Source organism: Zosterops lateralis, assembly GCF_965231275.1.
Source record: "Zosterops lateralis genome assembly, chromosome: 13".
Classification (NCBI taxonomy): Eukaryota; Metazoa; Chordata; class Aves; order Passeriformes; family Zosteropidae; genus Zosterops; species Zosterops lateralis.
In genome coordinates, this window is record NC_139773.1 from 2,219,889 (window position 1) to 2,285,544 (window position 65,656).

The following is a 65,656-nucleotide window of genomic DNA, read 5'->3' on the forward strand; positions in this document are numbered from 1 at the left end:
GGGACAGATCCCTCAGGGAGCCCTGCCCTGGTGTCTGTGAGGGGACGGACCCCTGAGGCAGCTCTGCCCTGGTGTCTGTGAGGGGACGGATCCCTGAGGCAGCTCTGCCCTGGTGTCTGTGAGGGGACGGATCCCTGAGGCAGCTCTGCCCTGGTGTCTGTGAGGGGACGGATCCCTGAGGCAGCTCTGCCCTGGTGTCTGTGAGGGGATGGATCCCTCAGGCCGCTCTGCCGTGGTGGCCCTGAGGGGACGGATCCCTGAGGCAGCTCTGCCATGGTGCCTGTGAAGGGACAGTTCCCTCAGGCCGCCTCCACCATAAGGCTCCTGAGGGCACAGCAGAAAGGGCCGGGGGGCAGGTCCCCGCCGCCTGGGCGTCCCTATCCCGCCGCCAGCTCAGGAGCTCGGCAAGGAGCCCGGAGAAGACCCCGGGCACGGAGGGCACGGAGGCCGCGGCGGACGGAGCCGAGCGCAGCGGGCCGAACGGGGCCAACATGGCGGAGCAGGGCGGGCGAGGCAGCGCTGACACCGCCCCCCCGCCCGTCCCGTCCCCTCCCCGGCGGCGTCGCCCCCCGCCCCCGGCGGATCTCGCGAGAGCGGGCGCTGCGCTGCGGTAGGAGGTCGGCGGAGAAGGACGGACGGAGCCGCCGCCGCTCCCGCCGCCGCCTCACCCTCCTCACCTTCTTCCTCCTCCTCTTCCTCCTGCCCCTGCCTCAGGAAGATGCCGCGCTCCGGGCCGCTCCCCGCCGCCTTCTCGCTATTGCTGGCGACGGCCGCGCTGCTGCCGGGACCCGCCGCGGCGCAGAACGGTGAGGGAGGGCGGCGGCGGGGGAGCGGGGAGGGGGGGCGTTGCTATGGCGGCGGGTGCGCTGTGGGCAACCCCGCGGGTGGGGGGCCGACCCCGGGCTTTGGGGGGAATCCCTCGCGATCTGGGGGCCCTCAGGGGAAGGGGGAAGGGGGGAAAGGAGGAGAGAGGGAGGGGGGACAGGCTCGGCCCCCCCGGCTCCTCCTGAGGCGCCTCGTGCCGGCGGTAAAATGGAACATCTCCTCATCTCCTCCCGCCTACTGAACCTGCATCTGCCGGGCCGCCTTAAATCATTTATAATGCAATAAAGCCCGTAGTTCCTTAGCAACTGGAGACGTCCTTCTGATAGGAGCGTAAAAGAAGGAATTAAGGGGAGAAAAAAAAAAAAAAAAAAAAAAAGGGAAGAAACAACCAACCCACCACACCCCAAGCCTTCTCCGTTCCTTGTAGGATAGCGTGAGCTAAATCCAGCGCGGCTGCCTCCTCCCCGGCGAGTTCGCAGCCAAGAGCATGACAATTAGTGGCAGAGCGGAGCGGGGCCAAGAGGCTGCTCCAGCCGAGCCTCCTGCTCCAAGGAAATCCTGCAGCGCCCAGGAGAATGAACGCCTGTGTGCTCCCGCAGCGGGAGATGCTCCTTGTGCAGCATCACGGGCACGGCTGCTGGGCCTGGAGTGCCGGGAAAAGGGCTCGGCTTTCCGGGGGCTCTGCTCTGGATCCCCGGGGAAAATCTTCCTAGGAGGAAGGGCTGCCTTCCTCCGATTCCACTCTGGTTTCATCGTTTCACCCTCCTTTCCCTCTTCTTCCTTTCTGCTCTGCAGATAATAGGCAGTCCTAGAGTTTTCTGGCTGTTGAGGTGAATTTCGCCTTGCAGCACGAGCTCCTTGGCTCTTTGCTCCAGGGGAATCCTGAAATCACAGGATTGTGGGATCCCAGCCTGGTTTGGGTCAGAAAGGAACCTTACAGCCCATCCCATTCCATCCCCTCCCATGGGCAGGGACACCTTCCACCAGGCCAGCACTGAGGCTCTCAGCGTGTTTGACATTGATAGGTGAGATCCAGATGGGGAAAAACGCTGTCCTAAAGACCCTGGGTGAGAATTATTCCCTGAGCACCTGCAGATTTTGCAGCGTGAAACCAGCAGTGAACCTTGTGTCTGTGTCAGACCAGAGTTTGGCATCCACGCTATGAATGAAAACTCGAGGCTCTCTGCAGAGTCAGGCGCTGCTTTGTGGAGTCTGGGAAAGCCCTGCTGGGAGCTGTGTGGGGATCGGGCATCCCGGGAAAAGGCGCTGGATGGGCTGAGCTGTGGGTTCAGTGTGGTTCTGTGCTCCCCGTGGCACTGCTGAGTTCCCAGAGAAATTCCAGCTGTGGGTGGGGGAAGGAGCCAAATGGAAACGGGGCGTGTGTCCCGTGCAGGAGGAGCAGGGAAGGTGTCAAATGCCAGCAGCTGGGATGACAATCCCGAACGGCTGCGGGACACTGCAAATATTTGGCGTTTGGCAGCACTTCCGAGCCTGGAGGTCTGCCATGAAGTGAATTTTGGGGAGAGCTGGAAAGGGGCTCTGTTGTGACTTCAGTGCTGGGCTTGAAGCCCACCAAAGTGATCTTGGCATGAGGGGAGATTGCAGCCCCCTGGTATGTCCTGAAAGCTCACTCATTTTTATTTTTAATTAAGGGGTGAGGGGAGACTCTGAGTTTCTGTAATGCTGTGGGAGCTAACACAGGGGAGTGAAAATCTGCTTGGGAAGGGGTGGAGCACCCCAAGCCGAGTAAAAGGTTGAGGTCTTTCTGACTAATATTTATTGCTGTCCCAATTTTAATGTGAAAGGCCCTGCTGCAGAGGAACTGGGCTTTTTTCAGCAAATAATGGTCCATGGGAGGCCTCCTGAAACAGAACAATGCCTCTTTGGCTTGGAGAACAGGTCCAGCCATTTCCTGAATTGTGGATATTCCTTCAGCTCTCCTTTGGAGATGCCTTCTCACCTATGGGTGTGTGCTTTGAAGGGGCAGGGGAGGATCCCAGAGGGCAGGAATTTGTTATCTTTACTGGTGTGGAACCATCAGAGTGATGAAAGGTGATAGTCCAAGCGCTGCTGAGCTCAGGGCGGTGAAGGAATGGTCACGTACCTGTTGGAACTCCAGGTCAGCGCTCACCTGGAGCAGAAAATTCCCACTGGAATGCTGACTGTTCGTGAGGAGCAGCTTTTTTTTCCCCTCACCTCTAACAGGAGATCACTGCTCAATTCCAAGACATTTTCCCAGACTTTTTGCAATCCAGAATATTTGGAGTCAGGGTCGCTCACCTATGGATTTCAGCTTGCTAAAACTGGAAGGAGGTTTTTGACACTCGGGTGCCTTATTTTGAAAGCTTGTGCATAAACACCTTAAGATCTCAGGGAAATGTGGCAGGAATTGAACTTTGCCTGAATATTCTGCTGGGAAAATGATCAGTTTCTGCTCATAGTTTATATACAGAGCAGAGTTCTGATGGAACTGGGGGAGAGATGGGGGAGAATGAGGAGGAAGAGAGGGGAAAAAGCCAGTCAGGAAAATCAGTGTTGAACGTGCACTTTCTAAGGGCAGCTCTTGGAAAATCACTTTAATACTTCAAAGCAGACAGCAGCTCCTCGTGGAGGGGAGGAAAACATGACTTTTCCACTTGCTGTTTCACCTCTGAAGTATCTTTATTTTGAAACAAGCAGCTGGAAAACCAAAGGCTTCAGTGCAGTGGTAATTCCACCCCAGAGTGGTTGGGATTTAAAGGTTATTTTATTGTCTCAAATTGCTGCTTGGGCTGCTCCCTGTGAAATCTGCAGTGTTTTTTTTAGCACACCAGCACGAGAGTTGGAGTGGGAGCAAGCTGGCAAGTTCTGCCCTAAAGAACAGAGAATTCTTCACCCTAAAATCGCTGGGGTTGTTCTAAGCGGGACATGAGGGAGAATAAAACCAAATTAATTCAGCTGGTGCTTGTTGAGTTCATCCTCTGCATGGATGAAGAAGGAGCTGGCTGGCTGAAACTAGAATATGGATTTTCTGTCGGCAGAAACCAGCATAAAAGTGACCATAAAATCAGGGAAATTAGCTGAGTTAATCCTGAATCCTGAAAATGAATTTCTTCTTGAAGGAGCCAGTGAAAAACTTGGCTTTTCTCCTCGTTGGTGGCTGCGGAGCCTCATCCATTCCGCGGCGCCTGAGCTCTGCTGCGCCTTTTAATGGTGCCCAGATCAACGTGAGCAATGGTTTCCCAGAGCATTTTTGGAGCCTGAGTGTGGGCTGAGCAGTGAGGAGAACGTTCAAAGTTCTCTTCTCCTCCCCACCAGAGCTTCTCTCCCTCTCTCCTCCTCCTCCTCCTCCAACTCCCTCATTGGGAGCTGCGATCCAGGCGGGATGCAGGCAGGATCTCCCCTCCTTCTGCTGCTGTCCCAAGTCCTGCTTTATCTTCCCAACCCAGCCCAAGGTGGCTTTTATGTATTTATATTTCTATTATTTATTTAATAGTTTAACAATAATTTAATAATTTCATAATAACTTAATACTTACTATTCATATCCCGATTTTATTTCATGTTTTCAGTCATTATTGCAGCTCCTGAAATCTACACACAGTGCTACACCCAGCTCCACTACTGAGATTTTAGTTTCTGGGGGTATTTTTCTCTAGGACAGTGGTAAAGCTTTACTAAAATCAGGACAATTCCTGTGGCCACGCTCCTCTTAAGTTTGGTTTTAATTAAAGCAGGAGAGGTAACAAAGCACAGGTGGCTCTCACAGCTTGGGTCTGCCTTACCCCAAGCCCTTTTCCATTTTTAAAAGCTTCCCAGCAGAATTTTTCTTTCTGGAGGCTGGAATCAGGCTGACTGCTGTGGGATTCCACAGTCTGGTCCTTTAAATGTTTGAGGATGGGCTTTGTGTGCTCAGCCAAACTCCTCAAAACAGTAGGATTTGGGAATAAATACAGCAAGTTTTTTCCCAGTTAATTCCAGAATACCAATCCTGACTTCTGTAAGGCTGGAAGAGGGAGCTTGGCTGTTAAAACAGAACTCAGAAGTTACCAAAGCTCTATCAAATCAAATATCCAGTCATTCAAATAATGATAATTATATGTGATTTTTGTTTTCATGGCAGTTTATTTTCACTCCAGGTTAAACATTTGTTTGATACCTGGTGCTGCTTGGTTTTTTTTTTTTGGTGTTGGAGGAGATTTGCAATGTGAGACATTTTCATAGAGGAAAAATAGATCCAAATGTCCTGTTGTGGTTTGAATAAACAACAACAACAACAAAAAAAGGTGATTTTTTTTCTCTAATTCCTATAGTTTTGTATTCCACGTTTTAAAATCCACAGCAGTGACTGGATGGAAGCAGCATGTAGCTCCTCACATTTTGGGAGTACTCACAGGAATCTTGGGGCTCTTCCACTGGTTTGGAAACCTAAAATAATAATGTGATGATAAATAATATAATAAAAATATAATAATAAAATGCTAAAATAAAGCATTTTGTTACTGGTGCATTGGTAGAATGGGAAACAAGAGGAAAGGGGAATATCACAAGCCAGAAAAAAATGCACCGAGCTCAAAACTTCATCTGGAAAAGTGGCTGGGAATGCATGGAATTGCATGAGCTTGGGAAAAGTGACCCAGGAGGCCTTGGAAATGCTGAGAAAATGGATGTGAGTGCCCAGGGAAGAGCCTGGGAAGGCTTTTGGCAGTGCAGAGAGCTCCCAGCAGACGAGAGGCAGCCTGGAATAATTCCGTGAGGGCGGACAGCAGGAGTTTGCAAAAAAACAGATGCTCGGAGCATTTTTAAACCTGAGCGTGCACCAGCTTGGCTGAGCACTCCGGGGGTTATTTTTTTCCCATGGTTTGTTGGGAAAGCTTTGTGGTGCTTTCAGCAGAGCCTGCCTCAGGTTTCAGGCTGCAAGTGGGGAAGCGTTTGAATTGCTGTCGTTTCAAGCTGCTTGCAGTGAATTAAATGGTGCTGGAGAGGTTTGAAAGCAGCTCTGGATCAGAGTTCAGCTGCTCTGTCTGTTAGCCTGGTGGAATCCATGCAGGTGATGGGATGCCAGGGAGATCCTGAGGGGTCAAAGGATGGGAAAATCCCTAAAATACGGGTTTGCAGCTCGTTTTTGGTCTGGTCCTCTCTGTGTTTTCAAGCAGCAGCAAATCCCTGTTTGTTATCCTCTGGTGGATCACTTCTGGCTGAGGTTTCCTGATGTACAGAGAGTTCACCCAAAGCAGACGTTCCCAGGGAATATAAAGGGTTGCAAGCAGCTGATTCACATTTTTATAGGATCCCAGGATGGTTTGGGTTGGGAGGGACTTTAAAACTCCTCTGTGGGCAGGGACACCTTCCACTATCCCAGGCTGCTCCAGGCCTTTCCAGCCTGGCTTTGGACACTGCCAAGGATCCAGGGGCAGCTCTGGGAATTCCATCCCACAGCCTCACCACCCTCACAGGGTGAGAATTTTTTCCCAATATTTATTCCCTAAACCTGCCCTTTTCCACTTTTTAGTCATTCCCTGTGTCTTGTCCTTCCATCCCTTGTCCCCAGTCCCTCTCCAGCTCTCCTGGAGCCCCTTCAGGCTCTGAGCTCTCCCTGGAGCCTTCTCCTCTCCAGGTGAATGTTCCCAGCTCTCCCAGCCTGGCCCCACCCTTGGAGCATCCAAGCCAGCCTGGAATAAATGGACCAGAGAAAATAAAATAAATGTAAATATTTATAGAGGCAGCCTGCGGGACTGAGCAAAGGAAGAAATATTTCTGTAGTTTTAGCTAAAGATGTGCAGTTTGCACTTGAGGATTCCAGGGAATAACTGGAAGTTCATTATGGGAGAGCTGATTTGGGTTTGATTTGGCCAGAGGAGCCCTGCAGTTCCCTCCTCTCGCACTGCAGGCCACAGACAAAGGACAAAATAAACTTTTGGGAAGTGTTTCCCAATCCCAGAGCACCCAAACATCTCGAGGTTGTGACTCAGAGCCCACCTGCACTTGGGAATCTCCTGACTTCCCAAGTCTGTCTTGTTTTATGGGAATTGGGAAGCTGGGCCTTGCCTGTTCTGCTGCGTTTTCCTGCTGGGAAGCGAAACCAATCCAAGTCTGTTCTTTTCTGATGGGTGATCTCCATCCTCTCAGAAATGTGTGAGGTTTATTTAAGGTCAAATAAAAGTAAAAAATACCTTTATAAAGGTAAACCTGAGTGTGTCCCAGGCAGGCTGGAGGGCTGGGTACAGAAATTCCAAACACAGGTGGAGGGGTTGGCTTGGAACTCTGGAGTTGTGCTTGGAGAGCTGTTGTGTGGTGCAATCACCCTGAGGCTGCACTGAGTGAAAAACACAGCCAGGATGGCACTCTTTGGGCTTCATTTTGCTGTGAGAAACAGGATATTTGGTGCATTTATTCCCTCTAGCCTAGAAAATTATTTTACATGGCACCAATCCTATAATGCTGTAGGATCACAGTCACCTCTGACTTAGGTCTCTTTGGAAATATTTCAGTTTTATCCCATTTTTTGCCCATTCTTTGTGCAGAAGGGTTGGGAGTGATGCCTGGGCACCTGTGTGTAACCCTTGGGTGCTGGGAGAGCTTTTCTGCTCACTGTCAGGCACGAGGGTTATTCAATATTTTCATTCCTATTAATAGGATATTCATGATTAGATCTTTTTTTCCCCACTGTAACTTTGGCTCTTTGCTTCCAAAACCAGAACAGAGCCAGGACAGTTCCCATTTCTCCCCAATTTCGAGGTGCTGAACCTGATAGAAGGCTGGGGTATTGTATTGACGGTTTCCTTGCAGCCTTACTTTGTTGCATTTTGATCTGACAGGGTTTTCAGCACTTTGCTGCAGGTTCTGAACTGCTCAGCAGCAGCTTCTGTTCTCACCCCGGGCTCTGAGCTGCCTGTTTGGGGTCTCAGGCTCCCAAAGCTCCTATTTTCAGCACTGATTTGGTGACCCCAGTCTGGAACCATATGGAGTAAAGGAAAAAAGAAAAAAAAAAAAGACTAAAAAAGAAAAAATGTGGGGTTTCGTTTGCAGGAAGGGGATTATTGGAGCCAGAAGCACAGGAGGGGCACTGCCCTGGTGCTCTCCTGCTTTGGGGACTGACAAAACTGGTTTGGAATTACCAAAGGATTTCCCAGACACGACCCCATTGTTGTCCTTTTGCCAAGTGAAACGGAGCCTCTCAGAGATGGGGAACTGCTAAATCAAGATTCTTGGGTGCTTTGTGCAAACCAGGGTTTGCTTGGATGGCAGTGTTAAAAGCACCTTTGGTTGAGGAAAAAGCCTCAGCAGCAAATTCCTGAGGGCTGGCAGAAAATCCCTCCACGTCTGCCCTGTTGTGACATTCCTGCCACAGTTGGATCAGTTTATCTGTGCGATAAATTCATTCCCCAGGGCTTTTCCTGGGCTCTTTTCAGGTATTTCAAGAAAAATCTTTCAAAACTGAACAAGGAGAGCACGAGGGACTCCCCTGTCCCCCTGTGAGGGAACAGCTTTTAACACTGGATATAAAACACAACATTGGGTTTAAAACAGGAGTAGAACCTTTTAACTCAGGTTAGGGGACATGGCTCAAATGAGATTTTGTTTAGGTCACTCTGTTCCTCACAAACACCACAAAATCCCTGCAGTGTTATTAAACATAATTATTGTTCGGACCATGGTGGAGATACTAATTTTCTTAATTTACACTGAGCAAAGGAAGCTTCTCTCAGTGTGGTTTTTTAAATTTTTTTTTTCCTGCTGCCTCTTTGAAGAGTCCAGATCTTCTTGTCCTTCAATTGGATTTTGTTTTGCTGGGAAAGCTCTGGGAGCTGCTCTGGTGAACACTGTGGGGCTCCCCCTCAGCTGGAACCCCCCCCAGGCTCATAAATAACCACAAACTGGCATTTTGAGGAGGTTTTTTTTGCCCCTCAGCACAGCAGTTGTGTGAGGTGTGAGGCAGGCTGAGTGGCCAGCACAAGGAGGTGATCCCTGCCGGGGATTAGGATGCACTAATCTGTGCTGGAGTGGAATTCCAGCTCAGAAATGGGGTGTTGGATGCTGAGGGGAGGAGCTGCCCTGCACAGGTTATTTCTGGCCCTGTAATCTCAGCAGTGTCAGTAGGCCATGGAGATCAAACCTCCTCAGGGAGGGAGGAGCTGGGCTCTGCTGGAACCACATCCCAGCTCCCAGGGATTTGGGGCAAACTGGGAAAAGCCAAACAGCTTGGGGAAAAATACCACTAAAAATACAGTTTATAACTGTGAGCTCAGTGTGCCCAGCAGAGGAAATCTGCTACACACAGTGTGGCATCTCTGCTGCTTTTCAGTCCATTTCCTTCCTGCTTTCCTCTTCCTTGTGGCTGGAATTCTGTTATTCCCCTCCTGCTTGGCTGCACTGAGCAGGGGCAGGGCCTGAGCTGCTGAAGATGTGTGTCCCTCTAGATGTGGCTCTGAGCAGGCAGGAATTGTCTTCTGCTCCTCTGGCTGTGGCTCTGAGCAGGAGGAATCCTCCCCTGCTCCTCTGGCTGTGGCTCTGAGCAGGAGGAATCCTCCCCTGCTCCTCTGGCTGTGGCTCTGATAAGGAGGAATCCTCCCCTGCTCTGGAGAGCCTCAACTCAGAATAATTAAAGCATCTCTAACCCCATCTCCTGCAGCAGGGCCAGGATTTTACACATCAGGCCATTTTAAAACTCTGATTCAGGCTCCAAAACATGCTTGAAACTGTGTTGCTGCCATTCCCTGAGCTGACAGAGGAATTATTTTTGTGGCTGAACGGCTTCTCCTCAGCCTCTGTTACATAATCCACAATTCAGCAAAGGGCATTTCTTTTGAAAGGTCGCTGGGTGGAAATGTCCTTTCCCTGCCTCACGAGGAGATGGAGCAGCTCCTGCTCCTGCACAATGAATGGAAGGAGGGGGGGAAAAAAAAGCAGCTTTTCTGCAGAGAAATGGAATCAGTCTCCTGTCAGATACATTTGTTGGATCAGGAAAGGTCAGGGGAGAGCTGGGGAGGCGCAGAAAACCTTTGGTTATTTAAAATCCTCACACTGCACCATTAGAGAGCCAGGCCCAGAGTTTTAAAGGGCTAATCTGGCACAAGATGGGTTTTATTGCCAACCTTTGAGGTTCTCTCAGTGTCTTCAACACAGAAATTTAATGCTCTTGAAGATTTTTTTGAGATCTTCAGCTTCAGTTGCTGTGAGGTGGGGACAGCAGACAAATTGGAATCGCTGCCTGCTCCTGCTCTGCTTCCTGTGCTGCAGCTGAATCCCTTCCCACTGCTTTCCAGGGAATGGCTTTGGAGTTGTTAACATGGATTTTTTTGGCAGTTTCCAGGAGCCTTTCTTGCCCTGGCTCTTTCTGCTTCGGAGGGATTCTTGTATATTCCTTAGCTGCAACACTAATATTTAAAAAAAAAAGGATTAAAGCAGTGACTGCTGGCTCGGTGGATTTTTCCCTGCCAGGAATGGAGAGAGCAGAGAACAATTCCTGCCTTTGCTGAGCATGAGGTGGGTTTAATCCTTGGAAAAAACTCTGGGAGAGGAGGGACAAATTCCCCATGCAAGGAAATCTCCTTGAGAGGGATTCAGCCCGGCTTCCTGACAGCACAAAGCTGCATTTTCCATGGGATTACAGGGGATGTAATTCCAGGAGGAACAAGCTGGCATTTCCTGGAATGCCTTTGCCATACATGGTTTCAGGGGGGTTTTGTAAATTGTGGAATTGCCTCTGGAAGTTCCCCAGACTTGGATTTTTTACAGCATATGAGGGAAGTGTCACCCAGGTGATACAATTGGTGTCTCCTGTGAGAGCTCCTCCAGCACTTCTGCACACTGATATTCCCTAATATTTCCATTGAAATAGGGGGGGAAATGTGCTTTTTGAGGCACTGGATGTGCTGTGGATCTGGCTCCATCTTTATCCATCTATTATTTATTCCAGAGTGCTGATCCAAATGTTTTTAGTAAATAAGAGCTTTTCTGTGCTTTCTATAGAAGTGAGTATTTTGATTTCAAGTCTGCAGTGAGACAAAAATGGTTCTGCACCCAGGATGTCCCCAGACTCCATCCATTTAAATTCCCAAGGTGCAGAGCCCTGGAATTTTGGAGCAGATGGGCTCCAGCAGCAGAGCTGGGGAGGGAAGGAGCTGGAAATTGGAGCAGGAGCTGTGACAGGGACACAGAGCTCCCCTGGGGACAGGCAGGTGCCCACAGTGACATTCCAGCTGTCCCAGGGCTCTGTCTGAGCTCCCTCCTTGGGCTCTGCTGCTTTATGGAACCAGGGAGCTGCCAGAGCTTTGTTCTTCCTGGCTAAAAATCTGGGAAAAAAAACTCCATTCCTGCTCCTCAGAAGGTGACTGCAGCCAGCAAGTGACACCAGTTATGGAGCAGTTTATAAACCTTGTCCTGGTTATCCTTCCCTGTGGGATATTCCAGCCTAGAATCTGTTTCCACCTGCACCTTTCAGGATTGTAACCCACAATCCCTGGAACTGTGTGTTCTGAGCCCAGCCAGGAGGGGATTTGGGGGGAATACCTGGACCTGGAGCATGGCTGTGCCTGCTCTGCCCCACCAGGGCCCTTCTCCTGCTGTGGGCTGTGCTTGGGTGTGTTTCCTCAGGGAATTGTGGCTGCTGGGATCAGGTTTTGCACCTTAAAAGTGGCCAGAAAATACCAGTAGGGTTTCAAAAGTGGGAAGGGAAGCATCCCCCTTTTTTTTTTTTTATTGCAGGGAAATTTGGATAAAAGCATCCAGGGCTGTGTGGGAGGGTCTCAGGCTGACCTGAGGGGCATTTGTGGGACCAGAGGATCTTCAGGAATCCTTTCCATTCTAAATTTCCTGATTTATGGAATTGATCCCTGTGTCCTTTTCCCTGTTCAGGAATCCATTCAGGAATCCTTTCCAGCCCAAACTCTCTGATTTATGGAACCGATCCCTGTGTCCCATCCCCGTTCAGGAATCCTTTCTAGCCCAAATTCTCTGATTTATCCCCAGGAATTGATTCCTGTGTCCATCTGTGCTGGGAATTGTCCCTTGGGGCACATTCCCAGATTCATTCACAGAATGAATTTGCCCCTAAATCTGCACTCCGAGGTTTTGGGATGCCCAGGGAAACGAGGGATGCTGGGCTGGATGCAGGGGATGTTTAATGCCGGTGCCTGTGGCCTCGGAGGCAGCGATCCTCAGGTTTCCCTGCCTGTGGAATGAGCTGCTGCCCTGGCACGGCTCATGCATTTTAGATGATGCTCTCGGGGTTGTGTTCTCTCTCCTCTAGCTCAGGGAAGCTGCAGAATGAGACGGCAGGAATTAAACCCAGGGATCGCTCTGGCCTCACCTGGGCGCCTCAGGTCTGGCTTAAAGCTGCTCTGGAGCTGGCAAAAATTAATGGGATTAAGGCAAATTTTCTCATTTCGTGCTTCCTGGTGATAAGAGAATGGGAAAGCATCGAGCCTATGGAAAATGGGTGGGAGCAGGCAGGATGCTTCAGTGCCTTCCTGGAATTGAGGTGTTTCACCTCTTCCAGCTGCCGTTTTTTGTGCATTTAACTCATTTCCAAGCTGTTCAGTGGATGTGAGCATTGGCAGGCAACAAAACATTAATCAGGGTGCTTTTCCCAGCCCAAATGGAATAAAAATGCCAAGCTCTGACAAAGTGAGACTTCCCCACCCTCAGAACTCTTGTCGCTTAATCAAGAGAAGTAGGAGGTGTTAATTAGCCAGGGCACCTCATTAACACAGCCCAGCTGAGGGGGGCAGCTCCTGCCTGGCGTGTTCTGGGATATTCTCATCAAATTGTCAATGTAATGAAGGAAAAAATCAGCTCGGGTGAGGGCACAGCAAAGCTGGGCACTTCTTGGTGGGCTTTGCCTTTTCCGTCTGCATTGTTGTTTATTTATTTGAAGAATTTAAATGATCAGGCTGCACAATTTAGGGATTATGCAGTGATATATCTATATATAAATATATAAAATATAAATATAAAATCTGCTCCAGATCTCTGCTAAGGGCTCGAGAGCAGTGAAATACAAATTTTTGATGTGCTGAGAGTTTTTCCAGGTGGGAAGAGACAGCCAAGCTTGGAATCATTGAGTCCCACAGCAGTTACACTTCATTTATTGTGGCCCCAGACTGAAATCAGGTTTATTTTTGTACTGTAGCTTGGTAAACTCTCAGTTCTGAGCTTTGAACTGTGCTTTGTGCTTTGAGTTAAGTGGGATTCACCTCGAGCAGCAGCCTCAGATGGAGTGGGAGCGTTATCCTGCTTTTTGGGGATTCCTTGGTTACATGTGTTTTGGTTGGGGTTGAAAACTTTCTTGGTAATCCTTTGTTTTCCCCTCATTTTGGTCCTAATTTGTCCATTCGTTGTGTGTGTTAAACCTGGGTTTTGGTGTCTTTGAGCCTGGCTTAACATCTTTCCTCAACTTGAGTTTTAAGGCAAAGCGTTTTATTTTTTAAACCCCTTTTTTACACCAGACTTAACTCGGGGAGATGAAAATTCTCCCTGCTCTGCTCCTCAAGGGCCATTCTCCTTAATTCTTTTGCACCTTGATGGAATTTGAGTTCCAAAAGGATATTTTAATTAATGGCACAATAATTTTTGCAGTTCAGGGATGATTGCCAGGCACTGCCTTGTGCATTCTTAACCTGGCAGATTTTACAAGAACTTCTGAGCTCTGAAAATCCTGTTTTTTCTCAGTGGGGATTTCATTTTCTTTCCCAAGCACAAATTTTAACTCAGAGTTTGGAAATGTGAGGAGCCCCTGGAATTCCAGTGGAATTCCGTGTGCATATTGAAACATTTCCCTGGTTTTAGGGCATTGATCTCTCCTTGTCTCCATCCACACAATTGGGGCATGAGATCAAATCTTGAATAAATAAGCCACTTCCAGAAAGGATTTCAGATTAGTCCCAAATCTTTGGGGTTAAACTGAGCAGAGTCACAAAGTTTGAGGTTTAAACAGAGCAGTCCGAAATCTTTGAGGTTAAATCAAGCAGAGTCCCAAATCTTTAAGTTTAAACAGGGTGCAGTCTCAAATCTTTGGATTTAAAGAGAGCACAGTCCCAAATATGTGCGTTAAGCAGAGCACAGTCCCAAATCTCTGGGGTTAAACTGCACTCAGTCCCAAATATTTAGGTTTAAACAGATCTCAGTCCCTAATCTCTGAGGTTAAGCAGGGCACAGTCCCCAGTCTTTGGAGTTAAACTGAGCACCATCCCAAATCTTTAGGTTTAAACAGGGCGCAGTCCCAAACCTTTCTGTTTAAAGAGAGCACAGTCCCAAATCTTTGGGGTTAAACCAAGCACAGTCCCAAATTTTGGGGGTTAAACAGGGTGCAGTCCGAAATCTTTGGGTTTAAAGAGAGCACAGTCCCCAGTCTCTGGGGTTAGGCTGAACACAGTCCCCAGTCTCTGGGTTAGGCTGAACACAGTCCCCAGTCTCTGGGTTAGGCTGAGCACAGTCCCCAGTCTCTGGGGTTAGGCTGAACACAGTCCCCAGTCTCTGGGTTAGGCTGAGCACACCCCTGAGGCAGGGCTGAGCCCGGGTTTGGGTGCTGTGGTGGTGCCGTGTCTCTGGAGCAGGAGGAGCCGGGCACGCTGTGCGGGACAAGCCCAAGAAAGGCAAGGCCGGGCTCCGGCAGCTCCTACGTCACCAGAACCTGCCCAGTGTCACCCTCTCCGTGCTGGGACAGCCACAGAATTCACTGACAGTGCCCAAAGGCAGCAGCAGTGCCCCTCCCAGCTCCCCTGGCCTGCAGCTTGGGGGATAATTCGCCTCTGTCCTCTTTCTTGTTTTTTTTTTGTTTTTTTTTTTTAAAGCATTCCTGCTCTGTGCTGCTAGGTTCCAGCTCTCTGTGTATCTCCTAGCTGGATGTGACCGTGGGCAGGGGCCCTCTGGCATCACCTCACTCACTGCTGCTCTTTGTGGATGGGCAAAATGCAAAACGTTAACCCAGCTGCTGCTGGTAATTTAAATAATGGTTAATTGGTATATCGGGGGCATTTATCATCCCAGGGAGTGCTGGACTTTGAGGTCAGGAGGTGCTGGTCATTGGGGTTTATGGCTATTGGTCACTGGGGGCTGTGGCCATTACAGGATTGTGTCCACTGGTCAGTGGGGGCTGTGGCCATTAGGGAGCTGTGGCCGTTGGTCATTAGGGGGCTGTGGTCACTGGGAGCTGTGGCCATTCCAGCCCCTGTAGCTGCTGTTTCCTGCCCCTGCAGGATTTGCTGTCTGTTTCTCCATGCAGGGCCCCTCCATGCAGGGCTGAAGGAATAAAATTGAGGAATTGCAGGTTAATTTTTTTAAGTTTTGAGTGTTCCTGTAGCCGTTCCTTGCAGCTCCAGCCCAGCTGCCCTTCCAGCAGGACTGTGCCAGCAAGGGATACTTGCTGTGTTTTTGGGGACACTTGAGGGAGTTTCCTGCCCAAATGATATTTTAGGATGCACCGCTAGTGCCACCTTCCCATGTCATTGTGCAGCCCTTTGTTTTCTGTGGCCAAATGAGGGACAGGGCATTTAATGCTGTTTAATGAGTGCTCCAAGTCCACATTTCCATTTCTAAACCTCATTGATTTGTCTTATTGTAAAATAAGCCATGAATTCGAGGACAGGGATGGCACAATCCAAGGAAAGGGAGGACAGACTTGGCGTTTTCCTGGTGTGACACTGTCCCTCCCCACACTCTCCCCCAGCACAGCACCAGGACAGGTTTTGCTGCATAATCTGTCTGGCCAGCTGTATCCTAATCCTGCAGTTTTAGGAGGGGCCTGGGGGAAGGGCCTGGTGTTGAGGCACTGCTATTCTCCTAAATATCTTTGGAAATAGGATTGAAGGACAATTTAGTGCGTGTGTTCTCCCAGCGGGGCTCTGAGGCGGGTAAGTATGGGAGGATTTAGGATATCCATAATAAGGATTTTGTGGCCTGAGCACGGATGTCAGCCCAGCTCTGTCCACAGTGGGGGAACTGCTGAGGTTCCTTTCTGGGTTCCTGACAAAACAACCTTTTGGCCTCTGAGTGTTCATTCCACTGCAATTCCCCCTTTCCCAGAGCTGGGGTGATCAGCTTCTCTAGGAAAATAGGTCACTGGTGTCTTGGGGAATTCTTGCCCTGGAAGTCCTGAATAGATGGGAGAGGAGGTCAGGGCAGAGCTGGCAGCTGGCACAGGTTTAGGATTTTACCCCTTGTGCCCCTGTGGATGGGTCAGGGAAAGAATCCTCCTCAGAGAGCAGATGGCTGAGCAGGAACATTAACCCTGGCACATCCCGAGCTTCCCACAGCTAGAAAAGGCCTGGGAATCCCTGGGTGAGGGTGTGCAGCTGCCAGGGGAGGGAGCACCAGGAACACTGGGAATTCCTGCCCTGCACCCCTCTTCTGTGTGCCATGGGTGTCCCCAAGCCGTGTCACTGCTGATAACATGGGTGTCCCCAGGCTGTGTCCCTGCCCATTCCATGGGTGTCCCCAGGCTGTGTCACTGTGTCACTGCCAGTGCCATGGGTGTCCCCAGGCCATGTCCCTGCCCATTCCGTGGGTGTCCCCAGGCTGTGTCCCTGCCCATTCCATGGGTGTCCCCAGGTTGTGTCACTGCCAGTGCCATGGGTGTCCCCAGGCCGTGTCACTGATGGTACTCTGGGTGTCCCCAGGCCGTGTCCCTGCCGATGCCATGTCTCTAACTGTGTTTTCTGCCCCCTGCTTTGTTGTGTGTGAGCTCTGTTGTTTTCTGCCGCTCTGTCACTGCGTTTCTGCTGCCCCTCCCTGCAGCCGGGTTTGTCAAGTCGCCCATGTCAGAGACTAAGCTCACGGGGGACGCCTTTGAACTGTACTGTGATGTGGTTGGGAACCCCACTCCAGAGATCCAGTGGTGGTATGCGGAAGTCAACCGGGCAGAGGCTTTCAAACAGCTGTGGGATGGCGCTCGGAAGCGCCGTGTCACCATTAACACTGCCTACGGGGCCAATGGGGTGAGTGTGCTGAGAGTAACCCGCCTTACCTTGGAAGACTCTGGGACTTACGAGTGCAGGGCCAGCAACGATCCCAGGAGGAATGACTTGAGGCAAAATCCCTCCATTACGTGGATTCGAGCCCAGGCTACTATAAGCGTCCTGCAGAGTGAGTCCGGCCCCACCCCGGTAGTGGCACTGTAGTGTCTAGAGGCAGTCTGGTGACCCCGCCCCCGTGTTGTCCCCACCCCGTGCCACCGCCCTGTGCTGTCCCCCCGCCCCGCGGGCTGCTCCTCCTCCTGTAGTGCCGACCCCGTGTGCCCCCCGTGTCTCTTCTCCTTAGGACCAAAGCACGTGGGAAAACCTCGGGATGTGTGTTAGAGCTTCCCGTGTCGGATTTGTGTGTGTTCCCTCCTCCCTTTAGTTTTGTAGGAGGTTTCCAGCCTCCCTGTCTTCTCCACGAGTGCCTTTCTCTTTGATTTCCACGTTCTTCCCAACTCTAACCATTTTGTTTTGAGTTCTTCTGTTCTCTTGGAATTTCTGGGAATGCCTCCTCACCTGGTTTTGGTTACATATCTGCTTCTGGATAAATCCTTCCCTTTCAGTTCCACGTGACCTTTGGTGTTTGGATTTTTCCATCAAGTCCTGGTGTTTCTTTTCCTTCCTGGCCAGCAGCATGTTCCTAAGGAGTTCTCTGATGCAGCAGCACTGAGGAGATGCAGCCATTCCTAATCCAGCCTGTGGGAGGAGGGGGGAACGTCCCCCCCAGTGCTGACCCCAAACCTGAGCTCAGTGACTCCCTGCAGGGTGCAGCTCCTGGCAGCAGCAAAGCCCTGGGAGCAGAGGCTCTGCTTGGCCCACAATGGCTTTTTGTTCTCAGTTCTGACAAGGCTTTCCTGCCTTCACTTTGCTTCTCACCCAGGGGGGTTTGGGAGTTCATACAGTCACAGTCAGTAGAGAAGAATTTTGGGCCAAATGTAAAACTTGCACTTGCCTAAGGAAATGGCTGCTGAGTGACAGGTAGAGGGAATTAAATCTGCAGTGTGCAGGTACAGGAGAACTTGTTCTGGGTGGTTTCTCAGTCTCCTCAGCTGACAGAAGAGCAGAGCCAAAGTGTGATCTTGCTCTTGTGCTCCCTGCACAAATTACCCCTTTAATGCCCTCCTGGGTACAAAATACCAACTCTGTATTTGTATCTTGATTATTTATTTGGGTTCCTTGAAAAAACGCCCCCCCCAAGCTGTCCCCAAAGCCTGGTGCTGCCGTGGGCATTGCTGGATCAGAGACCCTCCCTCTGGAAATGGAACAGAAATGGATGGTGACCCCGGGGCTGTGGAGTGACTGCAGTGGCCCCTGGAGCTGCTCAGCCTCAGCCCAGCCCTCGCCCCTCCCTTGTCCTTTGGGCTCCCGAAGGACTGGAATGCTTTGCATGGCCTCCAGCAGCAGCTCTGCCGTGTTGGGAATGCTCCTGCCCTGGGACAAACCTGGGAGTGTCTGTAGAGAGTGCTGTGTGCCAGCCCTGGGACAGACACTCTGGGGACAACACCCTGCCCGTGTGCACAGCCAGGCTTTGGGACCAGCTGCTGGGAAGATGGAAAGGGCCTTTCCCTCCCTCAGGCCCGTGCCCTGAGCTGCTGCAGGGACTGAATTCAGCCTCTCCTCCCCTCCATTAACGCCCTTTGTTTGTTACACTTAACACCTGCTGCTGCTGACCGGAGCTTCCTGCTGAGCTCCTGCCAAGTGCCTTGTGCTGTCCCGGGGGATGTGCATCTAAACCAAACCCAGAATGCTTTCCCTGTGTGCTGGGACAGCCCAGCTGCCCCTGCCTGACCCTGCTGGAGGCACAGGGAAAGGTTTTCCAAGCTTTCCAAGGTGTCCCTGCAAGTGGACACTCTTCCCTGAGCCCGCCTGGATGGCCTCAGCTGTTCCATGACGTGCCTGAGCACAGTTTGCCTTGGAAATGGGAATTGTGTGGCTCGGTGGAGTTGGAATTTCCAGCTGGTGGTGATGGCTGCTGCCCTGCTGTGACACCGAAGTCCCACAGAGCACAGGCTCCGTCCTGGCCTCCACAGAGATCAACTTTGGAAAATCTGGCACCAAGGAATCACCATCTGCCTTCCACCTCATTCCGGATTTGGAACCAGAATTTCACTTACTGGTTTTTTTTTTTTAGTTGCTTTGCTTGGGTTTTAACTGTAAAAGCTGAGCTTACATAAAATGGGCACTTCAAGTGATGTGTAAAAAGTGATTTTCTAGGTGAGCATCCTCCTTTGGCTGCTGCTGTCCCAGTATTCCAATTGCAGTTTGTCTCCTGGAATTTAATGAGGAGGCTGATCCATCGATTTGCTTTTTAAGTAACCAAATCAAAGTAACATAAATGCAGGTGAAGCTGGAAATGAGACTTGCAGCTGCCTTCAGTTGTGCTAAACTAAAACTGAAAAGGTTGCAGGTCAGCCAGTGAGTTACTATTTCAGACACACTCCAGAAATATTCCCAGAGCTCTGTCAGTGTTTTTGTGGGAATGCAGATGAGCTCTTTGGGGGTGGAAAAGCACATGGGGCAGGCCAGGAATGGTGCATGATATGGAAATAACAATTTTGGGCCCAAAACAATCCTCGAAAAGATAAAATGCTCAGTGTGGGAGAAATGAAGCAGAAAGAGAGTGAAAAATCTGGTAATACAAACAGCAACTGCAGTGTTTCTGCAGTTAAAGAATGATTTAAAGAGCTGCGGGAAGGAGGATTTTCAAAAAGGATATCCAGGACTGGAATGCTCCAGGTTATCATTGGATGGATATTATTTCTCCCTGGGCAGTAACCTAAGGGTGTGCCACAGGATACAGGGACATTTCTTCCCTGTGTGGAAAGCTGGGATGGTTCTGACACAATTCTCTGGTTGTGTTTCATAACCTGCATTCCAAAGGCTCCACGGATCACAGATTTATATCCCAGACTGTTAGCACAAGGCAGAGTTTCCAGAATTGAAGCTCCTTGGATGACTTGCAGAAATCAGGGAGATGTTTGCTGCTTCCTCTGCCTCCTGCACCCTGAGGGGAGGGAGGAAGGAGCAGCTGGAGCTGCACCTCTGGAATTCCTTGCCCTGCAGTCAGGACTTCATCCCAGGCAGGGCACACAGCAGCTCTGGGGTGGCCTGCAGCCCAAACTGACACAAAAAACCCAATTTTTTTGAAGACTAACAGCAAGAATTGTGACATTTTTGCACTCTGCCATCCTGTGTGAGATGGCTTTTCGCAGAATGCTCTAGACCCGATGTGAGGCTTGGGCCCTGTAGCAGAAAGGTCTTTTTGCCAAGTCTGGGGAGCAGCTTCAGTGGCTGTGTTGAAAACCAGCCAGCTGTGTGTGCTGAGAGCAGCAGCACCTGCAGGGGCTGGGGCCAGTGTGGCTCTCAAACAGCAGGACAGTGCCCTCATTGATTTTAGCACTTCTGAAAGGCTTTGCCCTAAAATATGTGAACTTGGTGTTACAGGTGAGGCTGTGGAGTGGAACAGCAGCAGAGTGCAGAACTCTTGGGCTCAGCTCATGCACTGAGGCTATTTTTGTTCTTTATAAACATTTATGCTCAAGGTAACTTCAGACACAAACCAGTTGCAGCTCTGATTTGACCCTGTTGTGTATCCTCACATTTCATTGTCAAGATCTAAGCTCTGCTCTCCCTCAGCCTCCTGCCCTCCCCAGCTCCACACACCAGGGAACTTGTGCCTTTGGAATCTGCTGGCTGCACTTAGGGACACAGCAGCCTTTGGGCAGGGCCAAATCCAGAACATTACTGGGAATAAGCCTAAATTCGTGTGCCGTTCAAGGAGAAGAATGAAGTGGCAGCCAGCGAGGAGCTTCTGGAGGAGGAACCGAGGCCTGGTGTGCAGCCCCAGGACTTTGTTACGGAGCGTGTCAGGAGTGTCTGGTGTTAGCTGGCTGTGTGTGGTGCTGAGGGCTGCCCAATAACCCACTGAACAATTAATTAAACCACTCAGCAGTTCTGTCTCTGCAGGCAGCAACGCCGACGCCGAGGAGCCGTTTGGTGGTCGTGCCCCCTCGCTGTGTCCCGCAGTGCCATCCCCCGTGTGGTGCCCTCCCCTCCCGCTCCCCTGGGCCCTTAGAGTAGTGTCCCTGTCCCCGGGGGCGTGGCCCTGAGTGCTGTCCTGTGTTGCAGAGCCGCGGATCAACGCCAGCGAGGACGTGGTGCTGCACGTGGCGGGCGTGGCGGTCACCCTGCAGTGTAACCTGACCAGCAGCCCCAGCCCGCTGGCCGCCAGCTACTGGGTGAAGAACGGGGAGGAGATCCCGGGCACCAGGAAAGTCTCCAACACCACCGAGTACAGGTCAGTCTCTGGGCAAAGCACGGCTCCCTGGCAGCGGGACACGGAGCAAAGGTGTTTGATTATAGTCGGAAGGCGGGAGAAATCAGAAGGCTTTATTTACAATTCATTCAGGCCTTTTATAATATGCTGCACTAAGGAGACACTGCCACAAGAGGACACGAAAAGAACCATACTCACCTGTCAACTTGAGAGCGAGAGAAAGAAGCCCTTTATTTTTAGATTCAGGGTTTAAATAGAGTTTGGACTTTGACCAGCAACTGGGGGGACAAGGTTGACACCTCTCCAACCCCACTGATCAAACCAGCAGTGCATTAATTTGATCTTCCCCCTGGAAGGAATGTATTTACCAGACATCACTCTTTGTTCATCTATTTGTGAGAAAACTCCAGTAGAAATGAAAAACAGTCAGAAGGCTGAAAAATCAGGGCGACAAGACCTGTTACTGGTCTGTAGCACCGACACCTCTCCCATTGGCTGAATAACAGAAGTAGCAAACGACACCTGTTGTTATGGGAAAGGAAAATTGTTTACACAGGGTTGTTTTGGGAAAAAGGAAAACTGTTGAAAAGGTTCTCTTGAGAAGAGCTAGCGCTTCTCAAGCTCAGAAAATGTCTACAGAGCTCACTTTCTTTTGGGGAAATTTGTAAATCAGTTAGGAGACAAAAGAAAGTAAAATGGATGGCTGGCATTCAGCCAAGGAGCACACCTTAGTAACAAAGGCTCCTTCCTAAAAAGCGCCAGCTTGTTGCAGGTTCATAAATCCCCATGTGTTAGGATTATACCCTTTTCTGACCCAGAGATGGGGCAACTGAGAGATGTTTTAAAAACTTCTATTCTCTTTTCAGTCTCCTGTGAAGGGTGAGACGATACAGGTGTCATAATTCACACCATCACAATCAGAAGCCAAACCATTTCCTAATTACAGTCCATTACAAGTGTTTCTTGGCCTGTCAGCTTTTGCCACACAGTGCTGTAAATGCCTTAAAGCAAATCATCTAAAATCACCCCTCATGGGTGCTGCTACAATGCATCTTTCATAGTTCTATTTCTCCAAAGTATCCAGTCTTATTTGCAAGGCCATCCTTTGAAACTTGTTTCTAGTTCCATTTCTCTCTCAGCAATGTCTGTCCTATTCTGTGGCCTTTCTAAGTCAACATTTTCTATCTCAGAGTTTGCACACAGATACACAAGACTGTGTGAGCCTTCTGTCAGGCTTTGAGAGTCCTCTAGAGATCCATTTCCCACATCCAAGCACGATTCAAACATTCCTCTTGAGTTTAGATGTTCCTCACATCAGTTTCAACTCCCCCCAGCCATTTTACCTTGCAGATCAATCTTCTTTGTGGCCCCATCCAATCTCACACTCCCTGGTAACAGAGGTTCAATAAATCCCTCCCCTGGAGTCTGTTACCTTCATCCAGATAGGATAATCCAGGAATGTGGACAAATTTAATGATTATCTTTATTATTCTTCTGAGTTAACTACAAAAAGCATCTTACATCACATAGTTTTTATTTTAATATTATGCCATAACCTAAGAAATAAATATATATCCATCACACCACCATTTCTAAGCCCTGTTAATAGTAGGAATGAAAGAAACTATACTAATCCAGCAAAGTCTTCCAATATTATACATACAGCATTCATTTCAATATTTGCAATAAGCCAACTTTATAATATGTATCTATACCAGTTATTGAAATCCTTGCCCAGCCAGATGTTTTTAGCTGGCTAAACAAGGCTTTGATGCACTCTGAGGGTGTCCAGCACTTCTCAGAATTCCTTAGAATAACTGTGAGATGGCTCCTTGGGTGTGTTTTGTGAAGCAAAAAGTTTTAGTAAAAGAGAAAATAACCATATAAAACAAAAGCTGTGCTCAGGTGCGGAGAAGCCCTTATCCCAAAAAGCCCCAAGCACCTCTGTGCTTTTTCTCATGTACTTAATGTTTTAGGAGGGCTTTTGGCTTGCTGCCTAATAGAAACAGCTCCATTACTGAGGAGCAGCCACAGAGACCAACAGGTGCCTTTGTCTTGGCACTGAGGCACTCACAGTGAAGGAAACACAGAAGTTTCTGGTGCTTCTCCCTTAAAAATCCTGAGGGGAAACTGAAACCCTTTTCCTTAAATGGGAACATCTTGCTGTGGTGTGGAGGGTGCAGTGCAACAGTGCCTGGCCTGGCATCACCCAAGGGACAGGGCACACCTGGTGTTCCCATAGTGAGGGGCAGTGGGATGATCCAGAGCTTGGCTGGAGTTGTGGGATCCTGTGGCAGCTCCCTCAGGGCTGCCCTCAGTCTGTGCCCTTTGTGATTTTCTTGGCTGTTTCTTCTTTCCATCCATTTTCCCTTTGATGGACAGCAAATCCAACTTGCAGTTCCAGATTAAGCCAGGCTGAAGAGCACTTTGGGGATGTTTTAACCTCTGCTGGCAGCCTAGTCCCATCTGTTTTCTGTCTCTAGAGTGGCCCTTTCCCCCTGCTTCACTGGCACGGGATTAGGGAATGTTCAGGTTTTTCTTGGCCTTAGCAAAGCAGCCTCTATGGAACTTCCAACTGTGGCAGTTGGGTTTGATCCTGCTAATGATTTGTCCAAGTTTTTCCTTTCGTTTTCCCCTTTAGCTCACTTGGAATTACCTGGTAAATTCTGCAATTAAAGTTGAATCTCACTCCCTTCCATAATTCCCTGCTGTCCCTTCCTTGGTGCAGTGTTCAGCCCTGAGCTTTAGGGCTCAGCTTCCTCAATAGCCAGTTCACTGGATGAGGGTGTTTGGTGCTCAGGGCACTGGGAACTGCACATAATTAACCCAGGAGGGGCTGAGGCTGACTCCTCTGGCACCTGGGCTGCGTTTTCCCTTCCAAAAATTCCTCTGTAAAGGAACAATTGGGCTTGGCTTCAGTTTTAACTGCTGGGGAAGGAAGGGATGAAGCGGGAGGCCACAATTCCTTGTCCCCAGGGAATGGGACTATGGGAACTCCCAGCAATCCCAGATTTCAATTTTTAGAGTAGATCCTGGATTCCTGACTGCTCCTTTGCTGCTGCTGGAGTTCAGGCTCTCTCTGCTGTTTGGTTTTGCATTGGATCTGCTCCTTTAGCTGTGCTTTGGTTACATTTTAAATCCAGGAATTCCAAGTTTTCCAAGTGAGGAGGACCCAGGCAAGCAGCATCCACATGGCTGTGGTTAACAGAGGGTATTTACCTCACCCATTTATTTATATTTTATATTAGTTCATCTTTTGTATTCTGTTTATTTCCCTTGACTCCCAGGTTCTTGTTTTTTCAGTCGCTTTGTTTTGCTGCTGTTTTTTTGGTGCTTGGAGTTCAGAGCTGGATACTTTGATCATCTAGAAAGCTCCAGAATTTAGAGGTTAAACTGCTTCTCTTACAAATCCTGCCTCTTCCACCACTGGCAGTGGAATGAGCCTCTGCTGACCCTTCATTCAGCTCCTGGCTGGAGGGAGCTCCTGAAAAGCCTTGAGCTGTGTCAGTTTGCAGCTCCTAAATGATTGATGGTAACCAGACCCCGGAGTCAAACAATTCCACCTTGTCCTTCCTTTCCTCACTCCTGAGCCTTGCCTGGGGCGGGTTAACACCGGCACTGGTCAAAGTGTGCTTATTGAACTGTTCTGCTTATCTGAAGTTCATTCCCTTTATAACTTGGGTGAGTAAATGCTGTCAGCACCCAGACCGAAGTGAGCAGCTTTTTCCATGTGTCTGACCAGTTTCCATGTGTAACTGAATGATTTTATTGCAGGGTTTGTGCTCGATTAAAAAATAATTAATAGAAAGGAAGCCAAGGAGCCTTTTGGGGGGAGGAAACTGCGCCTCGGTGTGTGCTGGGGGGTGGGCCTGCCCTGGTTGCTGCAATTAGCGGGTGTTAATTGGGAGCTGAGGCAGCTGTACTGTGCTGTGTGCTGCAGGATCCTGAAGGCCCGAGCGGAGGAGTCGGGGGAGTACCTGTGCGTGTTCGTGTTCTCCGGCTCGCCCGTCGCCAACGCCACCATCGAGGTCAGAGGTACTGCTGCCACCTCCCTGTCCTCCTGTCCCCTTCCCTGCGCCTGCAAAGGGCACTCCCGGCCTCCAGCTGCTCCCTGGGCAGCCACACCAGAGGGGAGAGGGTTCCTCATCACAGAGCCCGGCCTGGGTTAATCATCATCAATAATGATCTGTTATCTGAGATAATGACTCTGATTCCAGGGGAGAGCCTGGCACACGTGGTGCCTTGGGCAGGCTGGCCTGGAACAGAGACTGGACAGAGCTGGAGAATAAAGCAGAGATTTATTGAAAGGCCTCCAGGATCTGCCTTGGGCAGGACAGGAGCCTGACCAGGGCTGCACCCAAGGTGGACCCAAAATGGTCACAAAATGGACAAACGGTCACAAGGTCTCACACTTTTATAAATTTTGGTCCATTTGCATATTGGGGTTTAATTGTCCAATTCCAGCTCCAGGTTGTGAGGTCCCATCCTTCTTGTTCCTCCCTCCAGCCACCCTTGTTTGTGCTTTTGGGCTGAAAGTTGTCCTTGGTGTGCAGCAGGAAAAGGATTTGTTTTGTGTCCCTGCTCTGTGCAGAGCTGAGTGACACTGACTGTGAGCTCAGAACTGCACCCCTGGACAGCACAGGATATGAAATACATGAAAGATAAAACTGAGGGCATATTCAGAGAAAGAGCTCACAGAGATGGGAACACAGCCAGGGCATGTGTGGACACTAAAACAGCTCTGTGTCTTGGGCACCTCCTGGCATCTCTAGGAGCCTGAAATTAGGAATGAAAGCTGCAAAATGGGCAGGGTTTGCCAGGAGTGTTGCTGTAGGTGAAGCACAGAGCAGTGCTGGTGGCAGGTTGGTGAATTCCCAGTGATGGGAACCACAGGGCTGCAGGGAAGGCTGAGTTTGGGAATTTGTGGTGCATGGGCAGGCCTTAGGATCCAGGATCCGGATGGGGACATACAATTCCACCAGCCTGTGCCTCTGAGGAGCTTGGCTGGGTGTTCAGGGTACACAGGTGGAGGGATTTAATTTTTCTTCTTTTTCTTGGGGATTTTTTCTTCCATTCTGCCCTTTTGCTCTAATTGCTAAATCCCCTGATGTTATCATAATTAAAATGTAAAGTTCCTGCTGCCTCCTCTGGGCTGCTTTAGGTGACAAATCACTCCTAGAGAGGGGAAATGTAATTTGGGGAGTGGAGCAAGACCTCTGCCAGCTCTGCTGGGCTCTGCAGGGCCCTTGGGGAGTGTTTGCCTCAGGGCTTGGCTGCTGCTCTGCCAGGCAGGGCCACCACGAGAGAGCCGAGCAGGGAGGTGGGAAGAAAAGCCAATATCTGTCACTGAAGTGCAAGGAGAACTAATCCTACTCACTTCCCTCAGGGAATTTACCCCTAAATACTTCTCAGATGCTGTTCCTGGGAAACTGGGGATAATAAATTGGGATTGCAGTTAAAGCAGATGTGAGGGGCAGTGACACCATCTGGGCTTGCACATCTGTAATTTAATATTCACCTGCATGGGTGGTGTTGGTGCTCAAGCAATTGCACACAGATTTAATTGCTGATTGTAATTGTGGTGCAGCTCTCACTGCTGATGCACAGGGAAAGGAGGGTGCTGAATGCTCCAAAAATAGGGATTTTCTGACAGCTCGTGAACAGCTTCCCCAGAGCCTGTGGCAGAGGCAGCTCAGGGCACACAGGGTCACCTCTCCCGGTGTGCTGGTGCCTCCTGAGTCCCTCCAGTGTCCCTGGAACAGGCCCTGGGGCAGCCTGGGACAGTGGGAAGTGTCACACAGCAGGGCTGGCACTGGATGGGCTTTGAGGTCCTTTCACCCAAACCGTTCCGGGATTCTGTCAGACTCTGGTGCCAAACACAAGTCATCAGACTTCACTTCTGCCCTACACTGATACTTGCACTACATGACATCAGAAACACGTTGATTTGGTCTCAGATTTTCACTTGAAAATGTAAAGCTTATTGCAAAGGGCTAGATTTTGTCCAGGAAAAAAGTGGAAGAGCATAAAAGTGTTGAGATGTCCCTGGAGCAGCCTGGGGCAGTGGGAGGTGTCCCTGCACACAGCAGGGCTGGCACTGGATGGGCTTTAGGTCCCTTCACCCAAACCATTCTGGGATGGCAGAAAGATCCTGAGGGCAGAGGTGTCAGAGCAGTTGGGAATCCCAGGGTTTACAGGCAGTGCCAGGGAACCCATCCCAGGGCTGGCTCCCTTCAGGCAGCTGTGGCTGAAGTTCTGGGAGTCTCTTTGCTCCTGCTCAGCTCCCCGAGCTCTGGGGGGACTGTGTGGGGGCTGAGCAAATGCTGGGTTCCCTTGGAGCAGGGGTCTGGTGTCCCTTTTCCTTGGCACTGCAGCAGCCTGGGGTGCCTTCTCTCCCAGAAGGGGATTTTGGATTGCTGCAGCGCTGGTGTCAGGAGCTCTGGAGGATGGAAAGAAACCCAAAGAATGAAATGCAGCTCTGGAGAACTCTGCAATGCTCCTGCTCTTACTGGGACCTTGGGAGGAGGGGAAGAGGAAACAGGTGCTGGAAAGACCTTTTTAATTCCCCTTCCTGAAAAGCTTTTCTGCCCTTGCCTCATCAAGGGATTCTTCCAGCTCCCTTTGCACCTTCCTGTTCCGTCCTCCCCAGTTATTCCTGGGGAAGAGCCTGCTCCTTGATTCCTGGCTGTCCCAGGAAACCTCTGCTCCTTTCTACCAGAAATGGATTAACTTGGACACTGTTTGAGCCCAGCTGCATCTTGGAGTGATCCACAAAAATCCTCTCACATTCCCCCTTCTCCCAGTGCCCTCAGAATCTTCAGGCTCCCGAGGGAGGCAGGGATTGGAATCATAACCAGATAAAAAAACCTTCCAGAGCCCCTGTTCAGGTCACCCCTCAGACATACCAGATTTTAGGGCAGGAGTATTTTTAGGTGCTTTGCTCTTGCTTTAATTTTGTCTCTTAATGGGAAACTTGAAGGTAACTGGGGCATGGTTTGGAAGTGTCACACATTTAAATTTCCCTCTCCTTTTCAGTAGTGACAGTGAAGAGCTTGGAAGGGCTGAATGCCTCCTGTGCGTGAGGAAATGAATTTTCCTGGCTGTGTGACCCCCCAAACCCTTCAGAATGCTGCTGCACAGCGAGTTCTGTGCCTGTTGGGAGCACTGGAGCCCCGTGGTTACCCTGCCACAAACCCTCTTTCTCCTGTTTTAGTTTAAAACTATCGAAATGATGCTGCTCAGAATTCCTCTCATGTCAAGTGTGCCTTAATGTCTATTTATTTTGCCTTTTCTTTGGTAGCAGTTAATTTAAATTAGTCCTGCTTCCTTTTGCTTCTCATGAGATGTTTCCAGCCCCATCTTCAGGATTTTTCCTGCTTCACCTGCAGGAATTCAAACCTCCCTTTGCCAGGGGCATTCTCCTGTTGTGAGCAGAGAGGGGACTCTGAGAACTGAAAACCAAACCCCTCTCAACTAAACCTGCCTCACCCTGGGCTTGGGCTGGCGCTGGAGCAATCCTGAAAAGCTTCCCAGGAAAAGCCTGCTAAAGCTGGGACTGCAGGGATGTGGGGCCAGCAGGACACGGTTTTCCTGCACTGTTTGGAGGGAAGCAGCTGGGTTTGTGTCTGGGTGGCAGCAGCGAGTCCTGGAACAGCAGCACTGCCCAGGGGAGCTCCATGAATAGCCCTGTCCCAGCAGGACCAGGGAGGAGCAGAGGTATTCTGGGCACTGCTGCTCTGCTGGGATCACCCCTGGCATCACCGCTGGGAGCTGGCCTCTCCTTCCAGCAATGTCACTGTGTCACCCTGGAGCAGGAGTGCAGGTGTCCCAGAAAGTGTTCCCTCCTTTTCCCTTTTCCCTTTCCTTCAGCCTGACACAGACTGGAAACTCCATTTGCTCCAGGTGTTCTGCCCCTTGCAGGCACAGGGAGTTTGGGATCACCTGGCAGTTGGGGACTCTTCTTCCCAGCTTCCTTCAGCTCCTTTTGGTACTAGACCACAAGATGGTTTGGATCTGGTGCCTTCATTCAGGTCAGGTTTTTTGTCTCTCAGTATTTTTATCTCTGATGTGGAAAGCTGCATTTTGGATGTCAGATTTCTAAAATCAACCCCTTGGGTTTGTTCTTGGCCTGTTAATGGCTATGCTTGGCTTCATCTTGGAATTAATGAGTTGGCATCTGGCTGAGCTTCATCCTTTGGTCAGGATTCCTGTAAAGCCCAGGGCTGTGTGGAAATGCTGTTGGAATTTCCATGGGCACTTTGAGAACACCTCTGGCCTCTCCTGGTGTGCCTTTGCAGGTGAACTCACACTGGTAGGGGCTGAAGCCCAGGTTTTCCTACAGCCATGGATTTCCTGTGGTTCAGAATCTCACTTTGATAATGTTGTCACTGTCCAGAAAGAATCTGAGGCATGGGATGATGCTTCTGCATCAAAACTCCCTTGACACATGACAATAGGAAGCACATCATCTTGCCAGACATTTTCCCAAAGATTTGTGCTGTAATTTTGGGAAGAGCAGGCTCAGCTGCTGTCTGGTGGCATGAGAGGTTTTGTTCCCTTTGAGAAGAGCTGTGAAATTCCCTTCATTATCTCAGCTTGCAGCTGGAATCACTCCCCGTGTGCAGGGAAGTCTCCTGTAGGAAATTCCCGTTTCCTGGAGCAGCAGGGCTGCCCTTTGATGGATTAACAGCTCAGAGCTGCCATCACACAGCCAGCCACGTGTGCTGTAATTAGCAGCTGCAGCTTTAAAGGTGGGTCCTGCAACCCGGGGCCATCTGCTGGGCCAGGGGTCAGCCCAGGCACTGCCCTGAGCCAGCCTGAGCTCAGGGAGGGTTTAGGGCTGCACAGGGAGGGTTTAGGGCTGCTCCAGGGATGGACACACAAACAGGAGCACGGGGTTTAGGGCTGCTCCAGGGATGGACACACAAACAGGAGCACGGGGTTTAGGGCTGCTCCAGGGATGGACACACAAACAGGAGCACGGGGTTTAGGGCTGCTCCAGGGATGGACACACAAACAGGAGCACGGGGTTTAGGGCTGCTCCAGGGATGGACACACAAACAGGAGCACGGGGTTTAGGGCTGCTCCAGGGACACACAAGCAGAGGAGCACAGAGGTTTGTATGCAGAGGAGTGAAAGAAGCCTATTTGCACTCACCAGCTGCTCTGTTGTCTCGTAGCCACTCCTGACATCACTGGGCACAAGAGGAGTGAGAACAAAAACGAGGGGCAGGAGGCCCTGATGTACTGCAAGTCTGTGGGCTTCCCCCACCCCGAGTGGGTCTGGCGCAAGAAGGTCAATGGGGTGTTTGAGGTAAGGATGGAGGTCAGGGTGTCTCTGCCTGCCCAGACCCCCAGAGAGGGAGGACAGCAGCTCCCTGGGGTTAGGGATGGGCTGATGAAGGTGCTTTGTAACTTCTCAAAGTGCAGTCCCTTACAGTGTCAGTGAAGGTGGATATTTTCAGCAGGATGGGTGGGTGAATATCAAATTGATATTTATATTATTGGTATGTGAAAAAAGTTGCTCACTGCATTGCTGGGCAAACTTACCCTGAAAGGTATTTTCTAGAATTTGCTACAAACTGCAAGATCTGAGTTATGAAACATGATTTAAAACCACATTGGGTTATAAATTCCTCCAAGTTTTACTGGTTGAGCTCACAAGACTTAATATGAGGAGGTGGCAGTGATCCCTGTTAGAACTTGGGTGATCTGTTTGTTCCTTGTAGCCAGTGATGTAGTGAGCAGGAAAATGTGACCAGCAGTGGGAATAGCAGAGAGGAGCTGGGAATTTCTAGCCCCCCTGTTCCTGCATGACCTGCCAGGAAGGGGGAATTGGATGGATGGAGCCAAAATGTGAAGCACATAACAGGACAGGGGGATGAGTGTTCCCTTCTGAAGGTTTTAAGGAGTGTGGCTGAATGCTGGCAGTGATCAGGCCCCTGAGTGCAGGGTTCCCTTCTTGGTGGTGGTTTGGAGACAAATACCAGCCCTGGGCTCCTCTCTCAAATCTCCCCAAAGGCCCTAGAACTTAACGCTGTTGCTCTTTCCCACCTCGTGTCCCTTTGCCAGGACATCAACAACTCCTCGGGCAGGTTCTTCATTTCCAACAAAGAGAACTACACCGAGCTGAGCATCACAAACCTGCAGATCAACGAGGACCCCGGCGAGTACCAGTGCAACGCCACCAACCCGGTGGGCTCGGTGTCGGTGACCACCATCCTGCGCGTGCGCAGCCACCTGGCCCCGCTGTGGCCCTTCCTGGGCATCCTGGCCGAGATCGTCATCTTGGTGGTCATCATCGTCATCTACGAGAAGCGGAAGCGGCCGGACGAAGTTCCCGACGGTAAGTGCGCCCAGCGCCGCCTGTGACGGAGCTCGGCCCGGCCCTGGAGCTGCCCTGCTGGAGGAGCACAGCAAGGACCAGCAGCGGCCCCATCTGTCCCTCTCCACGCTCCTCCTGCCTTTCTCCTCTCTGTGCATTGGAGCCCAGAGGGTGCAGTGCCCAGGGCTGGTCTCAGACCGTGGGTGGGAGGGGGTTTATGGGTGTTGTTAAAGCTTTACCGCATGAGGGGTGGAGCGCTCCCATCTCCTTCCTGAGCAACGCTGTCCGTGCGCCCCAGGGAGTGTGGGGCAGCACAGGGGCACAGCTGGCAGCACCCTCAGCCCTGGGGGCATCCCCTCCTCCCCAATGGGCAGGGAACATTGCACTCCAACTAAGGAATCATTGCACTTCAAGGGATTGGGGCTGCAAAGGTGCTTCAACACAGATGTGTCCAGGGTTCAGAGATGGGGGGAGGGCTCTTACTCTGCTGTGTAGCTGTAGTTAAGGAATGCTCTGGAACCTGTATCTAATTGTAGCCACTGATTAGATTTTATAAAAATAGGGCTTATTATCAGGTTTGATGGTAGCAATAATTAATTAATTAATCAATCTATGTTTGGTACATACAACTAGTAGTAACTTTTATCTATGAGCTTCTCCTGCACACCTTCCCCTGTGCACATCTGGGGAAGGGGGCAGTGTGAGGCTGACTATCTGCAAGATCCGTGGTGCAAAGCAGCCTTTAGTGTGCTGCTAGCACCTTACTCCAGTGTGTAGCAAGGAAACCTCTGCAAGGACTCCTTGGGAGAGGAGGAATGTCATGGTGCTGTAGGAACACAATGGATCCAAGCATGGGCAGTGTGCTGGAGTGATCCTCAGCACCATCCTGGGCTGGCCAAGCCTTTCCCAGTGAGAGCTGCTTCCCAGGGCAGCTGGGGGTGGCTGTGGGGCTGCAAGGGGGCCTGGACCCTCACAGGGCAGGACGACAGAGGTGTGAGACAGTGATGTGTGTGTGGGGTGGGCACAGCCACCGTCATGGGATCCACAGTGAGGAGAGGAGCTCCTGGAACATGACAAATGGAATAATGGGAAAAGGGCCAAGTTGGATTAGAACTGGCTGAAGTAGTGCATCCCTAGAGGAAACCAGCTTTGGTTGTAAGCCTTGAGTAGCACTTACTAACTGCTTACAGAGCATGTGTGGGGCTGCTCTCGGGGTGGAGCCCCCCGGTTGAACTGTAGTGCATGTTGTGTGCATCACTAACAGCTTCCAGCGCCCTCAGCGTGGCCTCAGAGACCTCCACCAGCCTGGAACACTTGGAACAGAAAATTGCCATTTTCCCTTGCACATACTCACCTCCACATCAGGGATTACAGTTCCCCACGTTCAGAATTTTCATTGGATGAAGTTTCACAAGGACCAAGACAAGGTCCTGGGAATTTGATACACAAATATTCCCTGCAAGCAGCTCCAAATGGACTAAATCCATCAGGAATTGGCTTTGGCGTGACCAGATCACAGCACAGCCTCTGTGGTGGTGCAGGGAGCTCACACTGGAGGTGAAGAGTTCACTGCCCAAGGCAGGAGTTTTCCTGGCTGGTACCTGAGGGATCCAGGGTCATCATCCCCCTGGAGCTGCCCGGGATGATGAGCCAAGGAGCTGAGGTTACTGCAGTGCTCACTGGGGCTGCTGTTTTGAAGGCAGAGCCCTGGAGAGTGACACAAGGCACCTCCATGGAGGTCAGATGTCCTCTCTGTCCCCTTTCCTGGAGGAAGAATCCTTGCTGAGTATGACAGTCTGTAGCTGTGGATAAGGTTTGCCTGGCTGAGGGACACAATCAGCATCACTCTGCCTTGAGTCCCACATCTCTTGGGTAGTTGTGCATTTTCCGTACTGGCATCGAAGCTTTCTGTGCTGCCGTGGTGGGGAACGCCCTGGGATCAGGGCACGTGCAAATGCACACGTGGGACATCACCAGGAGCCTCCTGATTCCCACCTGTGCATGTCTGACTTGGGTTACCCTGAATGTGATTCTTTTCAAGACATGGTTACGAAATGCCAAAGTTAATGCTGGAATGCAGCGGTGTGCTCGGCGTTTGGAATTTCAGCTTCCTCTTCCAAAATCCCACCTCCAGCCTCCAGTGCTGCAGTGAGCCAGAGAAGGAAGGGCAGGGAGCTGTGGCTGAGGCCAAACACCACAGCACTCATTAGCCACAGCATCTGGCAGCAGCCAGGATTCCTCTGCTGGCTTTTCCACTCCTGTGTCAGTGGTACGTGCTCAGCTTTAGGGGCTGTGCTCATGGCAGACTCCACATGAGGTGGTGCTACAACACCCACCGAGCTGTAGCTGCTCTTCCTGCTGGGATGGGTATGTTCTCCTTGGCACCTCTCCAAATTTAGACACTGAGACTGCTTCATCATGGCCACCCTGTCTTCCTGGGGCGGAATAACTCTGGAATGGCCTTCCCACTGCCCAGTTTCTGTGATGAGTCAGCCCAGATCCCACAGCAGGTGTGAGAGTGGATGATCCCTGTGGATCAGTGCCCAGGGATCCTTACCCCTTGGCTGGGCACATCCTCCTGCTGGGGGATGGCTCTGGCTGCAGATCCCTGTAGAGATCCCGAGGGTTGGAGCTGTGGTGTCTCCCCTCTGCAGGTGCTACAGTCCCTCAGGAGTCCCCTGATGTCCTGGCCGCCATCAGGCCTGCTGAGAGGAGTGCACAGATAACTGGAAATGTGGCTTATTCCGACCACTTCAGAGGATGGTTTTTAAAATTTGGAGAAAACCAGTGCTGCTAAAAGTCGCCACTTCCTGTGTTCAGGAAAATCTAAGTGTTTTGGAGCAGAAGGAGCTGTTAATGAGCTCACCTTGGCTCCTGGCTGGGACAATGTAGGATGAGCTGCTGGTTTTGGATCCTGCTGGGAGCTGTAGGTGCCCATGGTGAGCTCTCACCTCGTGCTTTGCCCAGGTGATGCTTTAAGGCTGGCTCAGTTAAACCTACACAAATGACAGTCTTGGGGTCAGCTCCTCAGGTGAGACCAGTCTGGTGCTGAGCACAAGTGCCCAGTTAGTCATGGGTGACGTGACTGGTGGGACAAGCATTCTCTGGATGAGAAGATCCTCAGGTGTCTGGAACTTTTTCCCCAGCACTTGGGAAATCTGCCTGGCCAGCCCAAAGAAACAATTGAATGAATTCCCTTTCCCTCTGATCTCCTTGTTCTGCAGGCTTAAATGCCCTGGCTCAGCGTTGCCCATGGCTCCATCCCTGGGAGGCTGGGAAGGGTGATGGATTCCTGGGTACACTTGGAGCAGTTCCATGTCCCCAAAACACTTTCTAGTAAAGATGTTCCCTCTGCTGGAGGCGCTGCCATGCTGGAAGAGCAGGGACCCTCCTTTAACTTTGGCATTTCCTGACTGCAGGGCTGGGTTTTGCATGGACCTCGCTTTTTGTGTCCGGTGAGCTGCTTGGTGTGCCTCAGGCCAGGGCTGCTCAGGAGCTCCTTTGCTCATGTTTCCTCCTTCTCAGAACTCTGATTTGGGAGTTGATTCTTTTTCCTGCTGCTGGAGAGCAGGAAAAGGAACATTGCACCCATGAAATCCCTGTTTCCACCACAACAGTGGGGTGCTCGGCACAGGGTTTGCTGCGGAGCCTGTGGATGAGGGCTTCTCCCAGCACATCCAAATCTGTGCTGGAAGGAGGACGTGGGGGCAGCTGGCGCTTGAATTCCTGCATCCTTTCAGAACATGAGTTCTGACTGGCCTTACGCCTGGTAAGGCAGCATCCAGCTCGTTCCCCATTCTTCCCAGGGAAGTGGCTGGGGGCCGGCAGACCCAGAGGGGGCCGGCAGACCCAGAGGGGGCCGGTAGATCCAGAGGAGGCTGGCAGACCCAGAAGGGGCTGGCCCCACATGCAGCTTCCGTGGCTTTGGGGTGAGAGCTGCATGAGTGTGGCATGCCCTGGCACGTGGCTGCATGCCCGGCGGGAGGTGGTGCCAGCAGGGAATGCTGCGGTGCTCCCCTGGAGGAGGGAGAAGGGAATGGCTTTGTTCCTCTGGTACAGCTCCAGCTTGGTTTCCATAGACAGAGTGATCAGCCAGCACCACCTGAGTGTAGGTTCCTAAAGTGAGTGAGGGGACTTCCTGCTGGTATTGGATCCAATAGTGTAAAATCAGCACCACCCCTGGGTTTAAGGGTGTCTACTGGGGTAAGTAGAAAGTAAAAACCCCTTGGCTCCATTCCCCATAGGAATGGGAGTGGTTTTTACTTGTAAATCCATAGTCATGATCTCAAGTCCAAAGCTGTGAGGTGACTGAGTTATAACATGTCCCTTTTCATTCTTCCCCTCTCATTCCTCAGCCTAATCCAAAGACCTCCCATAAATGTGTTTCTTCTCCTGGCTCTGCAGAAGCTCCATCCAAATCCCCACATTCTTTCTAACCCTCTTTTGCTTTTTTCTTGACTTTCCCTGTTCCTGCTATTACTGTAAGTAATTGAAAGAAACCAACTGTTTTTACTGCAACCATTTACCTTTTCTAACCAGTGATTTTGGTGTTTTTTTTTTTCCCTTTTATGCACATCTTTCTCTCCCACACTTTAAATTCATCAGGGTGAGCAGATTGTGAGGCAGGTACATAGTGAGGCCGTAACCATCAGCTGTTCCTGGCAGCATCATTGTATCCCAGTGGGAAGGGACCATAACACAGGACCCTGAGCTGTCCCAGGCTCTGGCTGCTCCTTCAGAGCGTTAAGCTGGATCCCTGGAAGTGTCCCAGGCCAGGTTGGACATCGGGGCTTAGAGCAGCCTGGCATAGTGGGAAATGTCCCTGCCCATGGCAGGGGGTGACACTGAATGGGCTTTGAGGTCTCTTCCAACCCAAACCAGTTTGGGATGGATTCTTTGCAGGTTTTAAAGCATGAGCTGAGATGTAGAATCCCTTCAGAAGCAAAAATGGGAATCTTAGTGCTGGAAGAACCCGCTAGTGTTTCATTTTTAACTTCCACCAGTCATAAGATGCTACTGAGGATTAATTTGATACTAAAAATAAACCCTGTAGCTTTCCAAAGGCGGTGAAAGAAACTGAGTGACATGTAAAATGCCTTGTAAATTAAGGCTGAAAGTGGGGGGAGAGCACACAAAACACATTCCCATACAAGTGGAGGAGCTAAGGGAGATCTACTTGTCATCATCTTCCAATTTTAATTCCCAGATATTTTTGCCTGCAGAGATTGATTACATGTGTTAAAGACAAGCAGCAGTTCCCCCATTTTGGTTCAGAACTGTGTGGTTTTGGGAGCCCGTGCAGCAGGTCATTCCATCCCTGCAGGAATGGCCTGGCTCTGGGGGTTATTGCTGTGTCCTGTAACCAGGGGGGTTTTGGAGGCCGCAGATGCCCAGAGCCAGCAGAGATCCTGCAGGATGAGGGGCGTGGTCGCTCCTGGCAGCGTTGGGGGAGCGCTGGGAGACGTCCCCGTGTCCTGGGTGTTACTGACTGTTCTAGAGCAGGGCTGTGGCATTAAAGCTTTGGCTTATATTGATCTTGTCGGTTACTATGACTTCTTTTTTTTTTTTCCCCCCTTCAATTGCATCATACCCTTAAAAAATGGTGGTAAGTGAGAGCTCTGCATGCTTTGGAGTTTGTTTAACCTCCGCTTCAGTCTATACAACGCACAAGTCATAACGTTAACACTCTTGAAAATTTCCTCATTCACGTTCACGACTAATTTGGATTTCAGTTTGCTGTTTTGAACCTTTTCTTTAGTCTGATTTTGTACTGGTTTTTCTGTTGTTCTGTTGCCCCTGGTTTCGCTGAGGGTTCGGTCTGTGTCTGTACTGTACTGGGGATGCTTTTCCAGCACTTAATGGCTGACCGGGAATTTCCCTTGGTCTTTTTATCTCTGGTTTAGCTTAGAGATGAGACAGGGAGGAGTGGTGGGGATCCACCAGCTGGTTAAAGTATTCCACTAGGCTTTTTTGTGGGATCTTCATGAGGAATCACCGACGGCAGCCTTTATAAATGTGAAACTTCTTTTTTGTTTTGTTGGTTTTTTTTTTTTACAACACAAACGTGCTGATCTGAAATGGGCATTTAAATCTTTGAGCAGAGAAGGGGAAATGGTTATTTTGTAGTGAGTGTCCATGGTGCAGTTTGATATTGCTGAAGTCCAGCCAAACAAACTCCCAAAGCTGTCGATGGTGCTTGTTGGAGCCGAGCTGGGTCTCAGAGGCAGCACTGCGGGCCAGGGCTCGCTGTCCCTGCCAGGCTCGTCCCGCCCGGAGCGCGGAGCTCGGCTGCTCTCGGATCCTTGATTCCTAAAGATGTTTGTGGAAGGAAGCCATAGATTCCTCTGCTGTGCTTCGTGTTTGAGTACCTGATGTGTCTCTGTATATCTCACTGTATATACAACAGCACATTGATGTCTGGCTGTCCTTCCTAGTCCCAGTTCTCTGTACCTGTCCGATAGTTACTGTTGCTGGTACTGGAATTCTGTGGACACCAGTGTGTCGCTAGTCTGTTACTTTGGCTGTAAAGCTCTTGGTTTGTGGTTAGTTCTTTATTTTTGAAGTATTTTTTGTTCTGGTCACTGTCTGTGCTAGCGGTGGCTTTGCCTCTCCGTTGCCTCGAAGGCCCAGGTGGAGTAATGTCCCCTCTCCCTGACATTACTCCTGGCGTGTGCTCATGCGGATGCCTACACTGTAAGACTGTAATTTCCATAACTGCTTCATGTGCACTAAGCACCCTTGTGGAATCCTGCTGAGAGTTTCTTAAAGACTTCCCTCAAAAATCCCTCCAGCACGAGGTGGGAATGGCAACTGTCAAGTGCCAAAACCAGCAGGGCCCAAACTATTCCCCTCAAAATCCATCAGTGGGAGCATTAGGTCCCTGGATTGACTCTTGTACTGTTGTGTAAATGCATTTCTGTCTTCTGTACTACAGCGCTGGGAGAAAACAGTTTTTGAGAATTCCAAAAAAAAGCCCAATTGGTCATGAGAGTTAATATGAAACATTCCTCATTGGCAGATTTCCCCCTACCCACCAGTTTGTAATGAGTTTTGCCAGGGGCCATGGGCAGGACGATGCTGTCAGTCCTCTGCAGCTTGAGTGCGTCTGGAGGTGTCCCAGCACCCCAGCTCCTCCTGGTGACATCGGATGCTGCTGCCCAAGGACCATGGTTGGGGCCAGAATTGAATGTTCCCCTTCACCCTCCTCCTAACCTGGTCCCTTCTAATTAAACACTGAGAAAAATGGGGAATGTAGAGGTTGTTTCATCCGTGGGGGAAAATGAGTATGGGGTGTGTACCCTCTGGGGTATATACCAGGAGTTACCCATCAGCAGTGGAAAAAAATGGCTTAAAAATTAAAATACATATTCAAAAAAAAGTCAATGCAAGCAAACATCCAGCAGGATTTTACAACTGAACCGTTGGTATGTCTCCTCATCTATCTTTTATGAGATTGAACCACTGGAACTTGGGGACAAGATGAGTCTTGACCATGTTGCACCAATCTGTCCGCTATAGTTGCAGTCCTTCATGACCAGCATTCCAAGTGTTAACTAAACCCATTGAAGCAACATACGTGCCATTAAACCCAAATCCAGAGCAGTAACTCCATGATCCTTGCACTCCCGACTGGAATGGCCTTTGATGCTGTAGATAGATCAGTTTGCTGCTCATCTTGTGGCCCCCTGCAAACACTGACTGTCTTTTTTTTTCCTTCTCTTGTCTCTCTCTGGGTGCATTGGGATGTTTGCTGCAGATGATGAACCAGCTGGGCCAATGTAAGTGTGTTTTCAGGAAAAAAATACTCTTTGGGTTAATCTGGGGGTTGTGGGAGGTGATAAATCATAGGATTGATATTGCATGTGACATTACAGATGGTGTTGGACCTTCTGGTGCATTTCTGAAGGACTGGAGGAAAGAAAAGCAAGCTAGAAAAACAAATACTGTGCTAAAATACGAAGTCTAAAACTGTTGTCTTCAGCCAGTTAAAGGGAGGAAGACTGAAACAGTTTAATGAAGTACAAATAATGTCCATTTTTCCTGTACTCGTGACTGATTTTTGGTGCATTTCCTCTCTCGTCCCTTTCTGCAGGAAAACCAATTCTACAAACAATCACAAAGACAAAAACTTACGTCAGAGAAACACAAATTAAAAATGCTCATCATGTAAGTATTGCCTGCACCCGGCCGGGAGCGGGCAGGCCCAGCCCTCCTGCCTGGAGTGCTGGGGGCGCAGCAGCAAACGTGTTCCCTGCATTAAAACATTCCTGCTGCGCCTCAGGGAGCGCGGGGTGGGGACCAAACCTTGATTTCCTCGAGCAGGCGGGTGGTTTAAGGACCTGCTTGCTAAAATCTAGCCCAGGCTGCCGAGCCCTCCTGATTTGAATCCCCACTCAAAGGTGGAGCTGGGGCTGTCGGGAGCCGTGCCCCGGTGGGAGCGCAGCGCGGGGATTGCAGGCTGCGGCGGCTCGCGCTGTTCACCATTGACTAGCACCTCTTTCTCGTTTCTTTTTTAGAGCTTTAAGTTTCTGAGAGACTGATGGCAATATGACCTGCTAAATTTAAGGGTTGGAACTCTTGGTTCTAGAACTCCAGTTCTGTCTGATTTCTTTTTTTTTTTTTTCTTTCCTTTCCAAGTGAGCAACAATATGACTGTCTAACGCATGCCTTATTTAGCCTCTCCTGCAAGGATGACCTAGCCAGATGAATTTTAATAATGCTTCCGTGTAGAAGGTGTAAACTCTTTTGGGCTTGATGTGCTGTGAATGTTGCTTTTTTTTCCTCCTTTCCTCTCTTTACACGAGCAGTAGCCAGGCGGGTTCACGCATGCGCTGTTTTATACTTCCTGTAGCTGTTAAATTTGGCACCGCTCAAACCGCACCGCTGCCATCTAGTGAGACTTCTTTTGTAAAGTACAGCAAAACTTAAAAGATATATACAGTATATATTTATATTTGGGGGAGGGGAAACCAGAAGTCGTTGTGGTTCATTTTGAAGCTGCTGATATTCATTCCTTACTGTATGGCTGGAAGGAAGGAGCGATGCCAGGCCGGCGCTCGCAGCAGGGACATTGGAATTTCCTTAAGGGCTTTAACCATGGAGCGCGGGGTATCCTGTTGGGTGTCGGGGCTGGGTGGTGCCAGGGGCTGCTGGTGGTGGTGGGATGCAGTTGGAAACAAAAACAAACCTTCAGTTTATAAATATATATATATGATTGCTTTTTAAGTGATTTTTTTTTTTTTTGTTAACTCATGTAAATTCTCAAATCCTTTTGCACTGATGTGTTCGACATATTCTTGTACATTCAATTCAGGCAAACTTTTATAATTTTCTTTTTTTGTTTTGTTTTGTTTAAACGATGAAATGTTACAGCATGGTGATATTCTATGCAACTAGTTATTCCTCTTTAGTTTGACACTGTAATTTCTCATGATTTAAAGATTGTAGAAATAGACCTACCAGGGTTCTCATGATGTGCGTAACTGTAGCTGCATGAACTCGTGTTCTGTGTATTTGTTGAAGTGCAATGATGTATAAAAAGTGGATTCACCTGTTTTTAAAAATAAAACACCGACAAAAACCGCTGTAGGCCTTGTTTTTCAACCTTTAATCAGCGGAGTACCAGGCATGCCTCATTCCTCGGCCAGTCTGTGCAGTTCCCTCTCCACGTCCTGCACGAAGGCAGGGAAGTGCTGGTCCAGGAGGCAGAGGCGGATGAAGGGCCCCAGCTCGCGGGCGCTCCACGCCGGGTGCCGCAACACCGGGGGCAGCTCCAGCTGCTGCCGCAGCACCCACTGCAAAGAGAACAACAGGGACATGACCTTGGGACATGGCACAGCCACAGCACAGCCCTGCTGGATACTGGAGCTTACCTGGGTTTAATGCTCTTGGAATGCTGTCAGTCACATAGAGAATGATTTTTGTATGTGAGCTTTTCTCTGATGTCTAGGAGTGATTCCAGTGTGGCTTTTACACAATGTCAAATGCCCCTGCACCTATTTCAGTTGGAAATTTACCCTGGAAATGCAGATTTCCTGGGTTCCATGGCTTCCTGGTGGGTATCCATTCTGTAATCAGTGTACACTCTATGAGCTGTATGTGCTGCCACATGGATTGTGTAGGGATAACCAAGTGTGCACTTCCAAGCTTTTAATTTAGCCAAATGTCTTTCTGAAGTAAAGTATGGGGGTTTTATGTTAAAACATCCTTTTCATCCCTGTTAATCCCGTCTGCCAGCTTTTTCCCATGGTGGTGGGAGAACTCTGGGCATTGTGGCACTGGGGTTGGAATGAGACCTTTGAGATCCCTTCAGTCCAACCCAGTCTGGGATTCTGTGCTCACCAAGTGACTTCAAAAGGGTAAGGAAGACACAGAGAAGCAACTGCAGAAAACCAGAAAAGAGCAGAATTTTCTGCTCATTTGCTTCTGCACTGGCCTGAATTCCCAGTAAATGAGCAACAGTTGACTTCCAGGGATTCACCCAGAACTGCTCAGTGAAGCTATCCATGGAATATGGGGAACCTTTGCTGTGGGCTGAGAAGGGTCCAGGAAGACATGAGAGCCCCTGCCAGTACCTAAAGGGGCTGCCAGAGAGATGGAGAGGGACTGGGAACAAGGGCCTGGAGTGCCAGGACAAGGGGGAATGGGTTCCCACTGCCAGAGGGCAGTTAAATGAGATACTCTGTCGCTCTGTGATTGATATTTTCAGGCTTCAGCTCTGATCTGCACAAGTCATTTCTGCAGAGTCAAACCAGTGCCAGAGCCATTCATTTGGATGTTGCCTCTGGGTATTTCTTTGCTCTCAGTGTGTCATTTGTTCCTATTTAAATGGGGTGATTACACCACCAAACACCTTGTTTTACTGCTTATTCCCTGCCTCTGGATCGTTACACAGATGCAGTGTCTTGCTGGTGTAGATGATGGCATCCCAATGTTCAGGGAAGGCATTTCCCAGATGGAAAATGGAATCTGAGACAGCTCATTCTCAGACTCAGTTACAAACCCTAAGAGGAGATGTTTGTTTTTTACCTGTGCGAGCTGTGCCACAGATCTTCTTTCTCCAAGGCTTGTGCAGGAGTCTGGGAGAGGCTCATCTGGCTAGAAAATACCAAATGCAAATAAGGGCTTGTTACCAAGCAGAGTGTGGGTATGTGCAGGGGGGGAAGCAGTTCCATTTTTAGTGCTGACAGGAAGGGAATGTGCTCAGCTACCTTCTGCAGTAAAAAGGCATCTTTTTATGGAACCTGCATGCACATCTGCTCCAGTCTTTAAAAATGAAAGACTTGACAGTTTAACTACAGGCCCTTAGTGCATGGCTAAATTGAAGTTATCAACTATTTCCTAGGAGCAACTTCAAAGAATGCTGTGTATGGATGCTCACAAGAACACACTACTGCTTTTCCATGGATCTAAATACCTGAGAGAGCAGAGATTTCAGATAATCACCCTGGAAAATGCTGTCTGTCTCTGCCTTTTCCAGTTACCTCAGGACTTTATCTTGAAGAGGGGAAACATTCTGTTCCTCCCAAAATTGCTTTTAGATGTGCCAGGTTAGGCTCAAACTGTGAATAGGCAGTTGTAGCAGCTACTACCACTGCTACCTGGAAGCAGGTAAACACAGAAAGGAGGCAGGCTGCAGGGCTACTTTGTTGCTCTGAGCATTTTGTACCCTGTACAACTAATTTCCCAACTCCTGTTTCCTGCAGACGGTCTCAGAGCTGTGAGAAAATCATCCTGCGCAGGTCTCCCAGCAGAGGTGATTGTTTTGGGGTATGTGTGGTCACTTACTACATGCTCAGTGTCCATGGCCTGGGTGTCCTGGCTGAGGCCGTGGCCGAGCTGCTCCTCAGGCCCCTGCACAGGCACGTACTGGCTGAGTTTCTGCACGCAGCTGCAGCAGTGCTGCTGCATCTCCTCCCTGCAGCTGCCGCTGAACTGCACACGGAACATGCGGCACTCGTTCTGCTCGGAACCACAGGGAAATCAAATTAACTTGGAATCCCCTCAAACCACTTGGATTCAATCCCCGTTTGTTGGAGCTGGGAAGAAGGCAATAGATTTGTGGATCACTGCACCGATTTTTTAAAAAATAAACAGCTTTTCCCTGCTGTATTTTCATTTTTCCCAGCAGCTTAACCAGAAGACTGTGATTGCTGATTTGAAAATCAGATAAAAATATGCAAGGAAAAGGGTAAGTGATGCAGGGCCACCTGTCACTAATTCAAGGTTTAGCCAACTGAACAAGCCTTGCCAGGACTCAGCTTTTACATGTAGCAAGAGAATTAAGTTTTATTGTTGCTGCAGGTAGCATCCTGTAAGGAAGGGTGTGCCAGCTCTGCACGGTTATTTGTGACAAAAAATGACACAGCAGTGAGCAGAAGTTAAGTTTGGACCCGAACTAGAAATTCTGGGATCGGCATGTGCCAGTTAGGATTTATGTTCCTGATGCATCCAAGTCAACCCTACCTGGTCTGCCTGTGTGTAGCTAAACCAACACATTCAGTTTATCTCTCACCTCAGTGTTCCTTGAACAGAAACCAACACATTGAGTAGGAGTGCAGGAAATTCAAATACATTACTTCAAAGACTGAAATGATATTAAAAATTATTGAGAACTCCCAGATAGCTCTGACCCCCTCTGAGCAGGTCGTTGGGCTGTACATAATAGGTATTTTTAATAAGTGCCCCAGGTTCAGCAGACTGCCCCGAAATGGGGATGGGAATCTATGGTGTGTGATAAGCTTGGCCTAAGCACCTTGAGGTGACGTAAGGTAGGTGCATATTCAATGTTTAGAGAGTGAATTAATGGAACTTTCTGTTTGATCTTGAAATCCCAAATTTACAAAACTAGAAAAGGAGCAAATTCTCCTTGGCCCAGCCTGGCTTATTTAGGTCTTCATTTTCCTGAGGTTCCAATGTCAAACCCATTTTCAATGCCCATTTAAATTCCACACTGCTGGGCTGCTGGAACACGAGTGCAAGGACACCTCTCACTTTAAAGTTCCTTTCTCAGAGATGAGCCAGCTCATCCTGACAGCCCCCTGTGTTTACATGCCTGCTGCTTGAAGATGTTTGAATCACGTAAAGAGATTTTTAGGGCAGGGTAAGCGCAAAAACCTGTCTCAGTGCTCTTTAAAGGGAAAAATGTCAAAGTAATGTGAAGTGTAGCACTCATTTGCCAGTGCCCAGTTGGCTTGGCCCTCATTAATTAAGGAACTGGGGCAGCCTCACAAACCCAGGCATTGAGCTGTGGGATGCCAGACAGGTGAGTTCTGATTTCAGTGACAGAAAAGGAACTTAGGTGGAGTTCCTTTAGGACACTTTCAAAGAGAACTTGCTTGTTTAGATCCCCGAATCAATTGTGAGGTTGAGCTATTTGGACTCCCTCAGGTTTCTCACAAGGACTGTTAAATAGTTTAGTTTGCAGCTCATAAACAACAGTGGACTTTGAAAATTAAACACTGTTCCTTTGTGGAAAGAAGGCTGTGATATGTCAAGGTTTATAGCATAAACTGAGACTGGGCAGTCACACCTGAACCACACAAGAGCTGAAGTATTAAAGAACCCCTGAGGTCATGGAATCATTAAATTTGCACCTCTTCCATCCTGGGATGGGGGAGCTGAGCTCAAGGAAAACAATATGAAGAGGAATTACTTATTGCAAAATCATTGAGAACATTCAACTTGTTCCTGTTGATAGTTTTGGAACTCATTGTGCTGGCTAAGAGCCCATAGTGCCCTATTGAAGCCATATTTGAAGTGATGAGTAAGTTGCAGTATTAATGACTTACAAAAAACAAGGAGTACAAGATAAAGCATAAATCGACTATCAGGATGGGCACAGAAGCTGCATCCACTGTTAGGATATAAAGTAGAGAAAGCTGTGTGGTAGAACCACTTCAGTGCCACTAAATCCAGTTGAAGTTGTGTGAATTTTTGGTAAGTAAAACACTGAGATGCACCAAATGAATTTCAGCCTGTTAATATTCTTCCTTTCCTGAGCTGCCCCTCAGAGCTTTGCTGGAGCCTTGCAGCGAGTGTGATGTTGGTTTTGTCTTGCTGGTGAGGAGCAGCAGAATCCCTTAATGCTGCACTGGGGGACTGGCTCTGGTAATTGGGAAGGAACAACCCACTGGTTCATCAGAACTAATGCCTGCCCCAGCTGTCTTCAGGTTTTCCAGGTTTTCTAACAAGCTGATAGAAAGCAGAGTGCAGAGGTGTTTCAGGCATAACCCATGAATTTAAAACACTAAGATACTTACAGAGTATCAGAGTTCATGTAGGAACAAAAAACACTGAGATTTTTGCATAAATTGGTAAGAAACTGCTTTTTGCTTATTTAAAGGCAAACCAACCACTTCTCATCGGAGAGCTGAGTGGGAGACCACTCATGTCCATTTTGTTTCCTTGAGTACCAAATACCTTAACCACCAGGCTGCTGCTGCTGTGCCAGGAGCCACAAAATGGCTCAGGAATTGCTTGGTTAGAGAGTTTGTTTGCTGAAGTGCAGTCTGATTCAGAGTTATCTTGGAAGAGATTTGCTTCATCTTTTTGTTAGCCGTGGCAGATAGATTGTGAAATAAAACCAGTCTGGCTGTTTAAGCAGCTAACTCTCAGAGAGCACTCTGAAAACAATATTAGCAGTTAAAAAAGATACCAAGATTATTCAATCCATCTAGAGTAAAAACAATGCTCTAATTTACATAGATAATTTATATCATCTAGTTTAATGTAGCCAAAAAAGAGATTTTTTTCTCCATATTTCTGTTACATATCAGGAATGTTGTAAGCAGCTCAGCTCACCTTGGCCTGTGCCCGGAGCAGCAGGCACTCAGCTTTCCTCACTATCTTCAGCCACTTGTGGGAATCAATCAGGGAAAAGCCTTCCTGAAATAAAGCACAAAGGAGTAACACAGCAAACAGCAGCACCCAGGAGCACATGTTTAAATTCTGTGATGTAATTAAAGCCCGAATGAAGATCAGCCACTGCAGTTGTGCAGTTTTTGTAGCTGTCAAACAGCTGCCACTGTGGAAGTTTTACCACTCCAGGGATTAAATCCAGTAACAACACTGTGTCAAGGTATGTTCTAATTTCCATACCTCCCTACATTTATCTTTGTGCATGCTGTGAAAGCCCCTGGAAACCAGAATAAAAGCAGTTGCAACTGGAGCTTTGAGTGCTGAAGTTGCCCGGGAGGGCAGCAGAGGGCAGGCGAATCCGGAGAATGGCACAGCCCCGCTGTATCCAAGGCCCGGGGAGGCCGCGGCTCCAGGTGGCACTCAGGGAACCGAGCTTTGTTAATTGGATAAAGATGTTTTTACACTCCAGCTGCATCACTGACAGTCTCTTCAAACTCGACAGACTGCTCAGCCTCCTGTAAAAACACCCCAGGAACGTGAAAACCACTGCAAGGCAACACACTGTGTCTCCCAAAGCACTCAGAGGTATTACTTAGCAAAGTCCAGGGGAAAAACCCAAACAATTAATCAATGTTAGGGCAGGGAGGAAATTAGGCCCTGATTCTATCCAAACTCACTCTCAATGACCAAGGGCTTGAGCCTAGGCTGCTTTCTAGGGGTCAAAACCCACTAGTCACGTCCATCCTGAAGGGCCAGTGGTGTTTGCCACAGTCACCATCCATCTTAGGTGGGTCCAGGCTGGAAAACCATCTGCTATTTCATTTTGGAACAGGAATGACCTCAATGACTCTGCTCCTTTACTGTGCTGGCACTGGCTTTACTGTCTCATGCAGCAACTGCATGTAGATTTTTAGCTGCACTTCACAGAGGAAACTCTCAAAAGCTGTGAAGAGTTGAACCAAAGGCAGACTGGATGGCAGACATCTGCTGTGACAGACTCCAGAATGTCAGCCAGCAGGGAAGTACCATTCCCAAAAGATCTGGCATTGGAGGGAGAGAAGAATTTCCCTGTGTGCTGTAAGAGCAGGTGCTGACAGCAGCTAAGAGGGCCAGTCCCCTGAAGTGTCTCTCTCTGCACTGAACATACTCCAAGTACCCTAAGGCAGGACGTGCTAAGCAGGAGAGGCCTAAAGGTCAAAACAACAGGGAGAGATCACTTGGTGAGCAATGGGGAGAGGCTGAACCAAGCCCCAAAAGGCTGTCAGTGAAGGAATTCTCACCCATTCCTTCACTAGGCCACTTTAATTTGTGGCCACTTGTGCTTGTCCTTTTCATTTCAAGTAGTTTCTGTTGTGGAGACACACCAACTGTTTATTTAAATATAGCTATTCCCATATTCAGTCTGGTTTTACAGTGTTTTTCCTTTCACTGGAGATGAAGGTTGAACAAATGTTGTCTTCTTAAAATAATAACTGTTTTCAAAGAAATTATAAAAGGCAGTCACTGTTTAACTTTCCTACAAACTATTTTTGATGGTTCCCAGGTTTTTATATGTTCTGTTTCTGAGGTAAAACAAGTGGGGAAAAAACAGCATTTGTAATTTTTATTTATGTACTCTGGATTATGCAACACCAATCCCAAAATTCAATTTAACTGAAATTTAACCACTTTATTTTAAAAATCATTGTCCCTGTACTCACAGAATCACCACCTGTTTGGTTTGGGAGAGACCTTAAAGCTCATCCAGTTCAGGGACAGGGACACCTTCCATTATCCCAGGTTGCTCCAAGCCCCATCCAGCCTGGCCTGGGTCACTCCAGGGCTGGGGCAGTGCATATGAAGTCAGGTGAATGAATTCACAGCAACAAGAGGAAGAACGCTATAAACGTGTCCCTTGAGCCACACTGGAAGCCAGGAGGACTCTGCCAACACCCAGCAGCAGGGTGTGGGAGCTGCAAGGCAGGATTTTGGGATTCCGGTGCCTTTCCACAGGTGATGGACCGGCATGCTCTGGACATGGGTGATGACACAGAAAAAAACAGCGCTCCCTCTGGACTGGTGCTGCCACCACGCTGCCAGAGCAGGGAACGGAGCAGCTGCTCCCGTGAGCAGGGAGCATCCATTGCTGCTCTGTCAGCTAGGCAGGGGCAAAGCCAGATGGCAGTGTAAGATTAACCAGAATATCCCCGAAATGCAGCCTAGAATGGGGCAGGGACACAAGAGCCCGAATGTTCACTGTGCGAAGAGAGAAATGGCAGCACTTTATCAAGTTTGGTCATCAATGTTCAGTCAGGCACATACTCCTGTTGTTGTCCATGACTGTACTTGTAACAAAAGTGGGGTAAAGGAAAACTCTTTCCTACATTTGTGACTAAAATCTAAGTTTCTCAGAGGGAGGACTGAGTGGAATTACGCTGCAGGAGTAAACAAAACAAGATGTTTCCCAAATGTTTTGGAAGCAGGCAAGATGTGACCACAGCTGCCATGAGGCAGGAGCCAGAAATGCTGATCCAGCCTCACAGTCATCAAGTCCAGCACTGACTGGGAAATACTTTTGTTCTGACTTCACATTTCAGCATTCAGAAACCTGCTGTGTAATGAGGGCTGTGAGCTGTGGTGGAAGGTGTTGTGTGTGATTTATGAATATTTTTTATTGTAGCACTTAGAAACCCTGTGGTGCTAAACAACACAGGAACAGATTATATGTTTTGTTAGACTGCGAGCCTATCAGAATGGAAAATGACTCCATATCTAAGAAATGTTATTTGTGTAGCAGTTCAGCTATGCTGGCTTGCATCAGTTAGTTTGGATTCACTCATGCACAAGCCAGATGTTTTCAAACAAAACTACGAGTAAACAATAGCTTAGGGGGGAAAGCTTTTTTTGTTGGTCACAATCATGATCTAGTCTGCCCTCAAATCACAACCAGTATTAAAAAAGACAAACTAAACCCCAGAGTGCTATAGAGAGACACATTCTCCAGTCTGGGCTGCCTCTTCCAACAGGCCCATGAAATGCAAATACACCAGTTTGTTCTTGAAGGAATGTATGCATTGGATCATGTTATGGATTAAAGATTCAGCTGGGAACATGCATTTGCAGGAAAGGATGAGGTCAGCTTGAGATGGAAGGAGTTTTATTGTATGAATTAACAGTGCACAGCTGCCAGGGTGGTGCTGGCTGGGAGAAAAGCTCCAGGCCTCAGACAACATTGTGCCTGTACCATTGTGACACAGGCTGGGCAGCACCATGGGACACCATTCCCTGGAAAACCGAGCAATCTACCTCCAAAGCTTCCAGGGAGGCATCTGAGACAGTTCCTTAACCTTTGGCCTTCCCAAGGTAAGGTCCCACTACACCCATAGGGAGCAAACCTCACTCAGCTCCACTCAGGGAGCCTTGGCAGGGCTGAAGGAGGGATTAGGGAAAGCACTTTTGTGGGAATGCTGTGCTGCTCTGAGCACCCTGGCAGCTCCTGCAGCGCTCACCAAAGCTCCAGGGATGGCCTAAACACTGTGCCACTCTTCCCAGGCAGAGGGCACTGCCCACCCTGTCATCCTGTCCCTCACCACACTGGGGACAGAGCCGTTATCCACTGCCAAGGTTTAAATTTGACCTGTTAAGCTCAAATTGTGTTAACCCACAGTTTTGAGCTGTGATGTTGTGGGTACTATTACAATTTAAGATTTATACTGCATTAACACCTTGCTTTCTCTTGGAAGTGCCTAATTTGGCACCAGAGCAATGGTGGCGTTATTTCCAGGTGTCCCCATAGTGTGGTTCTGACCGAAAGAGAACTGAGGTAGTTGCAAGGACTGTTATTAACCATTCTCTCAGAAGGCAGGAAAATAAAGATGTGTGAGCAGGAAAGCAGAAAAAGCTTGTGAATGATGTTTAAAAATTATCCAGAATGTTAAACAACGGCAAAACTGAAATGCTTTCAGAAAACTGGAGAAGTTGTTTACAGGTAAGTGGTGATAACTTTAATAAGGATTTTGTAATTACTAAGTTATTATAATAAAAAGCTGCACATGCTTGAAAAATGACATAGATTCTAAGTCAAATGCTTGCATAAATCTGAAAAATAGCAATTTTTAACTCCATGCCTTCCCAAAAGACAATATGAGTTGCCATTTTACACTTTTTTCCTAGAATAAGCAGTTTCCTATTTAAAAAGAAAAGATCCTTCATTGATGACTGTAGAATAAAGTTTTGAAAATTAAACTTCTAACATAATTTCACTCCAGTCTTCATTACTACCTTGTAACACACCCAGGAGTAGAAATTTTTGTATCTATTTCCAATATCTAATTACAGCCAAATACATCAGGTTTGATTTCTGCAGTACAAGCTGTCTTGAAAATTGAGTCAAGATTAGAAAAGCCAACGTGAACCACAAAAACCCCCAACCATAAATCCCCAAACAAGACAACCTGTACAGTGAGGGAAGCACAAAGTTGTCCCTGCAAACATTCCCAATCCTCCCAATCAAGGCAGACAGACAGGAGTAAGGAATAAAAGCATGTTCAGCTTTGCATTATCCCTTTTTTACCCTCAAATCTTGCTCTTAAGCCAGTTTGATTGTGGCAGAGAACACAGGAGGGCAGAGCTCATTAAGCAGAGTGCTCTGTGTGTACACAGGCAGGGAGGCTGAAGGAGGGAGGAAATCCAGGAGAATAGCTCTGGCCAAAGTGCAAACTCTGCCTGCAGGAGCAGGGTTTTACCTGGGTACAGAGCACACTGACAGCAAAGGTAAACCCCTACCTCAGCACAAACTTCGATACTTCAGTGACAACCTGAATTGTTCTGGGTTTTCTTCCCAGTCACATCTGTCCAGGGACACAGAGAGGGGAACTGGATGCTCAGGGATGAGCTGAGTAAAGCTCTTCAGGGCATCCCAATAATGTATCCTTTCATTCCCAGTACACAAAATGTACTTTCCCAGACTGATACTAATCTCAAAAAATAAAAATTCTAAGAGGTGAGTTTAGCAGAACTGGGGCAAGAGAAAAGGAAAGAGGAGAAGCCCCTGACATGAAGCAGAAATGGAAAAGCTGATGCAGAAGGATACTCCCAGCCCGTCCAAAACAATCACGTCAAAGCACACATTGAAATAAACAAACTGAAATTGAGATTTTTGAACTCCGATTGTGGTACTAAATAAACCAACAGAACTTTAATAAAAGAACAACCTTCTGTGGCTCTGCAGTGCTCTGCCACAGAGCAGCATTAGCAGCCTGCTCGCTGCCCAGGTTTCTGTTAGGAGCCCCCACTGATTGCACAGGGACCAGCTCTGCCCAGGGCACTGCTGTGAATCTCATCTGCAAAATTTGGTGCCTGAGTTTCAGGCACTGCAAAGGGAGCATCAGGAACATGAGAATGCCAGCTGAATGCTTGCCTAATTAATGAGTTAGAATCTACTGTACCCTAAGCACTGGTAGCTTATTAGAAGTCATGAGGGGACCAGGAGGGCACTAAGGACATTTAGTCTACACTTCAAAAGATCAGGTCACAAATCAATTACTCCCGATTAATTTTATCCTATTAAGTAAGTCCTCTTCACAATTTCAATTTGTTTCATTTGTAGGATATTATGAATTCTAGCACCAGAAATAATTGCACCAAAATATAATTTCCAAGATGTGTTGATACAGAGAGGAAAGGAAATAAGAACTGTGGTAAATGGAACATGATGTATCTTGAGCATGGCCAGAAATTACCAGAGATGCTGTTGAGATATTCCTGTAAAATTCCACTGACTACGGTATACAAGAATGAGGTTTTTCTACCATCAAATTTGCAGTCTGTTAGGCAACACTGCAGCAAAAACAGGTCCTAAAAATATATTATGTAATTTAATTCCAAATGAAGAATTTGGTTTAAAAAAGAATAAAACAAAACAAATCAAAACACCCTTTAACTTGCATTTTGCATCAGGAATTTTTATGTTCCATGCTCTGAAGTTCCATTTACCCTCCTCTTCATTCCATTACACAAGGAATAGATGGTATTTCGAAAGGAAAACAGTTATTTCTGTATTTATTATAAAATCAGTTGTTAGGATATGTGAGTATTTTATTGCTATTTTATAAATATTGTTCTTAGAAACGGATCATAAAAGAGCCAGTGGCCTCTAAGGAAAAGGTTTCTTAACTTTCCTACTTAAATAAAATTAAAAGGACTAAGAGAATACGTAAGTACACCCATCACAGAGAGAATATTTTGATAGCAATCAGAAACACTTGAGTATTGCTCCTAGTATGGACACGAATCCAGCCACAAGCAAAACGGAAATTTCTTTTTCTTCACAACTCTTTCAGTTTTGTACAAATGTTGTTCATAGGTGAGGATCAGAAAAAAAATCCTTTTATTATTCATCAATGAAAATTCTACAAAAATACAAATTCTGCACATTGAGAAGGAAATGTGTCCCTGTGACACAGATCTTGTGCCTCACCCTGTTCCTGTGCAGAGGTACAAAGCTACAATAATTGTTATCCAGTTCCCTCAAAACCCAGGAGCCTGGAGCACATCAAAAGGGCTGAAAAGTAGGAATTAGGAGATAGATCAAAAGACAAGACATCAACAGTTTAAAGGATGCAGTTTCAACACAGCACAAAACAGCTGTGTGAGTACATCAGAGGGAGTTTCAATGCCAGTAAGGCAGCACACAGGTGTGGGAGAACACAGCCCAGCCCAGGCCAGCCAGAGGAAATGAGAGCACAAGTAAAATCATGCCAACTGCTGCAGCATTCCATCAAAGCTGATCCATTCCCTTTGGAGGAGAAGTTGTGCATTATCCCCTCTGACAGAACGTCCAGGATAATGGACCCCCAGTGAGTGGATCTGGAGTGTGACAGGCTCCAAGCACGGTCTGTACTTAGTCGTGCAAAGCCTGGTTCAATATTGTGACAGGTTTGTGACAGCACTGACAGCTGCAACTGGAGGGAGATGGAAGCACTGAGATTAACCATTTCTGATGATTTCTACAGCAAACATGGCCTAAGCAGCACTGCAAGTTGGGCTGTTGTTACATGGAATCTCAGGACAGAGTTTGCAAAATGCCCCGACCCTGGAAGTGCTCAAGAACAGGCTGGATGGAGCCCTGAGCACCCTGGGACAGTGGAAGGTGTTCCTGTCATGGCAGGGGTGGCCCTGGATGAGCTGTAAGGTCCCTCCCAGCACAGACCATCCTGGGATTCTATGAAAACCAGTGCATTGGGTACTTGGTGGGGTTTTCAGCTGCTCAGGTGTGTTTAACAGGACAAGTGGGAGAACTGCAGGACTCAGAAACACAGTCCCAGTGCCTCTCCCACCAGTTCAGTCCTGCACAGAACACCCCTGTGCCACCAGCCCAAATGCGCCTGCTCAAAGAGCTGCACCCAAAACAATCCACAGGCTGCAAAACCAACTTTATGTAACTTTTCTTTAACAATTCTCTAAATGTTAGTGTGTCACCTTTAAGGTTGGCATAGAAGCATTGCCAAAATAAATGTTTAAAAAAAACCAAAACAACTTTTTTTTTTTTCTTTTGAACTCTCAGTGCTGTATTTTGGTCACATCTCCCAAGCATGTCTGTTCCACCTCTCCTGCGCTGTGTGATAGCTCCTGCAGTATCTCAGTGTCTCTCAGAAGCTGGAACAGTCCTGATAGATCCCAGAAATTCCTCATCTGGCATTGCATGCAAAGCAGCTGCCTGAAAGCTTCACTAGCCACTCTACACAAGAGCTGCAAGAAAGTGCTTTTCTCAGCCAAGTTTTGAGAAGCTTTTCTGATCCCTCATCCTTTCCGACAGCACACTTTTATCTGCCCTGTTACTTGCCAGATTCAGCCTGTGACAGACAAGTCTTTGAAGGGCTGCAGCTTTGGTTAGTTATCAGAAGTTGCTCTTAGCTTTTATATGGTTATTTCAAGGACTTTAGAGTAATGTCAGTTCCTGGTCACTAACAGGGTACAGCCACTGGGAACAGGAACATCTTGTACTGAGTCATTCCAAGGAAAATGTGGAAAGGGATGGCACAAAGTCTCATTTCCAAAACTTCTTTCCTTTTTCTTATTCAACACAACTGGTAAAATGCCCTCCACTGTCCCTTTTTACCTTGTCCTCACGAGATGAGCTGAGGGCACCCACACTAACAGCTCTCTGTTAGCTCATGCAATAACTATTCAACATTCCTAACACAGAGACCAAGAAAGTCAAGGGTATCCGTGGTTCTTCCCTATACTGAAATTTCTGTAAGTTTAAAACCCTTTAAGAGGCACAGTAAAAACTAATTTATAAGCTGATACATATTTAAAACTGCAACACAGTCTCTTATACACTCTATTAAAAAAGCTTTGTTATCTTTATACTGCAGCATCTTCCAGTGGTTTGTAGTACCTTTCTAACATATTTATCAGCCATTTCCTACTCGTTATCACCACTGGGTACTGGTGATGTGCACTGAACACACTTAATTCCACCTTCCAGCGGGGTCTTCTATGTCATGAGCATCAAACCCACTCCTTCTAGACAGAGTTTTCCTTTTGGTGTCATTGTGAAACCTTTGGTTTAGTAGCTGGTTAAGCTCAAGCAAGTGCAGGCTACAGGAAAACCAGCTGACACAAGTCTGAATTTTGTCTCCAAGGATCTTATGTTGTATGTTACAGCTCATCATCCAACATAAAAAATACAGACCCTTGGATAAACCAGACTGTCAAACCAAAATACTACCAGGTCATTGGCAAGCAGTCAGCTGGACCATGTAACAAATTATAGTTTTACCTATTTCTAAACAGTGTATTTTTCTGTTTTCTTAGTCAGAAGAATCATGAAAAAAACCCCAAATATCTTTCAGCATCAGCAACACTTAGCATTAGCTCTTCATCTAGAATTTTAGAACTGCAAAAGAAATGTTAATCCTCAGCAGAAAATAATGCATTTAGTACTATTCTGTTAAATGTGAAGGGAAAGCAGCATATGACAATTACCATGAGCAAAACAAAATTGAAACTTCCCACTCAGTGGGAAAGAAGATGAAGCTGAGAAAAGAAACAAAGTTAATACTGATGGTAACTTGAAGAGGAATGTTCTTTATACCCGACAAACTTACCAGGACTGTTCGCTCTTGAGAAATAAAGAAATGGCCCGACTCCACAATGGTAAGGACAAGAGGGCCTGATTCTTCATTTGATTCAAACACCTTTAAAAAAGACAGACAAAGGAAAACCTGGCCCTGCAAGCACAGAATCTACAATTCCCATTTCTAGTACCAAATAAAAGGTCTCAAAGATCGCTGTTAGAAGCCAGGTGTGTAATTCACATCTCACTAATGCAACTTGCCCTCCACTCCAACAGACAGGAGGCACATTAAATGATTTTTTTCTCTAATTATACCGCTATATACAGGTTTAACTACTTGGAACAACCCTCTGGATTCTTCCACCTTGATCTCTAGATTTTAACACCACAGGTTACTGCTGAATGAAGGAATAAAAAAAAGTGGGCCACTAACATTCTGATGTGTTGCCATTAATAATTCATGAAGCAAAACCTCTCCCGATTCCTACTTTAGCTCTGGACTCGCAAGAAGACACCTGAAAGGCCTCATTTATTCGTGTTTTCCTCACGAGCAGAGCCAGTAACCCCACACCCGGCCACCCTCCCCGCGCCGCGGGCACCTTCCAAGAGGTGCTTCGCTCCTCATCGTCACCGTCCTTCGGGGGGAGGAAGCGACCATAGCGCTTCAAGTGCCACACTGTGGCGCTGCCGAGGAGGGAGGTGTCGCTGGCGCTGCCCGACGCCGAAGCCATGCCGGGCTCGGAGCCGCGAACGCCGCCGGCCGCCGCCATCCCGCGCTGGGGGCGCTGAGGGCGCTGAGGCGGGCAGCGCGCGGGAGCCGGGCGGGAAGCAGCAGCCAATAGGAGGGCGGAGAGGGCGAGTGGCGGGAATTGTTGGCCAATCAGCGCGAGGCGAGGCGCGCGGGGGTTCGCGCCTCATCTGTGGCGACCGGTCCTTACGAGGTGTGGCCGCTTCTTTCGCCTCAGCGCTCCTGGGTCCCTCCTCTCTTCTCCTTCCTTTTCCTCTTCTTCCTCTCCCGCTCCGAGGGCAGCGTGGCTGCAGCCTTCCCTTCTGCCAAGCAGCCCCTGGCCATGCAGATGTGACAGGTCCGCTCGTCGCCGCTGAGGGGAGAGAGGAGCTGAGACGTCGTGGCCGCCATTTTGTGGCGTGTGAGGAGCTGTGCAGCGAGGAGGAGGATCTGAAGCTCTCACTGTCTGTCACTGCCCCTGTGACATGTCCGTGGAGCCCAGCCAAGATGTCAGCATGCATCCTTCATCAGGTGGAACGTGGCAAGTCTTACAGTCTCAATTCCCTTTCCATTTCTTTGGTAGCATTCACTTCCTAGAGTTGCAGCAGGGTTTTTTTGTGGTACCTGAATTGGGGTCTGTCAAAAAAGCTGTTGTCAATGTGTGTGATGGTTTTAGCCAGTACAAACAAACAACTGGATTAATCAAAATTGCACTCTTCTTCCCATTTCAGCTATTAGATGCTTCTACAATGATGTAATGCTACACCTTCCCTAGAACAGGAGTGATGGTGACATGCTGCACTTTGATATTCCATTTATAGTGCATACCTTGGCCCATTAACAATAAAAATGTGCATGAGCTGGTCAGGGTTGTTGAGGGGGCCCAGAGGAGCCAGGTACCCTTCAGGAGTGTCCCAAATGGGCTTGTGGATGCTCATCACCATGAACTAAACCATTACCCACTGCAATACAATACACCTGACCAAGATGAAACTTGGCTAAATAGCCAAGTTAAGCAGAAAAAATAAGTTTGTGCCATTTTTTTCTGCTTTGACCTGTTGGCTTTGCGTTGATCATGTTGTGTTGGCTGATATAAATAAAGTTAAAATAACTGCTGTCTTGTCTGAAATAAAACCTTCAGGGATGAGGTTAACCTATTAAACTGTGATGGTTTAATCTGCGTGGTTTAATCTAGATGGTTTAATTAGAAAATATTAGATTGACATTTATGTCCTGTGGCCCTTGTGTTTTTCATCAGATGCTGCACCCAAGAGCCAGTTTAGCATCCAAGGAACTATTTCCAAAATAAACAATTTTACAGTGTTTCCAAAAGGGAGGTGTTTATCTAAGCATTTTGCAGATAGGGAAAGGCAGGCAGAAAGGCATTTAATGACTTGACAAGGTCATCCAGAGACATCAGTAATGAAACAGGGAATACAGCCTGGGCTTCCCAGCTGCCAGTTGCCTTCTCTAATCACTGCTTCCCCACGAGGCTTTCTCAAATTGTGCTTGTCAAACATTCAGAATTTGCCAGTAGACTTGGGACTTCCTTGGAATCTATAGAAGAAGCTGAAGTTTTTTGTCAGAGAAAAATATTATGAGTACATATAGGTAAAATATTTCCCCCTATTGCAGCTGGAAATTGTTTGCTGCATTGCTTTTCTGTGGGAAATAGTTTCCAGTGTCTGTTTTCCAAAGGTGATTTATGGCTTCTGTATGAACTAAACAAAAGCTTAATACTTTATTAAAGTAAAAATTTCACAGTGTGGGTTTGAGAGAGGCAGATGGAAACCAACAGCATCAGATACTTCAGTGTCCTCACAGATTTTTGCTGTATTAGTCTCTGCTAGTTTGTTTCTACTTTTTGGACATGAATGTGTGATTTTACATATATATAAAGTCAAATGAGCATTGTGTTGTGATCGATACACAGGCTTTTGCAGATTCTAATTTCTTTGGGGAATTGCATGATTAGCTCTGGATTCAGAGAGTAAACATAGAGGAAAATGGTTAAAATATGTTTTGATTTTTTTTTTTGGTAAAAGGCTACAGAAGCTGCCAGTTTTTAAAAATTACAGAATAAAATATAGAAGAAAGGGACAAGTAAAAGCTGTCAGGAGACTGACAGGTTAAAGTGTTTTTCATCAGAGATGAGATGGCAAATCCCATCTAGATGCACACGTCAGGTTTGCCTGAGACTTCACAGGCTGCAGTGGTACAAGTCCCTTTTCTCACTGCAGAAGTATCTGCTCCTGTTAATAAATCAGAGAAACTACCAAGAGCAGAGCTCTCTGTGCAGGGACACAGATCCCTTCTTACACCATATGGATTTGATAATGTGCTAATAATTGTTAGATGTACAACAGTCCATTCTGGTACTGGGTATTCTGCTGAACAATCTCCATTATTGATTTTTAATAATAATGGTGGTGATAATGGCGACAATAAAATCACATCACCGTGACTTTATTGTCACAGTGTGTCTCAGATCCGAGCAGGGATCTGCCACAAGTGCTGGGGATGGACTGGAGGAAATCACACAAATTGGACAAATAATGCATTAACAACATCGAGGGTGCCAGATGCATGAAACTGATCAAAATAAGCAACAAAAGGTGCTTTTTTGCAATTCTGGAGGTTTCCCTGTGGCACTGACCACTTCCCATCTGCTTCTACCCAGCTGTGTTCAAGGCATGAATGGGATTCCTCACAGTGGCATAAATCAAAGGCTAGTGAAAATGTTCTCTTCAGAATATTTGATTTACTGCTTTGATTTCTGTAGTAAATAATGCTGTCTTGTGCTTTGTTAGTACTTGTGGTATTTCCCCAGGTTCATTGCATTAATTAACGTTTCACACAGTTGTTCCTACTTTCCTTGGAATGTGGTCTGTGGCCAGCAGCCTCCCTGCCCAGAGATGTCTCAGTGCTGATGAAATGGCAGCATCCTGGATTACTGCACAGCAGTTCTGAGCCCTGCTGTCCCCAGAACACCTCATCCACTTCTGTCAGCATCAGCCAGCCTGGGAGCAGACAAACTCTGACCTTTCTTACTCAGGAATTTGAAGCAAGGCCCAGTGTTGTTCTGGGCTGTGGTACCATGGCCTCTGCTGTCCTGAGGAGTTCACACACACACCTGTGGGAACTGCAGGCACTGAATTTTACTAATCACTTTTATGCTCTTCCACTTTTTTCCTTGACAAAATCTAGCCCTTTGCAATAAGTTTTACATTTTCAAGTGAAAATGTGAGACCAAATCAGTGTGTTTCTGATGTCATGTAGTGCAAGTATCAGTGTAGGGCAGAAGTAAAGTCTGATGATTTGTGCTTGGCACCAGAGCCTGACAGAATCCTGGAATGGTTTGGGTTGGAAGGGTCCTTAAAGCCCATCTAGTCCGACCCTGTCATGGGCAGGGACACCTTCCATTAGCCCAGGGTGTCCAGGCCCCAGTGTCCAGCCTGGCCTTGGACACTGCCAGGGATCCAGGGGCAGCCACGGCTCCTCTGGGCACCCTGTGCCAGGGCCTGCCCACCCTCACAGGGAACAATTCCTTCCCCAAATCCCATCTAACCCTGCCTCTGGCAGTTTAAAACCACTGCCCCTTGTGCTGGCACTACCTCCCTATACAAAAAGTCCCTCTCTTTTTTAGAAGCCTCCTTCAGGCCCTGCCAGGGGCTCTGTGCTCTCCCTGGAGCCTTCTCCTCTCCAGGTGAGCACCCCCAGCTCTCCCGGCCTGGCTCCACCCTGGGAGCATCTCCGTGGCCTCCTCTGGGCTCTCTCCAGCAGCTCCAGTCTTTAATGTGCTGAGGAGCCCAACTAATTTGCAGTTACACTTCACAGACTCTTTCCAGTGGCCGTATCAAGATTAAGATTGGCTTGAGAATCCACCCTTCAAGCACCATGAGCTCCCAGCTGAGTGTCTTCAATTATCCCTTCTATTTTCAGAAGTTACTCAGTTGTAGTGCGTCTCCAAAGATTGATCCGGTAAGTTCACATCTTGTTTCTGTTTATCTAAGGGGTGGCATTCCTAACTTGTCAAATATCACATTCCTCAGTGACACCTTCTCTAGGTGATCTTTTAAGATCCCTTCCAACCCAAACTATTCTGTGTTTCTATGATCTTACTCCCAAAATGACATAGTTTATGAAGGTGCCTGAGTTTTAGAGGGCAGCTGTGGCAGCTCCCAAAGCAGTGCCTGTTCTGGGCACACTTGGTTCTGGGAGGATAGAGGAGCTATGTGGGTCTGTGTACCGTGTTATCACAGCCATGGGATGTGCTGGAGTGTTTCAAACAGAGCCAGAGGCTGGGAACAGCCCCGTGGACAGAGAAGCCACAAAAGCCTTATCTGCTGAGGGCTGTGGCAGGCAGTGACGAGCCCTGGCCAGGCCTTTGGTGGGCAGGTGCTGGGGACACAAAGCAGAGTTGTCCTCTGTCCCTCAGTCAGCAGGGACACACCAAAGCCAGCACGAAGCCCCGACTTGATGGGGTCTTTGACCTCCTTGTGTGATTGGAGATTGCTGCATAAAGCCTTGCACTTTTTCCGGGGAAGGTCACATTTGTTCAAAACATAATTTATTTGCATTTCCCTTTATTTTCTTTTAAGTTGTCTAACTTTAGCACTTGGGGCACAGATGAAGGAGCTGCTGCCTTGCAGATTTTCCATTTACATAAAAACCCCACCCACAAACACACTTCACTGTCAGTGCATCCATTTTGCTGAGTGCTTTTCATTTTCCATGACCTTGAAAACATAAGGGCGTTTATTAATTAATTCAAATTTACAGCTGGGTGGAGGGGAGAATTGCAGATTGGAGATAAGCAATTTGTTGTGTGCCCCTTATTTGATGAGGATTGTAGGAGGAAGAGTCCAAGCCATTGCCAAGACTTCCCATCCCAATCAACACCGTTTTTCATTTAACCACTGGGTAAAGAGTGACCCTAAGCAGGAGGAGTCTGAACTTAGAAGGATTGTTGTAAACTGAATTCCTGACCCTCTTGGATATGAAGAGGAGCTGGAATTATCTCTGCTTTTAACTCTTGCACTGATTAACTCTGAACATTTCCTAAAGTAAATCTTTACATACTGCTATATAAACACAGTAGTAATGGGAATTCTGACTTGTACAACTCTGTCAAAGTTTGTTTCTTTTGTAAAGAAAAATCAAAATTTTTTTCCCTTCAGCTTCCTTTTTACTGAGTTTAGCACTTCTTGCAGTGAGCTTGTAGAAGAAAATATGTCTTTGATTCTTTCTTTAAGCCTCAGTCCTAGAGCTGGTGTCAGGAAGAGTTATGTGTGCATAAAGAGGAAGAAAATGTCTTGAACTTCTGTGCATTCTCAAAGAAGGATATTCCCTCCTCACCACCCTAATTCTGAATTCTCTTTCTAGACTACTGGATTATCATGTGTTCAACCAAGGATTTAGTGGAGCAGGTGAAGAGAGGACTCTAAATATGTCTGGCTAGTGTAATACATCTGTGCCTCTTTGTGCCTGAATAGAATAAAATGAAATAGAATATTATGTTTCAGCTCCTGTTCCTAATACACAGCCTTTTAAAATAAGGAAAAAATGTCTAATGCTAGTGATGTGAGATTTTGACAAGCACCTGAGCAGTTGCTGTGCCTTCCACTAAAAAGTGTGACACTGAAACCCACCTTGCCACGTTCAGCTGTCCCTCTGACACCTAACCTGGAATCTGTGCCACATGAGAAGGAGCCTTTGGTCCCCCGAATCCCACACTGGTTAGGAAGCAAGCAGCAGAATGCTAATAAATTTAATTTACTTGCTTAATCTCCCCCGTGTTTTGTATTAATATGAATAGCATTACAGGAGCAGGGATGTGCTTATATAACAAAATGTTCTCCTTCAGCTTAAGGTTAATGTAGTTACTTGTATTTACCACACACAGAATGGGGGCTTAATCTCCTGCAGCAGGACCAGTAACTTGTGTGGAACAACTCCTGTTGTCTGCCAGGAGCCTCTGAGCCAGGGAATGGGATCTCACCTCTGTGTAGCTTCCCCAAATCCTGTGATATTGGATACTGGAGATGTTCCTGTCTCACCACAGATGACACAGTGGGGATGTGGAGGAGAACAGTATCGATCCAAAGCATGGATTTTCCTTGTTTGCTTTCATAGCCTAAAACACAAATAAAGGCCTGATTTTTCTCCTCCACTTGGAGGCTCCTGCCTTGCTATTGGATTGCACATGGTGCAGTGCAGAAATGGTGCTGTGCTGTAATGTACACTGGTCTGGTTTGTTAATTAAAACAAGAGAGAATGATCATTTCTTCCTGCCAGCACTGTGGGTCAGGTTCCCTTCAGCCCACACTGATGGAGTGTCACTGGTGACTGCACTGAGCAGCCCTGCAGTGTCTGACTGACTCATAGACACCAGGTGAGGGATGTGCCATTATCCTCTCTCAGGCAGTGCCAGGCACAAGGGATCTCTCTCTTTTGGGATTCTCTCTTCTTGTACACCATAAGAAATTAATCTGTGAAATTGTGACAAGTGCAAATATGAGTATCCCATCCTCCTGCTTTCCATTGTCCCTGCCTTCACAGGGGACATCTTCCAAGAGGGCAAGAATGATTAAACTTTGGACATGTCTTCAGGATACAGTTTTATAACCCTTTTTCATCTCTGAGCTTGCTTTTGTGCCTCTTGGACATGAGCTGGCTTTGTTTTCCTGTTTATAGAGTCAAGATAATACCACCATTTCAGAAACATGGAATATCTTCTCTGTACTCCATGTTTTTGTTAATTTTGATACAGAAGGCAGCTGCTCAGTTCAGTTTAATTTATTTTCTGCATAAAAACTGAGAGATGTCTGTTGTCATTCTCTGCAGAGCCTGGGCATGATTCTGATCATCCAGCAAGTTCACAGCCTAATTTTGCCAGTTTCAGCTGATTTCTTCTGATATTGTTTGATAAAAGGAAGAGTTGAGAGCCCCACTCAGTCTTATTTGTTGTTGTTACACAAAACCTGGACAGACAGGGATGCAAATAAATCCAATCTTAGTTGTTATTCTCAGCAAAATATCAAGTGTGATAGCTGGAATGTCATTTGTGATGGAAGAGATTTTGTTTTCCTATCTCAGCTTTCCAGAGATAGAGTATTTGCTAATGTTTAACAACAGCCTGATGTCAGTGGAAAACTCAGATGCCATTTGACATAAGCTCTCACATTAATCAAGAAAAATGTAAGTTCTGAGAGGCATTTCTGCTACCTGAACAGAAATGAGGCTTGGGGTCACAGTGGAAGGTTGGAGATCATTCTCAAGCTGCTTTTTCTCCTCACATGCTACAAGACAATGTTTTCAAAACACAGCTGCTTTCCAAAAAAGCATTTTCATGGCTTTGCTGCATTAATTGTAAAGGTAGATATAAAAATGTCTTAATCCCAGCAGTGCTAATGTCAAATAATTGTTAGTGCTTTAGGAGGCTGACGGAGAATATTTTAACTTGAGGGCACAGGACTGAAAGGGAATGGTTTTAGATTTATTGTGCTGCCATTCCCAGTGCCTCAGAGCCTGTCTCCTGTGCTGTGTAGTGTGACTCTGGAATTGACAGCCACTGCTGCAGAGAATCTGCAGATCACCTAAACTTTCTACCATGCTGGCATTTCTTCCCCCAAGAGATGACTTTGGTGTGATTCCTGCATATCCTTCACCAGGGATTTCATATGGAAGTAGAAGTAAGGTATCTGCATTAAATTCCCTTCAAACCAGAAAGCAGTTTGCTGGAATGCTGCAATTGCCTCTTTGTCTGGGAACCAGCCTGGAAGTCGTCTCCAGGATTTGTGCTTCTGCCCTGAAAGTCCAGAGTGTCTCAAGGACACTTCAGTGCCACCGGGAAGGTGCTGAGTGAGGTGAGCCTGCTTTTATCAGGATGAGTGCTGTCTTCTTTTGTAGACATCTCACTAGTGGAAAAAAAGCCATTATACCTCAGTGGCCCAGGACTGGAGATAGTAACAGAGGCAGTTGGAAAATTTTAAAGGTATTATTGGACAGTACACAGTAGACTCATGTTTGCAAGTGAAATTTAGCACTATTCTTATTAAGGAACAATGAGCTTTTAAATCTGTCTGGGCTTTTCATTCCATTCAAAGCAATCCCTACCTTTCTCCTCCAGTACATGTAAGTTGTGCGAGGTTTCTTAAAGTTTTATAAAGTGAAGTAGGATGCATTAATCTGAGAGTTTCTTGTAAAACAAACAAAAATGTATTTCATATTTTAAAAGGTTTTATTATTTTTAAGAAAAATGCATAAAAATACAGAGCACACACCTGACTGTACAGAAACAATTCATCTACGGGTCTCTCTGCCATTGGGTGTTGTGGATGCCAAACATTTATGTGGATCTGAAAAATAATTGGAGAAATGCAAGGCAAGGAAGCTGTGATGGGCCATTACAGGTGGAGATGATAACCTTGGAACCAGAGAGCCTTGGAGCCAAAGGCTGCTGAAGGTTTCAGGGGATATCAGGGAAGTGTTTTCATAGGATTTTCTTGCTAAAGACTCCCAGCAGTGGCCACTGCCCCCTCAAGGTATCCAGGGAGGTGGTGGATTCTGAGAGATGTTTCCCTGGTGCTACAGAGAGCAAGCCTGGCTGTCAGGAAAGCCTTAGTTTCACCTCAGCTTTAAGGTGAATATAAATAAGAAATGGGGAGATAAAAACAGGGTGGAAGAAGGCAGCCTGGCACAGCACATGGGTATGGTGGTCTCCCTCTTTCTCAGAGGAAAAGAAGACTCAGGAGACCCTGTGAAATGCATCAGGAATGTGCCCACTGGCTGATGTTGGAGGCTGGACTCTAAACAAATCTTTAGTGTGCACCTCTGTGTCTGTTCATCTACTTCATGAACTTTTTCTTACTCAAAATCACATTTTTCTAGTTGCTTCTTTGAGTGATAGAAACCATACAGAAATGTATGTTGTATTAGCCATGTATAATATGCAGGAAATCAAATCAGGCACAAAATCAGGCACCATCTTTATTAATACTATAGTTTAGAGGGGAAAAAAAAAGCTATTTTATTCATCCTTTTTAAAAGGATGAATAAAATCCCTTTATTCATTCTTTAAAAATACTCAGACAACTCAAACTAAAGAAACTCTCAGCATATTATTTCCAGCAGCTGGGGAAGTGAATTTTGCACACAGCACACACATTATCCATTCCAGTAGCGTGCACACCTTTATCCTCTGTCTCCTACCTGCTTTCATAATGAGCCTTCCAGAGGCAAGAACACATGTCCTGAAACAACTTCTGGGGGTTACTTAATTGCTCAGTGACCTTTTCTAGATTTGCCAAATATCTTAAGCTCAAGCACCACTCGTCAGTATTTAATGTATACCATGAAGTGCCACTCAATTTTCAAATACTTAGTTCTGAACTTAGTTATTATTTCCATGAAGGAGGATTTCCAGATTGCTCCCTGTTGGCAGAATGAAAGCAGATAAAACTGGGTAAATCCTCAGCTTCCTGAAATATGCCATGGGACAACCAGCAGGGTCACTCTGTCACATGTTTTGAACTCAGAATTTTGTCTTTAAATGGTTGTAAATTTGTGAAAATGACCTTCAGAATCAGAGGGTCAGAGACAATGCTTGGGGAAGAACCATGCAACAGATGTTGTGAACTTTCTTCCATT

The 65,656-nt window shown here is 47.8% G+C and overlaps 2 protein-coding genes across 3 annotated transcripts; one reads left to right on the forward strand and one right to left on the reverse strand.

Annotated features, from left to right (window-relative positions):
* The first annotated feature begins 611 nt into the window (after positions 1-611).
* NPTN (neuroplastin) lies at positions 612-40,940 on the forward strand. 2 transcript variants are annotated; one of them, XM_083870784.1, is made up of 9 exons: positions 612-806; positions 16,539-16,886; positions 20,888-21,056; positions 24,976-25,070; positions 30,214-30,347; positions 31,106-31,379; positions 39,115-39,136; positions 39,451-39,524; positions 39,875-40,940. In XM_083870784.1, exons 1-8 carry the CDS (start codon positions 719-721, stop codon positions 39,509-39,511), a joined length of 1,191 nt encoding a protein of 396 aa, XP_083726910.1. In that variant the 5' UTR covers positions 612-718; the 3' UTR covers positions 39,512-39,524; positions 39,875-40,940. The 2 variants fall into 2 exon arrangements, with proteins under 2 accessions (XP_083726910.1, XP_083726909.1); XM_083870783.1 differs by lacking the exon at positions 16,539-16,886.
* REC114 (REC114 meiotic recombination protein) lies at positions 39,948-56,048 on the reverse strand (the record flags this gene model as incomplete). The annotated part of the gene is made up of 6 exons (XM_083870785.1): positions 39,948-41,152; positions 42,387-42,455; positions 43,146-43,319; positions 46,161-46,244; positions 55,310-55,399; positions 55,878-56,048. 6 exons carry the CDS (start codon positions 56,046-56,048, stop codon positions 40,991-40,993), a joined length of 750 nt encoding a protein of 249 aa, XP_083726911.1. The 3' UTR covers positions 39,948-40,990.
* Between the last annotated feature and the right edge of the window lie 9,608 nt (positions 56,049-65,656).

Excerpts from the sequence above, each read along its gene's own strand:
- NPTN (XM_083870784.1), top strand. The coding sequence starts at position 719 with ATGCCGCGCTCCGGGCCGCTCCCCGCCGCCTTCTCGCTATTGCTGGCG. Across the intron at positions 807-16,538 it reads ACCCGCCGCGGCGCAGAACG|CCGGGTTTGTCAAGTCGCCC; the intron begins GTGAGGGAGGGC and ends CCCTCCCTGCAG. Across the intron at positions 21,057-24,975 it reads TCCAACACCACCGAGTACAG|GATCCTGAAGGCCCGAGCGG; the intron begins GTCAGTCTCTGG and ends TGTGTGCTGCAG.